The sequence below is a fragment of the Lygodium microphyllum genome, chromosome 14 (assembly GCF_053477565.2).
Source record: "Lygodium microphyllum isolate KBCC chromosome 14, Lygodium_microphyllum_v1.1.10, whole genome shotgun sequence".
Classification (NCBI taxonomy): Eukaryota; Viridiplantae; Streptophyta; class Polypodiopsida; order Schizaeales; family Lygodiaceae; genus Lygodium; species Lygodium microphyllum.
In genome coordinates, this window is record NC_141148.1 from 113,832,817 (window position 1) to 113,904,905 (window position 72,089).

Below are 72,089 nucleotides of genomic sequence, written 5' to 3' on the forward strand. Positions count from 1 at the left end.
AAAATGGAATTGCAGAAAGGAAAAACAGGCATATTGGAGAGGTATCTCGTGCCATGCTCAATGAAAAAGACTTGCCAGATTTTTATTGGGCTGAAGCAGTTGCTACAGCAGTCTACATAATGAACAGGACTCCCACTGTAGCAATACATGGAATGACTCCAGAGGAGAGGTATACTGGTAGGAAACCAGATATTTCTCATTTGAAAATTTTTGGTTGCATTGCCTATGTACATGTGCCAGATGAGCTGAGATCCAAGTTGGATCCAAAAGCTGAGAAGTGCATCTTTATTGGTTACTCTCTGCAGCAAAAAGGGTATAGATGCTATAACCCTTCTACTCGTAAGTTTACAGTGAGCAGAGATGTTGTTTTTGATGAGATGAGTAGCTGGTATAAACCAGTAAATGTGATTGATGATGAAGATGCACAAAATGGTAATGCTACACAGAATTCACAGCAGCAGTCACAAAATATTAGTGGACCTGGAGCGTCCTCTAGCAGTGGTTCACATTCTTCGCCATGGACAGGCAGATTGAGATCAGGAGAATCTTCTCAAAGCAATGCAGATAGTGGTATGCAGGTATCACGAAAAGGAAAAGAGAAGGTTGATCAGCCCATGTTTGATGTGAATGCAGGTCACTCTTATGTGGATGTTGAATCCAGTGGCTCAGAACAGAGCATTGATGATGAGTTGGGTATTCCTTCTATTGTTACACCTGGAGTAAGGAAGACCAGGGATGTTTTGAGAGCACCTGGGAGTGAACCTACTTTGCGCAGGTCTACGAGAGCTAGGTATCCTGTGGATAGGCTGAAATATGATGGATTTACAGCCATTCACTATGCATATATGGTCAAAGTGATACAGGAACCAGAACCCACATCTTTTGAGCAAGCCATGGGAAAAGAAAAATGGGAGAAAGCCATGGATGAAGAAATGGATGCCTTGGAAGAAAATGCTACATGGGAGTTAGTACCTTTGCCTAAAGGTAAGAATGCAATTGGCTGTAAGTGGGTTTATAAGGTGAAGCACAATGCAGATGGTTCTGTAAACAGATACAAGGCAAGATTAGTAGTCAAGGGGTATGCACAAACATATGGCATTGACTATGAAGAAACATTCAGTCCAATTGCAAGGATGGCAACCGTAAGAGCAGTCATTGCTATGGCTGCATCAAAGGGATGGTCTTTACATCAGATGGATGTAAAGAATGCCTTCTTGCATGGTGATTTGCAAGAAGAGGTCTATATGGAGCAGCCACTAGGTTATGTGCATGCTGTTCATCCTGAGTTTGTTTGCAGGTTGAAGAAAGCCTTGTATGGCTTGAAGCAAGCACCTAGAGCATGGTCTGACAAGATAGGACAGTATCTTGTCACTATTGGCTTTCAGATTTCCAAGGCAGATTTCTCACTTTATGTGAGAAAAAGAGAGAAAGGTATTATGCTACTTGTCATTTATGTTGATGATTTGATTATGACAGGTGACAGTGTTGAAGATATCCTTCATGTGAAAATGCTATTGAAGCAGAAGTTTGAGATGAAGGATTTGGGAGAGCTGCGTTATTTCTTGGGCATTGAGGTGATTAGATCACCAAGTGGGATACAGCTCTTGCAGAGGCAGTATGGATTGGACATGCTGTCCAAATATGGGATGACAGGCTGTAAGCCTATTTCAGTCCCTTTGGAGCAAAATGTGAAGCTGAGCACAGATGCAGGTGAGCTTCTAGAAGACCCTACTATGTACAGACGCATAGTAGGAAGTTTGATTTATATGACTATTACCAGGCCAGATTTGAGCTATGCTGTTGGATTGGTAAGTCAGTTTATGCAGGCTCCAAGGAAACCACATTTGGATGCGGCTAGACGCATACTCAGGTATGTGAAGTCCACATTGCAGTATGGACTATTTTATGAGACTGGGGTTCAGATACAGTTGCATGGATACACTGATGCTGATTGGGCTGGTAGTATTTCTGATAGACGATCTACCAGTGGATATGTATTCTCTTTTGGGAGTGCTGCAGTCACTTGGAGCAGCAAGAAACAGCCTACAGTTGCCTTGTCGAGCACAGAGGCTGAGTACAGGGGTGCAACAATGGCTGCATGTGAGGTAGCTTGGTTGCATAAGCTACTTTATGATATGCATCAGTCTACAGATGGGCCAGTTGTCATTTATTGTGACAATATGAGTAGTATACACTTGGCAAATAACCCAGTCTATCATGCTAGAACAAAGCACATTGAGGTGCATTATCACTATGTGCGAGAGAGGGTTTTACTAGGTCTTATTGATCTAGTTTATGTCAGCACAGAGGATCAGGTAGCTGACATATTCACGAAGGCATTGGGCGCAGAGAAGCTGCGCAAGTTCAGAGACCTGCTTGGTGTGCAGGAATTGGGATTGAGCTCGAGGGGGAGTGTTGAGATATCGAGCTCCACTCGTGATACGCCAGGGTAACCGTTGTGTATTTATGTCACCGACTTGTCAGTTGCAGACGCGGTTGGTACACCGCCCATGAATAATAGCTACATGATAGCTATCCTTATCTACTCTAGTTTGTGGCTCAGTTAGTATGCCACCTTAGTTAGTTGAGTTTGGTTTGAGACCCATATAGAGGGTTCTTCTATTTCTTTGTACTAGAGTTTTTTTGGCTTACACAACTAAGAAGAGGAAAACTGTTTTCAGCCTCCACCCTTGTGTGTCTTCCCCCATTGTGCAAGCAAGAAAGCTTCAAGCGAGACTCCTTCCTTCTCTCCCACAATCGTGACATTATATGGCAGGCGATGGTTGGTATGGGTAATGTGATGAGTGGTCGAGACCCATCTACCACTATTATCTTGGACCCATAGGTTGATCAAACGACATGTTATGAGTACGCCTCTTGCTATATATGCAGAAAGTATGGGTCACAATTTGATGCATTTAGTTTAGGGCAGGAGCCCTATTTCCTCCTTGGGCTGGTGCATCTGGTTGGCTATTTATAAAATTTTCCAAGGAGGGCTATATATGAGCTGGTTTTCTTGATTTCTTTAGGCCAAGAGGGCCATTTTCTTTTAGCATGTCGATGGTGGTCATTTTGATCCTCATATGGCCATTGACTTATCACTTATTATATTTAGTTTATTTTACCTATCTACAATCAACATAGTTATAGTACCAATCGATTAGTATAATCAGTTATGCACTGTTTGACTTAGTAGGCCACTTTCCTTTATGTTGTATCTTATGTATACTTTGTGTACATTGTATTGTGTGTGGAAGAATAAGAGAAAATCTAGCAAGAAAATGTTTTGGCCTCCATCTCTCTTCTCGTGTTCTTGAGTAAGCTTCCTCTTGTGTGTATGGTGTGTGTTTGGCATGTTTGTTTGGTGCATGTACATTTAATGGTTTTTTGTTTTAGTGATTGCATCATACAGGTTGACGAAGTCGTTAGAGGGAGCCTTTGCTACAGAGGAGCTTCTTGTGGCCATTCCAGGTGATTTCGTCCCCTTCTCGAGTCTTTTCCATTTTCCCTTAAGTAATTAATTATACATATGTATATAAGGGTTTCTCTCTTTTGTTTGTTGGGGACCGAAAATCAAGGCATGAAGTCCCAGGTTTAGGTTAGGCATGTCTGGGGGAGGTCTGAGTAGTCATTGGCTCCTGCAAAGGCATTGTTAGGCATATTTGGGAGAGGTTTGAGTACTCATTGCCTCCTGCAAGGGCATTGTTAAGCACTGAAATACCTGTTTTAGACGAGAATTCTAGTGATCCTATTCTGCTGACCTGCTAGGTGACCATTCTAGGAGTTCCTATTAGTGTGAGGCAGTTAGAAAAGCTTGCCAAAAAAAATGATGATACAAGGAAAAAAACCTTAAATATCTAAAAGAACATATATGAATATACGGATGTGTGTAAAAAGGGGTTCTAACCCCTCTAAAAATAGGAAAAGAAAGAAAGAAAAATCCTTGCACAATTATTCATCACCTTGCAAAGGCCTGTTAGGTTCCTAGGGACGAGCAAGACCTGGGGACGATGCCTTGTCTTCCTAGGGGAAGCATCTTGCTAATAAAATTAAAAAAAATGCGAGAAGCTTGAAGCAAAAATAAAAGTGAGCGTTGAGAAAGGATTAAGTGTCGCCTTGCGAGGGCTTGGTAGGTTATTAGGTACCGAGACAGGACCTGAGGCCGATGCCCTGTTCTCCTTAGGTCACTACGCTCATCTCCATCCTTTTTACACACCCAATATAGAAAAATAAAGGCCTAAAAGAAAAAAAATGTGCTAAAAGAAAATATTTCTTGATCAGACTATAAGAGTCCTCGCCTCGTAGGAGCTCTTGGTTGAGTTATCCTTAGTTAGGTAGGTAGTTCAGACCACCACTTAGGATGACCTCTTTGATAGTTCTTGTTAGTTTAGTTGTGTTGAAACAGTTGGTTAGTGACTACCTTTGGGCTTTCTGTCAGATTATGCTGGGCCTACTCCTCGTGGATTTCATGCCTTGGTTTTGATAGGGGGTAGGATGAGAGCTGTGATGTGTTTTGTTGAGTATTTTCTATATCAACTTGATGCTCTTTGTGGTTATGCTAATGTGTAAATTTGTTCGTGGGATTCAACGAGCTAAGTCGCCCTATCCCGTGGTCACCAATGAGCAGTGATTTTTACATCTGAAAGGTTCTTAAAATTTACCAAAAAATCCGAATTTCAAGGGAAAAATAAACTCTGTCGAAGGCGGCATAGGCAATTGAATCGATTTTAAGCAGCAAGCAGCTGGCAGATTCCAAAAGTGCTTTAAAGACCCACCAAGCAATGGTTGGGTAATTTCCATAATTTTTCAGGATGCTGGATGAGACTTTAGGAGATTCTTGGCAGTGGGAGACTTCGAGACGGTCATGCAGTAATTTTCGAGAGAGCTGAATCAGAGTTCGGACAATCGAATGGGGGTGCCCGGGGTCCAAAGACCAAAGAGAGTAACTGTAAAAGGGACTTGTAAGGCCAAGAGGGGTGACCCTTGGGGTCTCCCACCCCCAAATTTTCGTGTAAAGGGGGGCGGGGGGGGGGGGGGGGGGGGGGGGGGGGGGGGGTTTTTTTACGGGCGTGAAGGAAAAAAGACACCATTTTGCAAACGGTGCAAAATGGGGAGAGGGGGACTATAGGCCATCTCCCACCTCAATGCACCCACATAATCTAATCTGGGCAGCAAGATACTAAAGGTTTTCGCTTCCAATCACTGCCTTCGGCCCATGAAATGGCTGCCCGAATCAGAAGAACCAAATTTAGTCTTTCTCTCGGAGATTGTTCATGCGCACTACCTTGAAGGAGGAATCGGGAAGGAGATTGAAGAAAATGATGATGGAGATTAATGGAGATGCTGAAGATTGATGTGCAGCATGAAATCGAGAGCAATGTAGGCTTTGTCCGCAGGTCATGCAGTCATTCAATGAGTCTCAGGTTTCGTAGAAATATGGTATGACTATTTTCTATGAAGGAAATGAAGGTTTTTCGACATTTTATGATAGAAACAATGTTCTTATTCAATGAAAAATTGTTGGAGTGATGGTTGCATCATTTCTAATTGTTGTTTATCAAAAATTTCTAATTTTGTAATGATTTACATGCACTATTTAAATCCCACAAAACCCGAAATGCAGTTTTTAATGGTAAAATGATAGTTTTGTCGTTTCGGGTGGGTGAAATGTGTTCCTATGGGAGAAAACGTAAAGTAAAATTGAATTTCAATATAATAAAATGATTGTTATGAAAAAAAATAGAAAGTAATAGTGATTATTTGACAAATAAATGCTAAGAAATAAGTAAAAATAAGGAAAAAATAGAAATATGCTTCATAAAAATAAGAAAAAATATAATGAGTATTTGTGAATGTATGGTAGTGGCAAAGCATGAGGTTTAGCCTCATTTTTCCCTATCTCTTGTCAAAGTTCTTGATTTATCGCATACATCAAAACGTAGCAAAATGAACCCCTACACCTATGCAATGGAAGCACTACGTAAAAGTAGGGGGTGGGGTGTTTGAATGATGCAATTTGGGTGCTATTTATTACTGATTTTGCTAATGCATATCATGATATAGGGTTCGCTCATTTTAATTAAGAGGATAGTAGCATGAGCGTTGTCTCGGTGCTATCCTAACATTGTCGCAACAAGTTAGTAAATGAGCATTGGAAAGCCTAATTGTGCACGACACGTTTCTGATTGAAGATTATGTTTGAACACTTTAGGATCATCCACTTTTGCATGTGCATATCAACCATGGTATCAGAATACAAAGAACTTGATGTATAGCACATGTTTTCCGTTATGATGACCTATGCTTGAGTGTGTGAGACGACCTAAGATGTAGGTTAGTCGATCATTTTCTTGGGGAATTGTTTGATAAGGACACATGGTATCTCCTGGAATACATTCAAAATGAAAAAGTGGAGCTTGTATCGTATGTACTTTATGTTAGAGCGACGCATCTTGGGGCCAATCCCTGAGGTGTAGAAGAGTCGCAATGGGGCCACAACAATCAGTCGATAGGGTGCCTCCTATATGTATGTTCTTCATGGTATTTATTACCGATATGTATGGGATACTCCATTTGTTGGAGTTTGGGAAAAGGGCCATTGGACTATATATCATCTACAAATGCATAATTAAGTCTATATGGTGTACATCAGTGTATTATAGATGCTCCAGGCCCGCAAGGCCATGTGGTGGGGTTGTCTGTTGGGTGCATGAGGTCCGGCTAGTGCCATAGCCAGTGCAGGCCCATTTTAGGTCCCATTAGTCATTGCACTCCACATTATCTAAACTAGTGTACCACGTTCGTCCTTTGTCTCCTAGGCAAAGTCCAAAAGCTTGTGTGCGATGAGGTCCGTGAGGCCGTTCACCTTGCATACTTGCTCAAACTGCTCCACAAAGTTGTACGGGTCATTTTCAAACTAATATTTTTTTATTTTCCTAGCAAATACAAGTATCTTGGTCTGGCTCCTAGAGTTTTAGGTGATTCCTAGTCCTACTAGCAGTAACATAGTCACTAGAGCCGCTCTACTTTGCTCTGTAACTATGTTGTCTAAGAGTTGCTTCGTGAGATGCTCACTTAGCATAAGATCAATCTCTAAGCCTCTCTCCCTCTCAACATTCAGTCTTGTCTTGGCTCTATTGTCAAGAGCTAAGACACGTTGGATTTTGCGCATTTCTATATCTTGTATCAGCTTTTGAGCCCATTGCGCTCAGTTGTAAGTGGCCATGCTTTGTTGTTCTTCCCTTACCAACCTTCTTTTATCCTCTAGATTGGCTAAGATGTTCTCAACTGGTCTACCATGATGCTCCATTTTGGTTTGTAGGTCATACTGGGTCATCAGTTATTGGGTGTTGATTGGAAATTCTCCCAATTCAAGCTCGTCATTTTTCGAGTTGGTATTGATTCCTAACATATTGCTGACTTCTTGAGCAATCAGGGCATCAATCAAATTAATCAAGTTGGGTAGAGCTATGTTCGATATTTGGTGATTGGGGTCGTTGGCCACTATTCAATGTTTGGGGTCTCCTCTTACTAGTAGATTCATTCAGCTTATCTTATCTTCAGTGAGTTCCTTGTTATTTAAAGCAATCCTCAATGTTATGGGCACTCAAATACTAGTGGTGTGCTCTTCAAGATGCACTATGTGAAATCAGGCTTTCATCCTTTTCTTTCTGTGTATCAATGTTTAATTGATGTAGTGTGCGAATCCAATGAAAACAATATAGTGCAACATACACTTTCTAATTCTTCCGTGCATTTAACAACCACTCTAGCTGGTTTGTTCTGGTCTCTATAGCATCCTAGACATGTGTCTGAGGAGTAGCAGGTTTGGTCGATTAGCTGAGGTCTCTATCAGGATACAAGATTGAGGTTCTGTGGTGCTGCAGTCATTTTCTAGAACATCGTACCTTAGCTATCGAGTTAGTTGGCTTTATTGTCATGTTCACTCACTTGGGGATCCAATAGGGTGTCCTATGGCTAGGGCTTGGCCTCTACAGGATCCAGTGAGGTCAGAGTTTGTCAAAATTTAATGTTCTGTTTACTTTCCAATTTGTAGTTTTTTTCATTCAATTTCCAAAATTGGCTATTCGATTCAGGACTTCTGATTCTGGCAGTCTGCCGATGGGAATTGGAGAACCCGACCGCAACGATGAAAACACGTATAGACTCGACAAAAATTTGGCGTATCACACTCGATGCTTCCTCCTAGTCTCTAGCAAGCTCCAGAATCAAACAACAAGCTGTCATCAATCAAAACAACTCACTATAGCCTCTAAATGCACCCAGTCATAAGAATTGAAGCTCTCCTTACATTATTTTTTCCATGTTTTAGGCCTGCTATTACAATAGACACCATGATGTATATTTCTCTGTTTTTTTTTTTTCCTTACCTAAATGCATTCAAATCACAAGTAACAACTTACACTACTCCAATCTATTTCCCTAAATTCAAAAAACTAGAAAAACTTACTTGCAAAGGAGATTGAAAACCTCTTCAACTCCCTTGCTTCCTACTTATCTCAAGCAGCATTGGTTCAGGGAAAACCCTACTGTTAACCCCAACACGAAGAAAGCAAAAGGAAAAAAGCAAAAGAAAGTGGAAAAGACGCAGGGCAAAGGCAGAAAAAAGGTAGCCCAACTGAAGAAAGAAGAGGAAAAAATACCAAAAGCGCAAGGGCAACCTTAAAAGTCCAAGGGAAATGCAAAAGGGGAAAGGCGCATTTTAAAATAAAAAGGCGTACCCTGAAATCTTGTAAAAGAGCGTCGGGCTCTCACCCGTGCAATTTATAAATGTAGATAGGCGGTGGAAAGGAAGGTAGGAAGATAGAAGGACAATGAGAAAAGGGGCCTAGGCTAATGGCCGGCCATGTAAAAAAAGGGGATGACCACCCATGGAAATTAGGGCATGTATATAAAGTTGAAAAGTGAATGAGAAGCTCATTCTTTGGTGTGTGGCAAAAGGAGTCTTCTTCTTCCTCTCTTCTTCTCTCCTTCTTGCTTGTATGTGCTCTTGAGAGAGGGAGTGTGAGAATGTGAGGGAGTGAGTGTGTGTGAGAGTGAGGGATCAAGAGGGTGAAGCTCTTCACCATCTCCTCTCCTCTTATTCTCTTCTCTTCTCTTCTCTTCTCTTCTCTTCTCTTCTCTTCTCTTCTCTTGCGCACACGGCTATGGAGGATGGAGCTTGGAGATGGAGGAGGCTTGAGGATGCTTGAGCTAGCATCTAGGATCGTGGAGCTACCGGAGTGCAAGAGAGAGGAGGGTACTCGATCGAGCATCAAGGTAAGCTCACTACACTCGTAGGATCGACGGTGCGTCGGCTAGGTGAGAGATAGCCATTAGAGCTCACTTGAAACACTTGAAGGAATAAGCGGTCCGAGGGTCTTGGCGGTTGAGTGAAAGCTCCCACACCTACTTCAATGCTCGATTCGAAGCACGCAAGCATTCAAAGCTTGAATCTGTTGGTCCCGGCAACAGAACAAAAATGTGGGGGCTTTCGCTCAATCGCCAAGACCCACGAACTACTTATTGCTTCAAGCATTTCAAGCCAAGCGCAATGGCTACCTCTCACATAGTCCTACGCACTCTCACACCTACGAGTGTAGTGAGCTTACCTCCATACTCGATCAAGTTGCCTCCTCCCTCAAACACTTTAGTAGCTCCATGATCCAAGATACAAGCTCAAGCAAGCTCGATCCTCAAGCTGCAAGCTCTATGCTCCATTATCGCGAGTGAGATAGGAGAGGAAAAGAGAAGAAGAAGAAGAGAGGAGAAGATGGAGAGCTTCTCCACCACGGACCCTCACCCTCACAAACTCACTCCCTCTCTCAAGCATAAGCTCAAGCAAGCAAGAACAAGAAGAAGAAGAGAAGAGGAGAGCTATTTTTGGCCACACGCAACAATGAGCTTCTTCATTCACTTTTTGCCTTTTATACAAAACCCTAACCCTAATCCCCTTTGGGCACCCATCCCTTTTTACATGACCGGCCATCTTAGCCTAGATCCTCTTTTCCTATTTCCTTCATATTTGCATTATGCCTTCACCCATGCATGTCTACCATTACATATTGCACAAGAGGGAGCCTAGTGCTCTTTTACAAGGATTTAGAGTGCGCCTTTATATTTAAAATGTGCCTTTCCTATTTTACGCTTGGCTTGAACTTTTGAGGTTGTCCTTGAGCTTTTGGTATTTTTTCCTCCCATTTCTTCAGCTAGGGCCACCTTTTTCTACTTTGCCATGCATCGTTTAAATTTTATTTTTTCTTTCTTTGCATTGGGGTTGACACTAATCGCCTCAATTAGAAAATTGATCATATTGACTAAGATAATAGATTACCTTAACTATCCATTTTGTTTTTTTTTTTTAACTTAATATCTACAAGCTATGGGGCATCTTGAGCAATAGTACCTAACTTAATTAACCTCCAACACTCTCAAAAAGAAAAATCTAATTGAGCCCAAAACTAGTCCAAAAATAGCCATGAACTACAACATTCAATGAGCTATCCTTGTGTGCATAAATTAACTTGAGGATTAGAATTGCAAGTGTGTTTTATCTAACTAAAATTGTCTCAAAAAACTTTTCCTTGAAAGTGTATGTTACTCTTTTCTTGAATTCTATTGAGTTGAAATTTTGGTTTAAAACTTGCTAGTAGGATAGGAAAAGACTCAAAAACATCCTTCAAAAACACAATGCTATGGAACAAATACTCAAAATCAAAACACACAAACATAAGACTCACTAAAGCATAACAAAACAAGGAACAAGGGGATAAAAGAGGCTCAAAATAGGAAACAAAAGAGAGTCAATGAAAGAAAAGTGAGAAATGGTGGGACTAGGAAAGCTTAAAAGAGGATAAAACTTAAAAGCTAGGAAATAGAGAAGCAAGTAGACAAAAAAAGAAAGAAAACCCAATCTACAACTAAAACTACCACATCTCTTGAAGAGAAATACTAAAAATAGCAAGGAACTAAAGTATAGAGCTTGGACACCATATCCTTATGAATATGGATGAAAGAGGCCTCAAGCCAATTAAGGGTGAAAATGCATACCTATGACTTACTAGACTACACATGAGAAACTTGTAGAGATCAAAAAGTCTCTTCTAAGGGAATACCTTCTAAGGTACACTCCTATCTCTTTATTTTGTGACTTCATTGATCATTGTAAAAATTACAAAGCATGGTGAATAGAATTTGAGCAAGGAGTAAAGAATACATAGCCAATATGAGAATAACAAAAATTGCTTTAATTTCAAATGAGCCGATATAAAGATAGCTCTATCCATTTGTGTGCTTCCACTATGAAGCTTAGATGGCGATCCAAACATATGATAGGTGAAAAGCTTAAGGTAAGTTGGAAGAACTTGACTAGGTGAAAGGTAGATTGACCATGGCTTTGAAGGGGTCTTTTTATAGCCCGAGAAGGTACTCTAATCAGCTTGTTAGACCATGCTTGTGCGTCGATTTGCTAGTAGCATAATTACTCTATCTAACCCAACATCTAGATCCACAAAGGTCACCTTTTTGCCATTCAATCACATAGACCTCATCTAACATACAAGTTAGGACCCAACCAATGTCCTTGTGACAACCTTGGAATAAAAGCAGGATCGATAGAATGCATAAGAAGAACCACATTATTATTGTTAGACTCAAGGCCATTACATTGGACCAAAATGTGAATTGTGGGTGAAATATAGACTTGAGAGACCAATGCCAGTAATATGAAGGTGCAATGACATAAAGGCTGAGTGGATTACACCATATGAAGGAGGAGAGTGGCATCTTAGGGATCAATGCATGAATAATTAGACCACCAACAAGTCTTCTATGTGTATTGGCCTACAAAACTATGAAGATAAGTAGGTAAGTCTACTACATGTTTGGATCTCTAGCTTTCTTGGTTCATAAGAGAGAGAAAGCTTAGATGGGTTAAAGCAACAGTACGAGATGACTAAGTGAGAGGTAATTGAATCATAGGTGTATAGGCTGTTGAAACTATAAGAGTCTACCTTTAATTTTCCATTGTTGAGCTCTTGCAGATGATAGGTACTATGTACAATTTAAGGGGAATTTTGAGCTAATAAATTTGGCATGATCACATTCAAATGCATCTTTGAACTTCTAAAATAGAGATACCAAATGATTGCATAATTTGAAGCCAAGATAGCACTATTTTTTATTGACTTTCAAGCATTCTCATCACCTAGATTCACTAAAAATAGGTCAACCTCTTTGTTTTGGATCACTTATTGCATTGTCTATTCAAATTTGCATTCATGTCTTGGCACATAAAAATTGTTTGAGGACGTCAAGGCTACAACATCAAGATTCCCCATATCCCCCACAAGCGCCTGCTCTGGCCCAAGATCAAATGCTATTGAGAGAGGGGAGTCACTACGAGTGGGAAATAGAGTCATCCTTTGCCCCACAAGCGTATTGCAAGGACAAAAACATCCTTCAAATACAAATGGTTAATCTATAAACTAGATACATGCTATGGAACTTTGTTTGAAGAAAAAACGTAATCTTGTTATGTCCACAACTAATTGTGAGCCAATCCATATCCCAATTAGGGCTACTTTGGGCTTGTGGTAGCTAAGGACATCTGAGCAAGAGTTGGTTATCTTTACCTATTGCCTTTATATATAGCACCATAAAAGAATTTAGAAATTGAATACTAGCCACTTGCATCACTAAGGCCACAGATTCCCTAAGGAATGAACCCACTATTGATTTTCCATTCAAAGTAGGATTAGAAGTAGGAAGGAATATGCTTTGCATTCCAACAATCCAAACTCCTAAAGGTTGTGATTATGAAAATATTGACTCCAAAGGGACTATGCAAGGGCGAAATATTGATAGAATGGCCTTTGCAACCAACAAAAATCGTTGAGATAGATGAATTTTGACAACAAACCAAGCAGAATTGAGTATCTTGAATGCTTGAAACCACATCCACAAATGTCATTGTTGTTGCTATTCTTATTCATGCTAATATTGTCACTAGAAAAGAAGGCATTATAGGTCGTAACAATTGTAATAAGTGATCACAAAATGCCAGCGCAAATCCAATAATTGGCCTAGTGGAATGTTGATAGAGTAACAAGATAACGATGGCACCATAGAAGCCACATTTTCCAATTGAACTTACAGAGCTAAAATGTACATAGCAGCATCCAAAAGCAACAAATGAGGCAAGAATAAGAACTCAAATAGACATCATTGATGGCTCTAGAGATACCCATGTACCCATTTGGTGGCACACCTCTTCATAATCCAACCAAACAAAATCTTCATGATGCTTCTCATGAGCCCTCACATTAACAATATGTTTGGTCATTTCCATTATTTCTACCACATTGGTTGATGGCATTGGGGCTTTCCTTTTATTATTTCCACATTTCTAGATATTCATTCTACCAATGCCCCTCATGCCATAGAGAAAAAATAGGTTTTAGGTTGATTAGATTGCTAGCCCCCTCGACTCTAACTACAATTTTTCGCAAGGCCCATGCCTGAAAGTAGGGTCCTCCTAAGTATGACATATTTCTGGGGTTGCTAATGCCATTACTCCAATGTACTGCTAGTTTTCTACCAATTGCTCAATACTAGTAGCCACAATCCAAGACTGCTAGGTCCATGAATTGTATCTATAGGCATCCATATATATGGGTAGAGGTTTTGCATATCCTAGACCATCGAAAGTTCATATCATAGTTGTGTGCCAAGTGGTCATAGTTATTACATTTAGGGTATCAAAGAGCTACCATTGATGACTTTTGAGTGCCCTTCAAGGAATAATGGTCCTTGCCCTTCTTTTTAGACTCCTAGAGCTTCCTTATCACTTTCTCCTTTGAGTCCTCATCACATTGATCCATCCTAGTGACTATTGGGTGGCACCAAGTCAAGAAATCTTGCTTGAGAGCGTGAGTCACAAAGTGGTTAGTGGCTAACCAAATTGAGGCCTTCCATTCGATGGAGAATGGACTTGAGAATGGCCGATTGTTACACCGAATCGACTTGAGGGGGATGGTGATATCGTACGTCTTCTGAAATTTCCAGACAAAGCTTCTGAAGGTTTACCATCAAACCTTTAAAACCCTAAACTCGGAGCGAAACCGCTGGTGCCACCCCTCCTGTTGTTGATCATGCTAAAGGCGAGCCAAGAATGGGAACCGCATGGAAGAAGGCTGGAAATAGGCCAGTGAACCCAAATCCTAGCATAATTGGAGAGATAATAGTAATGGACTCCTTGACATCTTAAATCATAGTTTTTGGCAGTAATTCCCACGTCTTCCTCCGCATATGCAGGTAATCAATGGGGAAGCCACACCTTGCAAACATGTGCACATTAACAGATTCCAAAAGAACAAATGTGGCTTTGCTGAGATTGTCACAATGCAATGTGACTTTTCTGTCTGACTGTATATCCAAGTCATGTAGCAATTTCACAAGCCAACCTGCTTCGTATGTCGCTAAGGCTGCACCCCTATATTCTGCCTCTATACTAGATAAAGCAATGGTCAGTTGCTTATTACTACTCCAACTGATCATACTGCTACCCAAACTGAAAGCATAACCACTAGTTGACCTCCTGTCATAGAGACAACCAGCCCAATCAACATCCGTATAACCTGTCAAGTCAAATGATTTTCCATGCTCATAAAATAGCCCATAATCAGCAGCAGTACCCTTCACGTACCGCATAATCCTCCTGACTGCATCTAAGTGTGGCTTATGAGGTTTCTGCATAAACTAGCTAATCAACCCCATTGCATAACTCAAGTCAGGACGAGTAATAGTAAGGTAAATCAAGCTACCCACCTTTTGTCTATACATAGTGATATTCTCGATCTCAGTCCCAACATCAACTGCAAGTTTGACATTATGATCCAATGGTGTTTCTGTGGCTTTACACTCCATCATGCCATATTCTAGCAACATATCATGAGCATACTATTTTTGTAATAGCCATATGCCTTGAGGTGTAGACACAACCTCAATCCCAAGAAAGTACTTTAGCTCACCAAGATCCTTGACTTTGAATTCAACATACAACATTGCTTTAATTTCAACAATCCCATGATCATCATCTCCAATGATGATCAAATCAAACATAACCATGCTCTATCTTCTTTGTAAATAGGTTGTGATCTGCATGACCTATCTAAAAACCAAGATACTGCAAATAAGTGCTTATACAAGCATTCCATGCTCTCGATGCTTGTTTCAACCCATCCAATGCCTTTTTCAATTTACACACATATATCGGATAGTCAAGGTGTACATAACCTTTAGGCTGCTCTATATACACCTCTTCAAGAAAGTCACCATTCATGAATGCATTTTTGACATTCATCTGCCATAATTTCCAGCCCTTAGAAGCCACTAATGCAATAATTGTTCTCATCGTTGCCATCTTGGCAACTGGGCTGAAAGTCTCCTCATAATCTAGGCCGTACTGCTGTGCATATCCCTTTGCAACTAACTAGGCTTTATACCTTTCCAATGAACCATCTAACTTGCATTTCACTTTATAAACCCATTTGCAGTCAATGGGTACTTTGTCTTCAGGTAAATAAACCAATTCCCATGTCTCATTTTCAGCCAATGCTGTGTATTCCTCATCCATGGCGGCACACCAATTCTCATATGTAACTGCCTCACTAAACTTTGTAGGCTCTTTGTAGCTTGACACTTTAGTCATATATGCATAATGTCTAGCTGAATACCTACTGTATGTTAACCTATCAATTGATTTTCTGACCCTTTTAGACCTCCTCAACTATGGTGCACTCTGGGCTTGCCTCTCATGAGGCAGCACATACCTGCTTTGCCTCGCACCAGGCATCATAACTGATGGTATGCCCAATTTACTATCAAGACTATCACTGCCAGGTGACTCATATCTAGATGTAAGCGAGCCAGTCACATCGTCAAACATATTTTCTTTGGCTTTATCCAATCTCCCCCTCACTGATATATCCGTGTCTGTGGATGCAGTAGCACGACTACAGAGTCGTCCTGTCCAAGGACTAATAGTAGATGAACCATCACCTGCCAGGCCACTCATAGGCGTACTAGCGGAAGGATAATTTTCAGAATAAGTAGGGCTAGCTGGTCCATCAAAGACCACTGCATTCGGATTACCATACCATGAGGTCAGCTCATCAAAAACTACATCCCTGTTGATCAAGGTTTCCCGAGTGGTCTGATCATAGCATTTGTAAGCCTTTCTCTCCTGTGCATAGCCAAGGAAAACACTTTTCCTAGCCTTTGGGTCTAACTTCTTCCTCTTTTCATCAAGCACATGTACATAGACAATGCGACCAAATATTTTTAGGTGACTAATGTCTAGCTTGTGTCCATACAGTTTCTCATACGAAGTCAATCATGAATCTCAGCTATAGGTGTTCGGTTTAGCACATAAACTGCAGTAACCACTGCTTCAGCCCAATAAACATTTGGCAAATTCTTTTCATTAAGCATTGCCCTGGAAACTTCCATAAGCACCTGATTTTTTCTCTCTACCACACCGTTCTGCTAAGGTGTGTAATTGTATGTGAGCTACCTTTTTATGCCATATTTAGCAAGGTACCTATCAAACTCTCATGATACATATTCTCCACCTCTCCAAAAATCTCAAATATGAGATATAACAGTCAAGTTCATTTTCAACATGCTTTTTAAAGTCATTAAAGACATTGAGCACCTCATCCTTGTGCTTCAGAATGTATAGCCATGTGTATCGGCTGAAATCATCAATGAAGGATACATAATACCTAACACCACCAAAAGATGCATTATGGGCAAGATCCCATACATCTGAATGTATCAACTGCAAAGGCCAAGAACTATCTCTAACATGTTTCATGAATGGAAATCTCGATTGTTTTCCAAACTAACAAGCAAAGCATACATATCCAAGTTCAGTGTACTTGAACTTCAACAACCCAAGTACAACCTCTTTCTGCTGCATATTTTTCTGTTTCTGTACATTAACATGACTGATGCATTTGTGCCAGATTTCTACATACCGAACTACTCCATTATCATGGGCAAACATGGTTGCCTTCAATTCCGAGATAGATGCATCCAAAGTACACATTCTGCCATATCTCTTTCCTTTAACAATCAATTTACAACCATTGCCATATTCTTCAATAAAACAACCATCCCTATTGAATCTGACTTGTAGATTATGTTCTGCCATCTGTCCAACCGACAATAAATTCTTGGTAATAGAAAGTAGTAGTACATCATGTAGGCTCTTCTTTCCGCCATCGAGCATGAGCAACAAAACCACACCTGTATGTTGAATATCATGCTGTGTATCATCACCAGTATATACAAATCCATGAGACCTTGTTACTAACTCATCAAATCATTCACCATGAGGAGTCATATGATTGGATGCTCCTAAGTCTATGTACCATTGTTCATCTTTGACTTCCTTAGACATTCTTTGATACATGTTGCATAGCAAACAGTCTATCTCCCTGGTCATCCCGAGTACCATTGGAAGATGCATAATGTCCATGTTGCCTGCCTTTTGCCTTCATATCAGCTTTCTTTTTATGACAATCCTTCGTGATATGCCCATATCTTTTGCAATAATGATAGTCTTTATCCCTGCTGTTAGACTGCTCATGTGACTGTCAAGAACCACCTCTGCCTTTAGGTGATCTCCCCCTGCCTCTAAAGGCTCCAGATCCTCATTGTCCTTACATATTTGAGCTATGCAAAGCATTTTGTTGCTATTGTCCATATGTGTTTCGAGTGTCTCATCAACCCCGAAAAGCTCCACAAGCTCTACCACCTCTAGCTTGCTGACTAGAGTAAAAGATAGTGTCTCTACCTTGAGATGTGCTTGAACCTATATTTAAGCCAAGCTTTACTTCTTCATGTAGCAGCAATGCAAGTAACTCATCCCAATCAGGGGGTTCTATTCTCACAAAAATAAACGTATCAAATGCCTTATACTCCTTGCCTAACCCATTTACTGTCACTGCAATCATATCATTCTATGAAACATGAGATCCAATACTAGCCAGATGGTCAACTATGGTCTTTATTTCAGTTGTGTATGCTTGAATGCTCCTGCCATTCCTAGACATGTTGTTGAACTGCTGCTTTGATGGTATCTTTCTTGCATGTGTAGCATTACCATAATTCTTCATGAGTGCATCCCAAGCATCCTTCAGGAAATAGCAATTGGTAATCTGCATAGCCATTGCATCAGAAATGCATAAAGAAAACCAATGCAGTACTTTATTAGCTCTTTCCGACCACAATTGGTGAGCTCTGCACTGTTCTTGTGTAGGATTCCGTTCAGGCAAATCGGGTTCAACTTTAACCCCCGTACTTAAATCCCAATAGCCTTTGCCAATCAAAAAATTTTGCATCCTGAACTTCCATAAAACAAAGTTTTTGTTATCAAGCTTCTCTCCCACAATTTGAGTGATATTGTCATTGCCTTGAGCATTTGCCATATTTGTAACTAAGGTATTCAATGCTATATGTAATCTGTAAGTGCTTAACTCCTTGCAGTTCAGGAACAATTTTCCTGCAGTTCAGAAACAGTCTTCCTGCAATTCAGGAATAGTCTTCCTATAATTTAGGAACAGTTTTCATGCAATTCAAGAATAGTTTCTTGCAGTTCAAGAACAGTTTCCTGACAGCTTGCTTGTTGTAAACTGTATTCCAGCAATGAAAAAACACAGCCAACTGAGCATAAACCAAGCTCAAATCAATTCAAAAAATTCTATGGTAGTGGAAAAACATCCCATCAACAAACTATGTCCATACAAGCATCAATAGATGCATAGAACTGATGTTGACATTCACTAGACTTTTCCACAGTTGATAACAAGCAAGCAGCCTGTTATGACCAGCAACATAAACTCTACAATAATCATAGTATTCTTAGTTCAAAAATATCATTAAACCACCATAGACATGTCCTAGTACATTGGGGATTCAATATGTGACCAAACAAGCATCAATGTTTGTACGATATGCAAGTAGCAGTACCAAATACAACCAGACCATTGCTATAACTAGCAGTATTTTCTCTATTAAAACAAGAGTATCCAGATCTCAAAGCAGCCCCAAAACATCTCATTCAGTTGTTTCCACTCTATGCAGGAGTTGATACATGTCCAACCGGCTAGAATATATTACATGTATGTCAAGTGAAGATGATAAGTATCCTTGCTGCAGACAATAACTAGTCAATACCCCGGTATAACCAGCAAAAAATGAGTCCAAGCTTTGGACTTTCAGCACTCATAGTATCCCAAAAAGCATCTGCCACTCAAGTGGTATGATCCAAGCATTTGTCACTAGCAAATAAGCATCACAGATACTTTGACCTTGTAGGTATATTATTTCCAAATTCATGACAACAACCAATTCACTGTTTCCAGCCTGCAAATAAGTTCCAAAACTAAGCATTTAACACTCCAATATCATGTTCAAATGCATGATAATAAGGGCATATACATTGTTAGGATGAAAGCCACCAGTGCCCTAAAACCACCTGCTATTTACTGTAGTAAAGAGTCGTCTACACATGTTTGTGCTAAATATCTCAAAATCTGTGAGGAATTTGAAAAAACTTTTGTCTGCAAAGTTGTAGATCACGTCGAAATGGTCAGGCGCCCCAGGGCCATTTCTCCAAAATCCATTTATGTAACAAGATATAGCTTCTACAAAAAAATGGACTACAGGCACAATCTCCTTTGATGACGTTTTCTTCATATCTAATGTCTTGGTTTCAAATGGCCACTGCCAAAGGGAGAGAGAGAGAGAGAGAGAGAGACAAAGACATGGAGTTGTAATAGAGAGTAGTGAACTCTCTTGTTCTCTTCTTCTCATTCTTCCATAATGCTTATTAAAGTCTAATCACACATAACTAATAAACACACTAGGTCACTAATTGACCGTACCACTAACTGTAGTTGAGTCTAAACGACTCAGTTATTACAACACACATGTAGAGTGACAACTAAGACAACAGCTGTCTAGATAAGGTGAGTCATATCGGTGATACTGATCACGAGCTTGATTCTCAACATAGGCAAGTATCACAAAACAATTTTAAGGCATCAAAGATAAGAACAAATAGCTAATCTCTTGAAGAAAGGGTATTTCTATTTGTGTCTCTTGGGCAGAGTTGCTCAAGAGAACCCAACAACAAGTAAAGGAGGCACAGCAATGGATTCAAATTGCAAAGAAGGGGAAACACCCGGCCCACATATCTACAATAACCATAATCAATAACACCTTGGAGGAGGAACAAAAAAAGAAAATGAGAGTACTCCATGTTCAAGTAACACATTTCTCCACTTGGAGTGGGGGTAAGAGAGGCATAGAAGGGGAGAGCTCAAAAGAGCATGCACTTATCCTCCGCTTCCCCACCATAAAGGCCAAGAGAGTCTTCCTAGCTCAACGTCATACATTGAAGGGGACTGGTGTGTTTTTGCATGACCTCACACCAATCCAACTAGCCCACATAAGGGAATGCATGCCAAAAATTAAGGCAGGTAGGGAGGAGGGCCTAGCATTCTACAGAGGAGAGAGAGTGGTAGTCATGGAGAGGCACACCAAATGACAGTGTGAGACCTATGGGACTAGCCTTGTAGTGGCAGTTTGGAACTGTAACAGAACCCTCTGACTAGTCAAGGGACCCTAATTTACCCAATAACTATCGAACTATCATGATTGGGCATACATCAATCAAGTTATTACTTCCATCCTTGAGCATGAGTTGAGCAAATGCGTGGAGATGTGGACTCTTAGAGCACAAGGATAGGCTAGTTTTAGGAGGGGCTTCTCTACATTAGATCATATCCTCACACTCAAAGTGATCATTGAGGAGGAAAGTGCCCGTGGGTGACAAATTTATTGTTGCTTTGTGGACTTCCACAAAGTCTGTGTGACAATGTGCTGAGAGACAAGTTGATATGTAGACTGCATACCATGGAAGTACCAAAAGAGCTCAATTGGAGTATTTTGGCACTATATGAGAGGGTCGTGTGCAATGTTCAAACACTTAAGGGACCTTTAGCACCTATTCAATCCACCATTGGTGTGAAGCAAGGATGCCTCCTATCTCTGACATTATTTGGCTTGTGCATTGATGGGATTGCTTATTATATCTCACAAGGAGGAGACAATGGAGCTCCACTAGCTAGCACCTTGATACCTCTCCTATTGTATGCACATGACATTGTATTGATAACTAACTCTCCAAAGGGACTACAGAGACACTTCAATGCATTACACTCGTATGCACTAGACAGTGGGCTTTCCATGAACATTGGTAAAACCAAGGTGATTGTATTTAACACCACACCACAATGGGTGAGGAGATTAGCACTTAAGTCACATATGGATAGGAGATGGAGTATGTGGATTCTTATACGTACCTGAAAGTCTTATTCACATGGCCCACCTTTTCTATGCAAGAGACGGCAGACACTAGATTGACTCGCAAATACACAACACTAGGTGGTTTGGAGAGGATGTGCTCACATGTACAATTCTAGGAAACCCGCACCAAGTTGTGGCTCTTTAATACACTAGTCGTATCCCCACTACTCTATGGAGTACAAATATGGGGGCTCAATCTTGATCATTGCTATAGATCAAGGCACACTTATGATGGATGGAGATCAATGGAGAGACCCCTAATGTCTATGATATCCAAGATTATCAAATGTAAGGCCTCAATTCCACATGAGATCATCAAAGCTAAGCTAGCGGCTACATTGATTGTGGTGGAGGTCCTCACCACAATAGGTCACATATATACATCACCTATGGGACCTAGCTAGACACATATGCACAGTTGGCTCTTGAGTCCTCCAAGCAACTTATTACAGAGGGTGATACTTTATGTTGGGATAGATGTTGGCCTAGTTTAAGTCACATGGCTTTAGCATGGATAGGTTACCCCCTCCCTCCTAGTACTCCCTCAATGCACCGTCTCTTGATTTGAGCAGAGATTTGCAAGATCATCAAGATGGATCTTATCCACTTGGATATCAAACATGGTTGATCCCAATGCAAGAACTCAGGACAAATATGGCTTTTTATTGTGAGCATTTTCTTCATACTGTAAATGATGGATTCATTGTTTGCCCAAGATACATGGATACCCACCTCTCACATGAGGTCAAATGTACTATTGGTCAATGGCACAACTCACATCAATTAGAGATTAATACTAGCAGATACAAATCCATCCCACCAAAGGAGTGCATATGCCAAATATGCCAAGTAGAGACAAAGATAAGAGGAGCATTATGTTTGCCGCTACCCAGCTTATTATGAGGTATGTGGTCGTTCCACTTTTTAGAGATGCATTTGGACCACTATCCAAAGTCATGGATTTTACTGACCAATGAAGCCTTGGCCTCTCTCCTTGAGATGCAACTGCTTCATGACACACTCCTCAAGGGTATATTTGCTTAAGGATATAGAGGCCCTTCACAGATTTCTTTGTGAGGGCAACTCACAGATTTCTTTACGAGGGAGACTCAAAGAGGCCTCAATACAATTACAACCCCAATCCACACACAACTCTCACAACCCATGCACAAACAAGGAGTATTGATTGATTGCGTCGTTCAACTAAGTCAATCCAAATGTCCCAAGCCTGGACACAAAGGCTGACAACGCCTTCATAGGCGAATACAAGAGATTATCGCACAAGCTAAAGCTAAGCCCTCCATATCCACGAGATTGAGTTTCTATCATAATAGTAAGATGTACCCAAAGACTCTTTAAAGGATTCACTAGCCAATGTGTACATGCTTGGTTGAACTAGAACAATTGGCATCATAGGTGGCTACCAAAAATAGAACGATTGAAGATGAAAATAAAATTATCGAGTGGAAGAGGAGATACAAAAGGAAATCAAAACAAGGCAGCACGTAAAGATATGACTACCATCTTCTCAACAATTAATAAAACCACATTATAAAAGAATATTGCACCTTGCACATCTAGCCCCCCCTATGGGTGCATAAGTGCCATGAAGAAACACAACTAGGTGAAGAACCCCATGTGTGTTCGAAGTCATAAATGCTAGAGACCAAAATGAGGCCATTGTTGGAAAAGGGAAGATTCAATTGGGTAGTATCATGTAGCATCATCCAACAAGGTAACAACCAAGAAACTTGGAGGACATACAAAGCAAAATGCAAGCATCAAGCAATCAAAATATTTCCAAGGGAACAAAATATGAGTCACCCATGAACTTATACTACGCACAACTCAAGCACAACGGCATCAAATTGTTGAGATAATCACTAGTGGAAAGGGCAAAGGGACCATTAATCAAGGCTGTGACACAATCCTAGAAGGGTTCAGCATGAATTTAGCGACTCTTCTAGCTTTCTACCATTTGGGTTTTTCCATTCTTCAACCCCAAGTCGCTTTAGGGTCATTATGTATTTAATTAGTCTTGCAGCTTTTGGCAATTAGGTTTTCTTCTCTAACCGTGCCATTGGCACCCCAACTGAATTGTAACCAAATGTTGATTTGTGTTTAGTTAAGACCTATGAGTATTTGAGGCATCTTTAAGAATGTTACAATCATACACCTATGCACATTGACGAAGTCTTGGAAGAACCTCCCCCCCTCTCTCTCTCTCTCTCTCTCTCTCTCTCTCTCTCTCTCTCTCTCTAGGTGTTCCACAATGGACCACATGGGAAGGCATCCGCCATTTTGTGCACCTGTGTAGAGTAGCAGCTTTTTTAAGTTTCACTTCCATACTCCACTTGACAATTTGGAATGAAAGACATATATCTGAAGAAAGCCACAAATTCTTTCAACCCAAAAGCACAACCGCATCTTATTAGACCATTCAACCCAGAAGCAAAAATGCTGCTTATTGAACAAACATTTGGCAATGAAAGAACAAGATGCCATCCAATAAGAGTACTGTCCAAAGCATGCTTCTCTTGCAGGACTACAGATAATTCAGCAGCATCAACATGGCAATTTACCACTCATATTTAAAGAACCATGATTTCCACTATAAGGGTACCACCCAGTAGATACAAAGTAGCAGTTTCTCAACAAAAGGGACTGGCAGAATATGCCAAATACACTTTCTATAGCACTCGCTGACACTACAAATCATATGATCAAGGATTTTTAAAACCCTCAGACTTCGCAAAGTAATGGGCTGCCTCCGCCAGCTCCAGCATTACAACCCATGGATGACATTGCCACATGGAACAAAAACCTGCCCATGCTCAGTTTCAATTCATGACGAGGCCCTGTCAACTATAATACATTGCAACCGCTATTCAAAGACTGATGTCTAGCTTAGTTAGCTGTTATGCAAAAATACAATGGACTTCAATGTTGCTTCCATTCAGTGCCACCTCCATTTTATTTCGACAATAGGTTTAGTGCTGCTTGGGACCGTGAACATTCTTCCATAGTTCCGCAAAAGTAGCAATGGAGTAACCATGGTTCTCACAGTTACAGCCAGGCTGCAGAATCCTGCATGATTAACTAGGCTTTGTTGTGCCTGATGGAGGAAAGGCAACGAGTATGGCATGCGTTGACTGAATTTGAGGGGCTCTTGCATCTTGAATATTAACATGTGTAAAACCCAACTTATGGGAGGCCTTGTATATGCACCCCAACGAAAATATCAGTTAAGGGCCCTGCTTCAGCTTCGCCTGCTAACACTGAGCAGTGCTTTGCAGCTTTGCTCCGTCCACCACAATGCACACAGAGCATTTCATATTTGGGGATAGAGAACACAATGTGAGGCTTCAAAACATCAACAGACCAAGTGCAACCGCAATCCCCACGGTACTCCATAGCTTCTGAGGGGTCAAATATGACAACCTACTGATGAGAGGAATTCATCAGCTAGGATGCGGGACCATCAAGTAAGAATATCCAGGCATACATGCAGCCTTCTGCTTGCCCAAAAATGTCAGCCGTTGTATTGCATTCGTTGATGCTGTGTTTGCTGCTGTTGTGGCTGTTGATTGAATGGCTGTGTATACTGAGTAAAAGGTTGTGAATACATCGGATTCATCAGGCCCTGCAGTAGTAAGAAATCTGATGTCTCAATTTTTATGACAAATGCAGTATACTAAGCAGCTTGCAGAAGAGAACTCAGGGAAAGCAAATTAAAAAAATAGAGATACAGGAGAACTTGGGAAAATGCATATAGGATCACACTCTATAAAATCACCTGTGATGGTAGAGGGCCACCCAGTCCAAAATGTGTCTGACTTGATGGGTCATCTTGGATGCGATCATTGTATCCCACTTGCGTAAATAGTCCTTGTGATCCATGGGACATGTAATCCTGCACGGCCATCTCACATCTCAGAATAACTACAATTGCAAACACTTGATTTTTCCTAACAAAACACACTCGGAAATTTCCTCATAAGACACTCAAATGTGTACCTGTGAATTGAACTCGTTTCCTGAAGTAGGGTGTGAATAACCACCTTGAGAATTGGGATTCAAGAAATCACCACCAAAAGACCCCTGAGTTGCTTGAGTGACATACTCCACACCATAACCACCTTGAGCGGCCTAATAATTGCAAACACTTTTGATGTTGGTGCTTGTTCACAGACTGCTGATCAACTCTACAGTGCTTACTAGTGTATAGTTTCAAGGTTTAGAATGGGAGGAATTGGAATTGTCTATTTCACATTGACTATTATGTTGCTAATTAAGCACTAAAGCCATACGTGGAAAAAAGTAACAAAATTTTCGACCACCTCACATGGCAACTAGGAATCATATTGCAAAGAATTGCCGTCAATGAGCAAAAAAAGTTTGTAAAGCTAAAATGTTAAAACCTGAACAAGCTTTCCTCATCAAAAAATGCACAAGGACAAGCATAATACAAAATGGCCAACTCAGTATTCACTGGCAAGACACCAGTAAAATACAAGCTTTTTATACTAACGATCATACTCATCCATTATCAAAGTCCACATGATGCATAGAATTAAATTGGAAGGGGACAGATTTTGACGATTTTCATTCCTTGCTCTGGGCAGCCACATCATCCACACAAAAACATATTCAGATGAATGCAGATTTCACAGGCCAAGGACCCTTAATACTCTAGATAAATGTGCACTAGAACAACAGTTGGTAATGCACACAGAACATAGTATGTAGATCTATACCCCTTGATGGAGAGTAAAATGTGATGGGCACACGGAAAATAGGCTTTAGAAACCTTGTGTATGCATGAATCCAAAACACTCAAGGAACAATAAAATGGTAGCTTACCTGTGAAGGAAAGTCCGCAACTGTGTATGCAACATGCGAACCTTGGCTCTTAAAATCCTCACCCAAGAAATCCTGTGAAAAAAAACACCCCCCCTAAAATATAGTGGTCTGGCTATGCTCAGCTAGATGCAAATAACACAACAAATTTGATACAAACCTGGGACATGCCACCAAGAGAAAATCCATCGCGAATATTCTGACTTAAGCCTTGCGATGGCATCTGCCCATAAGAAAGTTTCTGAATAACAATTTCTAGAATAATTCAAGTGGATACATGGCAAGAACCACTAAAAAAAAGAAACGCACCTGTGTCATCAATCCAGACTGTGAAAGAGGTCCTCCCTGATTGCTAGTATTCTCAATGCCACCAAAACTGAATCCAGACCCAAGATTCCCCAGCTGTTGAGGTGGCTGATGATGACTCAGATGTCCCCCTATCGGACCACCTGCACTGCCTCGTCCCACTCCAAAACCTCGGTTACCTGCTTGAGGACCCTGCGGAACAGCACCTATGGGACCATGTACCCCTCCCCGAGAAGGAATTGCATATGGCTGTGTCAGTGGAGCACCAGGAAAAGCTTGGAGTGGGATACGGGGCATTGGAAAAGGGGCACCAACATGCTTATGACCAGGCCCAAGTGGCCCAAAAGGCATGTAAGAACCTGCAGAGTCATTAGAAATTAGCACTGCACTGCATTATAACAATAAGTCACTAAACATTGGACAATTTACATGAAAAGAAGGCTATGTTGCACTCACCCCGTCCATCTGTTTTCCCTCTGCCACGCCTGTCAGAAATCCCAGCAGCTGCAGCAGCAGTTGCCACAGGGATAAAACCATCACCAGGGGCCAAAGCTCCCCCACCACCTGGGTAAATGCGCCGATCGTTGTACACCTGGACAACCAGAAAGACCCGTCATGATCATTTTCAAAATGTGAGCAGTTCAATTGCATTTGGACCTCAAATCATGGCATAAAAGTAAACAATCTGTCCAAACTAGAACATCTTCAGCTTAGAGTAGCCAATTCTTGTACAGTAATATGCCTACACATTTGAGAGGCAACTGTATGAATGCAGAAAGCTACTTGTTTAACAGAAACGCTATGTAAACTAAACCTCTTGCATGTCACCACTGGAATGTAAGAGCAAACAAACTTTTTTTCACCACACAGTTAGAAGAAGTATCACATGAATGATGCGGGTGTTACACAAGTTACAGGAATAATGTAACCAACTGCACAAAAACCTGAGATATTATAAATTTACCTTCTTTGGTTTCTGGAACTGCACCATGCTTTGCTTCAGGTTATTGAGTGGCCCTTCAACCAAACATTCATGCTCCTGCACACCCAAGAGACCAAACAATGTTTAACGATGTACTGCTTTGAAAGTGCATCTTATGTTAGACCTACCATGCTAGTCAATTGAAAGCAAAAACAGTTTCTATACTTAGACTAAACTTTAAAACAAGTGGGAGAAACAATTGAGAACTGATGTTTGACAGTTTAAAATTAACTTTTTCAAGTTGCCTAAGGTGCCATGATTCATCCAAACTGTTCAAAGACTTCATAGAGTCACAATGGTCCAGTGCCATGAATGGCAATTGGTGTAGATGTACTAATTTATTAAGCTTAGTCTTAGCTACCTCAGATCTCTTTATTGTTGTGGATCTCCATTAATACAGTGACTTGGGTTAGTAATGAACACGCAGAAATAAGAACCTGCAAACCATTTTCACAAACTATACCTATCAACATAGGTGAATGCATTTAATGTCAATGGCTCACTGCCACATTGTATGGCAAACTGCAATTAAATATTAAGTGTGCTGAAGTTAAGACAAGAACACCAGATGCCTTAATTTTATTTGACACTTGCGCCTCAGAACTACCTTGAAACTCTCTAGTGTGCAGGTCTCTGTTGATGACATAACTTGACATAGCAGCACTTGGTCACTTTAAAGTTTGACGACAAGAACACCAGATGCCTTCATGTTATTTGACACTTGTGCCTCCGAACTACCTTGAAACTCTCTAATGTGCAGGTCTCTGTTGATGATATAACTTGACATAGCAGCATTTGGTCACTTTAGGGCTATTAAAAGCAACTAAACTAGATGGGTCTTGGACCACAACAGACTGTGGACAGCAGCAGCTCCAGCAAACCAACCCTTCAAGCATGCATGCAGTATTACCTCTCTGTTGCATATCATGCATAGTGTGATAGATGCTTGAGTATGAATGGGAAACATTATGACTGACAGACTTGGGAGCATATCCAAACACAACTAATCCATAAAACTCTCCATGGACTCCTTCAAATCTTCTCCACACATTATGGTCAGAGCACACCTGCATTGCTGGAGGAAGGGATCTCAACTTTACCTTATAATGAGTTAGCAAACTGTTCCATAGAGGTTGCTTGCTTAAAACTTTTGGATTTCCTAGGATGACTATTCCATATCGGGCTCTTGTAAGTGCCACATTCAAACGACGGGGGTCGTTCAAAAATCCAATTCCCTGCGAAAGGGAAGTAGTCAGGAAAACATGATTTCCTTCTCATTTCAGAATTAGGATTTAATACACAGAGGTCTCCAGCTTGCCTGGTGTTCATTGCTCCTCACACAAGAAAGTATGATGTAATCCTTCTCCCGCCCTTGAAAAGAATCGACACTTGCAACCTGAGAAGTACAAGAGTTACATTTGACTCCATCCCGACCCTAGGCTGCAGCTTGCTGCAAATGAATTGATACCTCAATATCCTTGTATAACTGCTGCCGGAGTGATCCATTTCTTGACATGTGATTGACAATGTAAGCTCGTTGACCTTCGTAGGGGGTGATGACACCAATCTGGAAGAAGACAAATTCTCACACATTGAATACCAGCCCTACAAAAGTTTCCACCCAGAAAAACACTATTAAAATCAATAATAAACCACACGCCATCACCTGACTAGAAACAACCCCACTTTTCAGGAATGTGGTGACAATTTTCTCCACATTTGCTGCTTCTGTTCTGTTTAAGTACGATGTGCCACTGGCACTAATTTCTTCCTGACCCATCTGCTCCAACAAAGCACATAGCTCTAAAAATCAGATAAAAGAGGATATATCATACTACCTGTTTAGGACTTCAGTCCTTACACGCACACACATGCACACAAGCATGCACACACATACATATACATATATAAAAACAGGCACGCATGCATGTCATTCATACATACATGTGTGTGTAGACACACATTAACACACACATGTATCTGTGTACACACATGGATGTATGTATGTATGTACACACACACACAACACGACTTATATATGAACTTTCAAACTAAGAATTCATTTCACCTGAACGTAGAAGAACATTGGCCGGTTTGGAACAGGCCACGGAAAATCGATCCCTACAGACAACCTCTCGTTCATGGTCACTCCATTCTGTAGGGTACCCTCATAGAAATTGTTGGACGGGAACTCTGAGAGAGATGGATGCATTCGATATTGGACCTGATTAATCATGTTAAAGTTATCTTAGACATTAATAAACCATCTACTAGTAACCAAACAATACAATGAGGAGCAGCAACTTTGACAAAGTACAAATGACTTCCCATAGCAACTTAGACGTAAATAAACAAAGAACTGCTAGCTGATCAATAGAATGAATAGCAGCAACTTTGACAAAATACAAATGACTTTTGTAGAAGAAACAGCAAATTACCACCAAACGTATGGGCTTCACTCCAAGTAGAACCAGACGCTCGAACAGAGACTGAGCGAGACCAGCACGGGCAGCCTTTTTACACATAATTACAGGACCTAATTGGCAGTGGTCCCCTACAAGCACAACCTGGAGTGAAGGCAGTATCTCCACATTAGCAGCAGAAGCTAACAACAATTAAAGCTTAATTTTGAATCCACTGAGCTAACAAATCACCTGCTTTGCACCCAATACTAGTGGAATTAAACATTCAGGTTCAGTTGCTTGTGTTGACTCATCTATCAGAACCTGTTATGATGGCAAGCAATATAACTTGTTACAAAGACTAAACAAATCCCTAATCTCCTCCACTTAACATTCATAAAGGAAAAGGATGCCAGACCTGTCGAAATCTGAAATTGGACAGTCGAGGATCACCGGCACCAACACAGGTACAGCATATCACATCAGCACTCTGAGCAATCTCTCTCTCAGTTGCTCTCTTCAAAGCCTTATATTTCTTCTCATCTGCACTGGATAGTTCACCTGTTTGCAAAAGACAGGCATTAAGCAGGGAAAACACAGAATAAAAGCGAGAGGGATGAGCAAGTCCAAATACAAGCTTCCATGAACCTTGTTCATCCTTCAGCAGTTGCAGCTTGTGAAGTTCACTTTTGTCAGATGTATCCAAATGTCTTACCTGCTCCAATTAAGTAAAGAACCAACTTAAGCAACTAGAAATTGAAAGAAAAATAGCAAGTTTTGAATGTCCTAGCCCGTCAGGCTTGTTGTTAAAGCATGAAACAAGCAATCAAATTAAAGGGACAGTTAAAAGTACTGAGATTATGGAAAGGATCAATTTTATGAGCACATTAAAAAGAATTGGTAAAAGAGAAGAGACACCATTTAACAGCGGTTGTAGAACTAGTAAGAAAGTAGAGAAAAAAACAAGACTAGACATTAAACAGACAGATGCAAAACACAAAGTACAGCCAACACCAATGTTGTCAGCACATGAAAAAAGTGAAGATAAAGAAGTGCAAATTGATCAGAATATCGACGAATGGAGAAAAACAGCTGATAGTGCAGTGTCAAATGTTCAACAGAAAAGACAAAATCAGGCACTAAAAGTGGTTGTAAAACTAGTGCAAAAGAACCAACACGTTAATTTATGAGCACATGAGAAAACAGAAAGCACGGCCAATGCCAATTTTACAAGCACAAGAAAAAGTGAAGATAAAGACCTAAATTTCTATTAGCACATGAAAGAGTGGGGAAAAAAAGCTGATAATGCAGTGTCAAATGTTCAACAGAAATTCACGATCAGGCATTAAACAGTGGTTGTAAACCTAGTAAGACACCTCAATTTAGAGCACATGAGAAGAGTGTGAAAAAGGACCTACAAACACCTCAATTCAGAGTACATGAGAAGAGTGGAAAAGGACCTGATAATGCAGTGTCAAATGCTCAACAGGAGAGCTAACTGCCTCGCGGGACTTTGCACACAGTCTAACAACCTGCCTTGAACAACTTCAGCTATTCAGATAATTTGCAACTTTAAAAACACAAAAGGTGAAGCAGTATAAGCATTTGACCTTCAAGCCTGTGGCACTGATCTTCTCAGCTAGTTGATCTACTGCCACATTGCTAGGAGCACAAACCAGCACCTACAGCACAAAGGCAATACCAACATTCATATCAATGAAACCACAGGTAGAAGAATGACAGGCTTCATAAAATACACTAGTAACAAGGACCTGGCCCTGATTCTGCTTGGCAAGATGATACACAATTGCAGCTGATGTTACAGTTTTCCCAGTTCCAGGAGGTCCCTGAATCAGACTGACTGGCTTTTGAAGCACACTCTTAACAGCATAAACCTGGAAAACGAGAAATTAACCAGTGAACTGTAGAATCAGATAGTCTAGCACCCAGCAGTATAGATCTTGAACAAACAGCTTAAGTTCAGATGCATACCAAGCTAACAAACACATTGGCACAAAGTTCACCTACCACAAGGCTAAAGACTAGCATATATGCAAGCATTAGAGGAACTAGTGAGCCCATGCATAAAATATTGTCATCGAGAGGGTGCCCATTAATAAAATTGTAAAAAGAACTTCTGATCAGTGATCTGGGAAACAACAGAACTATTTACTGGGCTTAACAAGTGTAAAGCCAAAAAAAGGACCAAAATTTTAGGTGTCCACTTGATTGGAAAATGTACACAGAAACGCATACATTAGAGGAACCAGTGAGCCCAGCTTGCACAATTGGTATTATAAGGATCAACATTATGCTTGAAATGTCTACTTAATAAGCTAATGTGCACACAGCATCACAAATCGGCCTTGAATGTAGAATTGCCCCCTAACAAGGCTTGAGCTCACAGAACATCCATTCCAGGTGGTATCCACAAGTTAAAATTCTTCAATAACAAAGCAAACAAAACAACTTCCAAAACTAGCAGTCAGTATCCACAGACCTGAGAAGCATTCAAATCTGGGAGACCTGGAGCACCAAATCGACGAGGCAGTGTATTACGAACAGCTTGGGCTTCAACTTCATGTCCTAACAGTCGATGATAGATGTAACTAAAAAGTGACAACCGTATTAGAACTTCTAAAACCGTGACTGGGAGTCTTTATGCTAAAGAGAACTTGAAAAAGTCATTAGCAAGTTAAGTAAAGTTTAGAGCCAAGAGAATACCCGCTCACACTTGTCTCATCTACAGCAAAGGTTTTCATGGCTGCCTGCATCCTGTCAAAACTTGTGCTTTTCCAAACAAAATCAACACTAAAATTATGGTTGACATCAATTGGCACACCCTGAGAAAAGAAACCAAGGTAGTTAGAATTTACTAATTAGCATCTGACAGTAAGACATGCATAACCACTATTTCATAAGCAAAATTTGTAAATGACCAACAAGCCACAACTAACCTGGCTAGCCCTCAACTCAAGAGCAACTTCCTCTTGTGATGTCAGCTTGATCTGCAGGACAGGGAACATGATGTGGTCCTCTCTCTCTCTCTCTCTCTCTCTCTCTCTCTCTCTCTCTCTCTCTCTCTCTCTCTGAGCAAGCTTGTATAGCATACCAAAGTTACAAACCAAAAAGGATGTGCAAGCAAAGAATGATTTTTCTCTCCTATCACGTAAACACCAAAAAACAAGAAGATAAAATCATCGTTTCTCAAAAATCTACCTCTTAGTTCAAGAATCTAGAAGTAATTTAACAATTCACTATGTCATCACACCATGGTAAACATATGTGCCTTAACTGGCAATGCAAACAGAGAAACAAATGTAAAGGGTCTTATGCAGCTACGCACAATGAAGTTTATTGCCCTTCACGATAAAACCTTGATTGTCCACAAGTTCCTTCAAATTTTAAGTGCCATGTGCAAATATACACTGTGAAAATCATTGCCCTTCAACACACAACCTTTGTTGCTCATGAGTTCCTTAGTGAAGTAGCTTAATATATTTCAGACCACATGGCACAATTCAGCATCCAATATTCAGAAATATCACACAATGTTGCACATATAAGAAAAGAAAAATACATGCATCCTTATTTCCTTCCAAGCAAGGGATTATATATATAACTTACCTCAAAATTCTATAAGTACTTTTGGATAGTATTCAGTATGTTGAAAGTACATGCCCTAACTAGCAATGCTAACAAAGAAATAAATTGAAGGACCTTATGCGTATACACACTAGATATTATTAACCTTAATGCCAAAATCTTTGTTGCTCATAAGTTCCTTGAAGATTTGGACAAGTTGGTTAAGATTGTCATTGAAACAAAGAAAAAAGATGCAGACAATGGCACTATTAGTGTTCTTCCATTGTTCTAGTGTGAATGCTCTCTTAACCATAGGCATTTTTTACCTTCTAGCTAGCAAAAGGTTTTTTACCATGCAAACAGCCACTATGGGTGTGGTACTATAGCACCTTAGGGATTGTACTTTCATTCTATCATTCTATCGCCTCAAAAGAGCTGCCCCTACCTACAAGCCATCTCTGCCGTTACCTGCACCGCCTACAGCTGTCCTCTGCACGCTCTTCCCGACCAGCTGGAGCTGCTCATAACCCAGCCAGTGCACTATTTGCACCATCTGTTTCAGCACACCTGCAATTGTTGTTCCAACTGTGCCACCTGTAATACCAGCACATGGCCACCTCCCTGCCTGCTGTGCTACACAGCTCACATTATCCCAGAGCTACCCATCAGTCCATCTCTGCTGTGCACTCAGATGCCTCTCAAACATCAGACCAGCAACCCAAATCTGGGGCTTTTCAACATCAACATTGAATGTTGCACAAATTTCATCCCTGAATATGGGGCACTTTTTGCTCAAACCAAAAATCTCACCAAATTTTGGGATTTTCAGTTCTGAGCCAGGATTCTTGGAAATTTCTTCACCAAATTTGGAGCACTTGCAAAATTGGCTGGAATTCATTGACATTGAGGCCTCATTCATCATTGTACACAACATTCACAAACATTGGATTCTTTTATGATGCACCTACAGAATTACTTTGGATAGCATCTAGTTGGAATTATTGATAATATACAGCAACCAATGGCAACTCAAAATGACTTATTAAACATGTTTGGGGACACTGATAAGTTGGATAGGACCAACTATCCAATGTGGGCACATATGAGTCATGTACTTGTTGCAAAGCAATTGTGGGGTTATGCATCAAGTACCAAGGTTAGGCTGACATACCCAATGGTTAAAGGAAATGCACATGCATCCGGCTCATCCACTATCACCAGTGGATTATCACCACCAGCTCCTCCTCCTCCTCCTCCTCCCACAACTAATCAACTGCAATGGAAAGGGGTGGATGTTATGGCACACGTCTTAATTGCAATGTCATGCAAGAAGCAGATTATCCCACATATACGACCATGCACTATGGCCCATGGCCACACATGCAAAAGAAAAGCTTGCTTCTCTCTTTCGAGTGCATAACAAGGCACACATTGCCTATTTGTGTAAGCAATTGGAGATTGAGAACATGATTGAGGGTGATTCTGTTGATGCATACATCACTCGAATCAAGGATCTCAAAGAATAGCTTGCAAAAATCAACAAGATTGTTCCTAATGTATCACTTGTGTCCACCATGTTGGTTGGTTGGCTGAAGTTGTATCAAAGCTTTGCTACTGCTCTTCGTTTGTTGGCAAGAGGTAATGCTACTTTATACACTTTTGATGAGTTGGTCTCTTTGATATTGCAAGAAGAGCAATCTCAATTTAACCACTCAAGCATGGTCATGCGCAATCAAGCATTTGCAGCCAGCCATAAAGGCAAGGGGAAAACATGACAGCAATCTAATGAAAAGTAAAACGACAATCTCAATTTAAACTACTCAAACACAGTCATGGTCAATCAAAAATTTGTAGCTAGTCATAAAGGCAAGGGGGAAACATAAGAGCAATCTAACTCTACGGGCGAGGGCAAGGCATCCCCTCCATCACATGCATAGAATTTATCCCTGGTGGAAGCCAAGGATGCTATACTCATGGTACTTTGATAGTGGTGCTTCTTAATCACCTCTTTCAATGAGTTGTTTGCCTCACTTCAAGATGCAACAAAGGGGGGATTGACTCTCTGCAAATAACATTTCCTATGTGATAAAAGGCATTGGACAAATTTCGATCGTTGCAACGAATGGGGCTACCATTATGCTTAAAGATGTATTCTATGTGTCTAGCATCATAAAGAACTTTCTTTCGGCTTCAGCCATTGCATATGCTAGATTCATCCTCAAATTTCACCTAAGACAGATGAAGAGAACATGCTTGTAGTAATGGGAAAGAGCTTGAGATCACAAGCACATTGTACAATGGCCTCGATTAGCTTGATATGTATTACAAGCAAGTATAAGAGGATGCATTAATAGTACATGTTAAGGCCATGGATGACACCAACTTGCGGCATGCTCCATTTGGCCACCTTAACTATGGCAAGTTGCTTCATCTTAAAAGCAACAGATATAGTTCTAGATCCCCCTCTATGAAAAGCACCAATAAAATGATATATGTAAGAGTTGTATTTTGGAAAATGTGTCATGCCTCTTTTCCAAAAAAGGAATCTGTGTGTTGGCATAGTGATGTGTGTGGTCCAATACTCATCCCATCCATTGACAGATACTTGTACACCATCACTTTCATTGAAGACATTGTGAAGATATGCTAGGGTTTGCACTAAGGAAACACGAAACGTACAACCACGACTGAAACACAAAGACTTAGACAGTGATATGCAAAACTCAAACCCTCAAGGCAAAATGCAAAATGCAAAAACATACATAAACAAAGAAGAGAACTCTTAAGTGAATGAATCAATGTTGTAAATAAATGAGAGAATGTACAAAATGCTCAAGGGCATAGCTATCCAGCAGCTGTAGTGACGGGTGAGACACGAAGGTTGAGACAACAGGTGTTCGTTGCGCGAGGAGAGATAGAGAGAGTAAGAGGAAGCAGAGTAGAGAGTGAGCACGTTTTTAGGTACAATGACAAGTGTGTACCTTTAGGTTTTTAGATAGATATATATGTGTAAGTACAAGTGCTAAGGGTGTGTTCACACCCGATCACATTTAAAGGCACGAGGGCCTTTATTCCCAACAACCTCCTACCTAAAGGCAATGTGCCTTGAAAGGACAAAAAAATCAGCAAAGTCTAGGTATGTACAAAGCTGAAATACAACTCCCATCATTTGTCGGCAATGAGCAAACCGCTCTGCTGGAAGACCCTTCGTGAGAAGGTCTACAAGATCATCATCTATATGCACTTTGACAAGCTCAATGCTCTTGATGTCAAGTACATCTCTAATGAAGTGGTACTTCACCTGTATTTGCTTTGTCTTTGCATGAAAGACAGGATTCCCTGCTAGCATGATAGCACTCTGACTATCACAATGGAGAACAGGTAACTCTGTGATGCCAAGCAGTCCCACCAGACATGAAAGCTATAAAGTCTCCTTGCATGCCTCAATGGCAGCCACATACTCTGCCTCCATAGTAAACAATGCAACACACTTTTGTAGCTTGGAGATCCAAGAGACTGCTCCTCCTATGAAAGTAAACACATACCCAAAAGTGAACTTTATGCAATCCACATGACCAGCATAGTCTGCATCCATAAAGCCAACAACAGATACCTGCTGCTTCCCAAAGCAAATGCACAACTCCTTTGTGCCTTTGAGGTATCTCATAATACCTTTCACTGCATCCCAATGCTTCTTGCCAGGGGTTGCCATGTATCTGCTAACGACTGCCACTGCAAAGGCAATGTTAGGACGTGTAGCAACCATAGTATACATCAAACTGCCAACAGCTAAAGCATAGGGTATCTTGGCCATTTCAACCTTCTCATCATCAGATGTAGGGTTGTCCTCTTCACTGAGTTTCACATATGGAGGCAATGGAACCCCAATTGTTTCCCCCCCTCCATATTGAAACGTTGCAAAACCTTAGAGATATACTCCTGTTGAGATAGATAAAGCCTGTCGACCTATCTCTGAGTATTTGCATGCCAAGAATGTGATTTGCATCACCAAGATCCTTCATGTCAAAGCTGCCATGAAGACTTTGCTTCAGTGAATTCAAGGCATGAGTATCCCTGCTAGCAATCGGCATGTCATCAACATACAAAACCAAGATAGTCAAGCTGCCATCTGCTGTCTTCTTGGTGTACAAGCAATGATCCACTTGACTTCTATAAAAGCCTTGAGACTGCATGAATGTATTAAACTTATGATACCATTCTCTTGGTGTTTGTTTCAGCCCATACAAACTCCTTTTGACTTTACATACCAACTTCTCTTTCCCTTTGTCCACAAACCCTTCAAGCTACTGCATATATATGTCTTCATACAGACCACCATGTAAAAATGCAGTCTTCTGTATGAGTTCCATATCCTCAACTGCAACCAAGCCCAAAATGGTTCTCAATGTAATCATCTTGACTACAAGAGAGAAAATCTCATCAAAGTCAATTCCATGCTCCTGCTTATACCCCTTTGCAACCAATCTTGCTTTTGTACTTTGGTGAGGAACCAAAAGTGACCATCTTGTAAACCCATTTGCATGGAAGGGTTTTTTGCCCTTTAGGCAACTGCACCAAGTCCCAAGTGCCATTTTTCTCAAGAGATTCCATCTCTGACAACATAGCTTTATACCATTTCTTGCTGTCCTGTCTATCCATTGCTTCCTTGAAGCAAAACGGTTCACCACAGTCTGTCAACATGACATAATCAGCCACATAATTTGCACCATGAACAAATCTGTCAGGTTGTCTAGTAGCCCTAGACAATCTCCTAACCCAATGATCATTGTTTGCTGGCTGTTCCTGCAAATTTCCATTTTCAGCATGCCGTCCTCGCATTTCAGCCTGCAAATCAGAATTGAGAGCTTGCTGTCCTTGCTGTTCCTACACATGTAGTGGCTCATTATCATGGGCAATAGTTGGCTGATCATTTCCAAGATTATTTTCTGCATCTACAGGTTCATTTACAGTAGGTATTTGCTATTGTACAGTAGCTGTACAGCAGGCACATTTTGCTGTCCACAAGGTATTTCTTCCCGGAATACAACCCTACAGACCTCCTCAGTCTTTTCGGGCTGTTTATGCATGCGATCTTCCCAGAAGATAATATCATTGCTGTGTACTACTTTCCTTTTCTTGGGATCCCACAATTTATACCCCATTTCACCCTCGCCACCATATCCGAGGAAAATGCATTTGCAGGACTTTGGCTCAAGTTTGCTGCATTTTTCTTTACGAATGTGCACAAAAGTCTCACAACCAAACACTTTCAAGTGAGCACATAAAGGTGGCTTGCCCGACCATGCTTCTTGGGAAGCTCCCCCCCCCCTCCCAAAAGAATTGTTTGGTGACCGATTAATTAAGTGAACGGTTGTCATAATAGCCTCTGCCCAAAAACCATGGGGTAATGCAACATGAGACAGCATCGTACAGACCTTATCATGTATGGTCCGATTCATACGCTCTGCAACTCCATTTTGGGGCGGATTATGAGGGACAGTCAACTCCCTCTTTATCCCTTTGCTGTCACAAAATGCCTGAAAGGCCTTGGACACATATTCCCAACCATTATCAGAGCGAAGACACTTAAGTGTCTTATTTGTCTAATTTTCAGCCAATGCCAAGAATTTTTTAAACTTGTCAAGCACTTCATCCTTGCTACGAATAGGGTAAACCCATACCTTCCATATAGCATCATCGACAAAGATGACAAAATATTTTTCCCCCCTAAAGGTAATCCTGGCATTTGACATACATCCGAATGTACTAACTCTAGAGGAAAAAATTTCACAGAAAGAGACTTTTTATGAGACGTTTGTGCATGTTTATCATAAATACAATGATCACAATGCTCGAAATCAACATTACAAAGACAAGGCAAGTAACCCAAACGAGAAAGCACTTTCATTCCTGTTTGACTCATGTGTCCCAACCGGCCATGCCACAAAGAAACACTTGGCTGCTCAGTCACGGCAACAACATGGTCACGCACACTAGATACATGAAGTGGATACAAAGTATCACTCTTGCAATCTCTGGCAATCACTCTAGATCCCTTACAGATCTTCCATTTTCCATCACCAAAAGTGGTATGAAAACCATCATCATCTAGCTGCCCTATGCTAATCAAGCTCTTCTTGAGCTGAGGTACATGCCGTACATGCTGAAGTGTAAAGACAAAGCCATGCTGAAACTGTAACTACACATTGTCAATACCTGCAATCTCACATGCATAGTTGTCCGATGAACACCATGTCGACCCCCTGTATAGTCACACAACCACTCATGATGGAGGGGTGACATGAAAGGAAGCACCTGAATCGAGAATCCAAGTATGCATATCATCATCTGTATCTGCAAGTAAAACATGTGCACCAGAGTGTGAAGAGACAAAGAGTACGTCACTTCCACTATCACTATCATGAATGACTACATTCACCTCTTCAATTTTTACACTGCTCTTCTTAGGCTAATTGTCCTTCTTCTCTTCCTTGCTATCATCTGTCTTCTAGCCTTTGCCTTTCCCTTTCTTCCATTTGTAGCAGTCATGTTTAAAGTAACCCTTCTTGCCACAATGATGGCATTCAACATCTTTGCCACGTGATTTACTGCGTCCCTTGCTATCATATTTGCCTTTCTACTGTGATCTGCCCTTAGTATGCAAAGCACTGAAAGACTTACTGGATGCATTGTTCTGTCGATTCATTTATTCCATAAGTAGAGTACTCTCTACATCAACATACAAAAGGATCACATTAGAATTGCTCATAACAGTCCTCAATGTATCCCAACCCTCTGGTAGTGTGCAAAGCAAGAAAGTAGCCTTAAATTCCTCATCAATCATTAACTTCGAGGCAACCAGCTGGCTGAAAATGGAGTTAAACTCACTCAAGTGAGTAGACATTATTGTACTCTCTTTGATGCGCAAATCCATAAGCTTTTTCAGCCAATACACTTTGCTTGCAGCACTCTTCTGTGCATACAGTTCTTCCAGTCTAGTCCATATAGCATATGCAGAATCCAAACCTTCCATGTTGAACAGCAAGGCATCAAAAATCGATAGCTCTATGGTTGGACGTGCAAACTCATTTAACTCATCCCAATCATCCTGTTCCATATCTGCGGGCTTTGCCCCTTGTGTCTTGATCGGCTTTGTCTGCTTCTTTTGTAATTGGATATTGTAGCATTGTTTTTGCCAAACTGCAAAGTTATGTGCTCCTTCAAGTTTCTTTATGTGCATCAGATTACTGCTGTCATTGCTGCCAGCCATGATTTTCAGCCCAAATGTGACCAAAAAACAATAAATGCAGGCCCAAAACTGTCACCCAAGTGACCAAGGTACAAACAAGTACCAACCAGCAATAAAAAACCATGTAGAAGCACAAATTTCAGATCTGTAAATAAATTTTCAGAAGCACCAAACCATGTGCTGCAGCATTCCACGACTGATTACAGCTGTTCCAAGGGCATATGCATCACATTACATGAGAAATCCCAAATTCTAGCTGCAATTTCTGTTGTATATGTACCCACGGGTATAAAATTTGACACAAACAGTCAAAAGCCCCAAAATTTTATACTCAAAGCATCAAACACACATCTGCATTTTCTCTATCATGCATAAAACAGGCCAATTTTGCCAAAAGAGATTTCAGCAATACTCCCAAATTTTTCCAAGTGTTGATGTCCAAATTGCATGAAATTGAGCCTGCATGTACATAAAATGACCAAATGCTGCACAGATTTTACCCAAACTGCAAAAGCCCCAAATTGCACAGGGTCCAATGTGCATCAATGTCGAGAAATTGGGTAAATTTCAGCCCAATTTGTGCATGTACATGAAAAGCCCCAAATGTCAAGGACAAAATGTCACAAATTCCTGCAATTTCTGAGACAGATATCACTGTTGCATCTTGCTCGCACCAAATATGGACAAATCCCCAAATTTTTCAAGTCCTACATGCACTAATTTCAGTGAAATTGAAAGAATTTCACTAAAATGTGAAAAGCCCCAAAATTCCCGACCAAATGTGCACCGACTTTGAAATTTCTGAGTCAGATTGTCCAATTCTGCATTGAGATCCCCAAATTCGGGAAAAGTCCCAAATTTCTGGCTCAATTTTGCACAGATCTGAGAATTTGTGCTTGCGCACGCGAACCTTAGTTAGGGGGGGGGAATTTCAAAAGATTTTTAAGAGAAAACAATTTGATGATGGGTATGTTGACCCGTCAGACGTGCACCGTGAGCCCTGCTACAGTTCCAGTCCGTCGCGTGTCTGCCGTCGCGTGTCGTCAACACCCATTGGTCCCACCCCACTAGTTGTCAATTTTAGACCGTCAGGCACCGGCTGCTGCCCCCATCACGCGCTAGAAGCGCGTGCTAGTCACCAACTGCTGCTGGCGCCATTAGTCTTCTACTCAACCTACTTGCTTAGCGCCGTTGGTCCTCTGCACGACTGCCTGCTGGTCTTCTGCATGACCTATGCTACACATGTTGTTCGCACGTGACCCACTCTACCTCACATGTCGAGTGGACTTATGTCAGTCTTGCAACCTAACACTCCTTGGAAACGCGAACCTTGTAACCACCGCTCTGATACCAGTTTATAGTGACGGGTCAGACACGAAGATCGAGACAGCAAGTGTTCGTTGCGCGCAGAGAGACAGAGAGAGTAAGAGGGAGCAGAGTAGAGAGTGAGCATGTTTTCAGGTACAATGACGAGTGTGTACCTTTAGGTTTTTAGATAAATACATGTGTAAGTACAAGTGCTAAAGGTGTGTTCACACCTGAGCACATTTAAAGCCGCGCCTTTATTCCCAACAGCAGCCGGTGATTCTCATGGGAGCAGGCTAAGGAAGGTGTCCATGTGTATCATCCACCGAAGATGGATCTTGAGTGCAGCAACCAACAAAGGCCAATGAAGAAAAGTGTTGAAAACACAAAAAACGACCAGCTATAGATGATAGAAGCTGATCACTACCGGCAATGGAAGGCTAGGCCATAGCTATAGACCACATAACAACAATCATTGGGGGGTTGGACAGCTAGTGGAAGAGGGCTGATGTCTAGGATTTTGCATGGACACAAAAAACTCTCTATAACCACTCCCCATTTAGTGAAACTTTTCGTAATTTATTGTTTTGGGGCTGTTTTAAAGAGCTAATCAAGATGTAATGAGTTTTCAGCTCAACAAACATGGCACGTCATTGCAGTTGCATGCATTGAAGCACAAGTCAAAGGTGTTTGCTAGCTTCAAAATCTAGCTATGGCTGAAAATGCCTATAGATGCCCAATCACTCCTCGGGGGATATTTGTCAAAAGTACCCATTCTTTTATGCGTGAGGGTACTAGCTTGCAACCTACAACACTTTTTAGAAATCATGGTGATGCATAGCTAGGCAAGTTCACTAGGGGAGTGCCTTGTGATGGCAAAATCTTGGATCCAATGTCCTAAGCTTCACCAATTAGCAGATCACATTTTCAGGCAAGCTGTTAGCTTGTCTTGTTTGAAGCACTTTTGGAGCTCTTACAACCATATTGCCTCCAACAAGAAGAGTAGCCTTGATGTGAAAAAGGACAATGAACTTCTCTTTAATGTGAATGTGAACTTACGCTCTTTACAATAAAATTGCCCCCAAGAAGAGTAGCCTTGGTGTAAAAAAGGCCAATGATCTTTTCTTTGTCGATGTGAACTTACATATGCTTTACAAGAGAGTGAGTGTGAAGGCCAATCCCTTTAGTCAATGGGAGATGGAGCAAAAGGAGCATAAAAGAGTCATGTGCAAGAGCCTGAGGAGGGAGTTGAGGAGGCAACAAGAGGCCATAAATGACATGAGAGATCAGGATGCTACCATTGACATCTTGAAGGAGCCTAGCAGCCCTTGAGCCTCAAGTGTTCATAGATGCAACTTGTAACTTCAGCTTGCCATTCGTGAGCATTAACAATTTGACTTAATATTTGGATCTTCTATTGGCCTTGCCACTTGGACCTTGGCTCTTTCGTAATATGTACTTCAGCCTTCACACATTTGCCACTCTAGAATCTTTACTCCTCAAACCATTTCAATTGTGTACTTATCTTGTAGCATAGACTAGTCTTAGTATATGATGCACCATTCATTTTGTTCTCATTAGTGCAATATGATGCTTAGAGTGTGCTTTTAGAGTATCTCTGAATACTTGGTAAGTTAATTATCGCAAACTTATGAAAAAGCACCTAAATTTGTCTTTTTTAAATGTGTCATTGCAAAGAAGGGGGTCTTCCTGTTCCAATCGCATTCTTGTTCCCCATTCCTTGTTCCAAATAGCTATAGCCTTGACCATTCAACTGAGGTGGTTGAATTGTAGAAATCATAAAACCCATACCACTCAATTTCACTTGCAATCGCAATGTTATCTATGGCAAAGTACAAAAAAAACATGTTGGCTCCCATGCATATTTAAGGCAACAACACTAGTAGAAGGGTGTCCTCTTTGGTGGAAACTAGACATCCACATTTTCTCAAGACTGAGTCAACGATTTGCAAATAAGCTATAACCCCAAATTGCAACTTTAGGTTCCATGACTGAGCAAGGGGACATGTGCATTTGACTCAACGTCATTAGACTAGACTTCTTAAAGGGCTGTACAAGCCACACTAGCTACCTACTTTAGAGTTTGCAAGGCAAATATCACAACTTCCTACTAATTTAAGTAGGGCAAATCACTCCAACAAGGGATCCTTTAATATAAATTGTAGAACTTCAAAAGATAACTCTACAAGTCCCCCTAGTAGACCTTGTCTTTGTTGAGCTAATATGCAACCCTATCTTGAAGCTAATTCACAATAAGCCATGCTCAATGCACAAACACACCACAAAGCTTTACACAAAATCTAGCAAAAGCAAGTGCATGAACATGCATGCTAGTTAGGGCTTGATTGGAAGTCGCATTAAACATAGTGTTTGAGTTGGAAGAAAGGACCAATAAGCCCCAAGTTACAACTTACAAGTGCACATTCCTTTTACATGCAACATGGGCTCTAAACCAGAACTTTTATTAAATGTCACAATGCAAGCCCATGAAATACAATGCAAGGACGATCTAGCTCACCCTAGACTAGCTTTTCAACATCTTAATACGCAAACACAAAGGAAAGAAGAGGTTTCTCAGAACATCCTTGATCACTATTTCTATTCCAATCCATTGACTATCGTACAATCCATCGTGAATCAAGGACTTAGGACCATGGCTATCCAGTCCCAACAAAGCACATGGTGGAGACTCTTGTTGCTAACCCAATCAGCAAAAGTTGTGCAGTCTGCCTGAGAGAGCGTTCTTAGTAATTTGGATAAAATAAACGGATGGGTGAAAGCTGAATTGGTTGACTTAAAAACAGAACCCTTGTATTTTCATTTTCAGGGCACAACTAGATACCAGCAAGATTTTGTGTACTTTGGTAAGAGTTAAATCGCAAAGGTATGTCTACCACAACCATGTAGCATTGCTAGAAGGAAGTATACCTTGTTTCATCATATCGTATATACTTTATTTTGCATACCACTCACTTGAAAAATTTGTGATCCAACTTAACAGAACAAGGTCAAGTTAGCAGCTGTCTTCACATAACCATGAGAAATCACATAACTTTTCCGATTAGCCAGCATTGTAATTCCTAGCTAGACACCTTTCCCAATTACTGTGACTAATTCTAACCAGGCATAACAGTGTTACTTCAGGCCTAAGACACAGCCATCCACACAAATATTGATTCAAGCAGTTAGCATACATACCACATGCCCTACTGACTGCCAGGAAGAATGAGTACTATCTCCAGGGTACCTCAGCCGCAACTCATCGCCCGGAACAAGCCTCAACTCATTATCCTCCTGAAAAAATCAAACGTGTAATGATGTTTGACCGGTTTCAGCAAGTAGTACTTAAAACATATTAAGCAATTGACAGAGAACAGTTTGCAAACCTTTGGAAAAACAAAATAAGCCACACGTTTCTTATTTAGACCAACATCCCATCGAACAATAATGTTGTCCTTGCTTTGCGATTCTTTCATCATCTGCCATTTGAAATAATAATCATTCAGATTCCACACTGACCAATGCAGCATCATACACAAAAATACATCCTGATCTAAACAGTTGTTGACATTCTGGTGGGCTAAAATACCTTGTCATAATCTGCTTCCAATTTGACCAATGGTCCAAACACGTTTTGGTACTGCAAACAAGAAGTATGTCAGCAAGTACTACTTCCCTCCAATCTACCACAACACGTAATCCTTTTTCTGTGCACACAGGTTAGCAACCATAATTCACCACAAAGCTGGAATGTCTATAGCACCAGACACACAAATCTCAAGCCAACACTAACTAAGGATCTCCCTCATCCATCATTAACTTCAACATGTCATAGATTGTAGAAAACGGGACACCTTCTGGAGGACAGCTTCAAATGAGAAAATCAAAACCGGTAAGCAACCAGCTTAATTTTCTCCCTCTAATTGAGGGAGCAGAGGCCCATAATCTCCCAACACTACCTGATAAGCTTCTTCGTACTTCAATGCAACAGGCTGTGGCTCGTCATCAACGCCAGGTTTCTCTAAATCTTCAAGTGTTGCATCTGGATTTGTTTTCCAAAGCTCCTCAACCTTGTTGATCTGCTGAGCACTAATTTGCCGTGCTCGAAGTTGCTCTTGCTCAGATGGCACCTGTGTTGGTTCATGGTTACAATTCTTCCACTTTATCACAAAGACTCGAGTCTAAATCAGAAGAAAAGCTGATAAATTTACAACTAACCTTCACAAGCCACTGAAGAAAGCAGCGATCATCAATCAGAGGTTGCCATTGACTAAGATCCCAGTTCATATCCTTCAGTGCTCCGACGTTCAGACAAGGCTCACGGCACAAAAGCACAACAACACTCTCAGATTTGGCCGAGATAAAACCAAGGAGAAACACATTCCTGCATCCACAATTGTAACACTCAAGGGTAGTTTCTCCAAGAGGACTATCTTTGTGAAGACAGACTTCTTTGTGCTTTGCTCGGACCTGAAAGCACCCAAAAACATTATTGTTAGCATGTTTACTAAAGTGCCTAGCATGTTAGCTGTTGAAATAGCAATAGCCCATTGTTTTCAAGCAAAAGCACAGACATACGGCTCACACTTGTGACGCTTGGCAAAGGCGGATAAGTCAAGGGCCCTAATCTCTAGGGTATGGATTTATACAATATTCAAGAGCATGATTACCACAGTCTAACATCGTAGTGGCAAAGGGGGATGAGTCAAAGGCCCTAATCTCTAGGGTTGGGATCTACCCATATTCAAGAGCATGACTACCACAGTAAGCATCATGCTGACGACGCTTTCCCTATGACATTCAATTATTTGTGTTTATGCACACAAATAATTAAACGTTTTGATCCTTCAAACAAGTAAAACAGACCTAAATGGCATTAGGGTACAGGCTAAGATGATCTTCCCTTTGACAGAGAGAAGTAAAACAGGTCAAATAAATGTTGAAGTGAACCCAAGCAACAACAGAATAATATCATACATCTGCAGACAGTATACCACTGTACTTCAGACAGATCATTGTGACTCCACATATAATTTAAATGTAGTCATCACAGGGCAATGTTAATAAGCTCTAACTATCACAATCTTGTTTGCACGAGGCAACCACTAAGACAACAACATAAAGGCATGCACATATATGTACATCAAAGAGAAGAACTGTTGCAAAGGCCACGCTGAATTACAATCCAAAATCTAACAAAATTCAGTTCACCTTCAAGAGAGGTGGAGTCGACTTTTCTAAAAAGGTTGTCGGATGATAGCACAAAAGGGGATGCTTTGGATAATGCCAAGACTTAACTCTACAATTATCATCAAAATTCATGACATAACAAACTGACAGATAACAGAAGTTGATCCTTGTGTAAAAAGTTGAGAAAACCCTAACCAGGTGATTGACAATGTGAGAACCAGAAGTATTGCCACGGGAATTGCAAAACCACTTTCGGCACGCTGGCACATTGCACCGAACGATGCAAGCAGGGTTGTGAATGCCACAGTACTTGCAGGCATGCTCAGGCAGGTCGCGCTTTGAATACTCATGCACGTCATCCTCGGGCGCATCCTCAAAGGACAGCTCACTTATGGTGGTGGCAAGGGAGTTGAGTACAGCTGCTGCCGCGGCCTGTTGCTGCTGCTGCTGTTGCTGCTGGTTGGCAGCGGAGCGACCTGAGGGATCAATCACAGGGGGCTCAACGGCAGCGATGTCTGACGATTGTGGGAGCAGGTCCCGGGCATCAGGGAGGTGAGGGTGGAGGTTCCAGGAAGCGGGGGGAGGGGGGGGAGGGTAGTCATAGTCATCCCCCTGCGTGTTGAATTCGAGGAAGGTGTAGGCGTCAGGATGCGGGGAGGCCGGCTCGTAGAGATGCGAGGCGGAGGCGCTGGTGCTGCCGTTGCCGTTACTGCTAGGGGCGATGGCCTGGGTAGCCATAGCTGCTGCTGTTGCGCTGCAGACCCAGGGTGAAGGGAAGGGGAAAGGCACGGGGGCGAAAAGCAAAAAAATATTGAAAGGGGGAAAATAAGACACTTCTGTCGCTGAAGATGATGTCCTCTGCAGAGAGAGGGAAGAAGGGGGAAGAGAGTCGAAGTTGAAGTCGAAGGAAAACAGGAAGATGAGAGAGAGAGAGAGACACACTAATAATTTTTCTCCGTCCCTGTTCGCATCAAACCTTCGCAGAGGGGTTTTCCATTCTTTCCCTACAGTCACCCTCGTGTGAACGCAAAGTTCCTGCCAACAAATTCTCCTAATTATATGACCCTTGACACAGCGATTTGGGCGGTTTACAAAGCGGCCTTGCTATCCTAATTTACTTGGGCTAGGGCAGGGTTCACATTCAAGAGACAATGTAAAGGCATAGTGTAATGGCCTAACCTTGAAATGATGAACCGTTGTCGTGACGTTACACGTTTACCACTGTAAATTTGAGGGCGGAGTTTTCTACCAAGATTTTGGACTCTTTAGTCAACGTCATTATGAGTTTATTTTCTGTTGTGTGTTTCTGTCGTGACGCACAAACACGTGTAGTTAGGATAGGCACAAATTCTTCAATGCATTCATAATTTTTTGTATGGAGCATCGCTCAATTGATTGCATAACATGGATTCTAATTTGCAAACTGCACGAGTGATTGGGCACAAAGTTCTTTTTCAAAACATATTCTCGATAGGGCACTTTGCATGGAAAAACAGGTAACTCTTTTGAAGGCTGAAGGATCGAAGGAAAAGATCATCTTGGTTTTGGACTTTGCTTGTGTGTTAGCACTTTGGAGAGGGTGAACTCCTGGTCAACATTAATCTAGGGGGCCACTGTTGTGACTATATCTTATGGGTAGAGGGGTGGATGTACATTGCTCCCCCTCATTTCTCACTCTCTTTGAACTAAGCGTGGCAATGATTCTCTTCATCTTGAGGGATGATCGCAATGCACTCACTCACCTTAGAAGCTAACAACAGATGGCTAATAAGAGACTATACTATTTAAATTAGGTCCCCATTTTCAAGTCGCGATGTTTGTGGAATTGAGGTGGAGCTTCCCTTATGAGGTAAACTCAAGTGGTTTAAGATTACAAATGTTCGATTACTCTAAGGAGTTCTAGATAACAATTACCTTAGTTAAATCTTGATGGACTACTAAAACTATGTGCCATCGAGATTCACTAGATAGGAATGTTACATGTAGAGATGTAAGTGAGAGGTGCGGCTAGGTGCCAAAATTGAAGTAGAAAATAAAGCATTTGCGGTAAAAATGAAGAGGCACCGAAATTTTCTAAGCAAAATCAAGTGGCAAGGAATGCATTGAAAACATATGTTCATCAATCAGAGTTTGTTAGATTATCCATTTAAAGAGGTGCAACTTTAGCATTACAAAGCAATTACTTGATCCAAAGGCTGAAAATAGCATCTAAGAGGCCAACTTAGTAGAAAACGATGCTATGAACGCAACTGTACCTTCAAATCTCAAATTTGATCTCATTTGCCCCTCTGATTTTAACTATACCACTTGTCGGTAGTGTGAACATGCAAGAAGTGAACTAGATAAGTGGTAATTAGTGATTAAGAAGGCCAAAAAACTAAAACTCATCACAATTTTTTTTTGGGAAGGGGACACTTTTTTTTCAACACCTCCTCATTTTCCATGAAATTTGGAATTTGGCGACTCTTGGAATTGCTGGGAGCATTCTTTGCCATGATTTACTAATTTTCTTTGCCTCAATTTGCCAAAACAAGCACCTAAAATAATGCATCCTATAAAAATATCAGTTTTTAATCTCTCTCTCTCTCTCTCTCTCTCTCTCTCTCTCTCTCTCTCTCTCTCTCTCTCTCTCTCTCTCTCTCTCTCTCTCTCTCTCTCTCTCTCTCTCTCTCTCTCTCTCTATAGTGGGTGTTTGTACAAGTTGAGAGAGAGAGGGGAAAGGAGTATCAAAACATGATACGATGTGAACAATAGAGCAAGGAAGCATCAAGGTGGTTGTTAAAGACTATTTGGAGCATCAACAAGCTTCCTAAGTGATCCCAAAATAATAAAATATAAAGTAGTTTTATGGAATATCTTACGATAAGTCTCATTTTATTCAAAAATAGCAAAAAATGAGTGGTATATGTGCATATAAAGCATTATTGTTGATAAAAATTTAAAAAAATTAAAGCTTGATTAATGTGATTTCTATAATAATAATTAGTTTTAAAAATAATTTTTATATTATAAAATTACAAAAATTATAAAAAATAGAGTTTTGAGAGTAATTAAATGATTAAATGGATCCCAATGTTGTGGAATCATAAAAATATGTTTGTGCAATGTTTATATAGATTCCACGATATGGAGATTGCTTCAATGTGGCCTCATATTGCATGTGAAGATGCATTCCTACATAGTTTTTCTCATTTAATTACATACCTAAGAATATGGCAATGCTTGCAAAATTTGTCGATAAGGGTTGGTGAGGAGGAAAAAATGAGATTAAATGTGCTTTTTTTTTTTCATATGCATATAGGTCATTTTTTCAATATAAGGAAAATAGTAGCATGGGTTTTCTCAATGCTATCTTTTATATCATCACAATACATATGGTCAAAAGCATGAAAATATGTGACTGTGCAAATGGAACATAAAGCTATTTTTCTTTTGTTTGTGCACTTTAGAGCATTTTACCTTGTATGGAAAGAGCATAAAATCATAATATTAAAATAAACCTCCTACATGCTGATGCCAGGAGGCATATTCCACGGTGGATTCCGTGAGGTTTTACGGTGGATTCCGTAAACTTAGATGACCGGGGCTCATACGCAAAGAGGATTCTTTGTGCGAGAAGTTGATGGGGACGCCTGTCCTTTTCGGGCGTTTCATTAATTTAGTGTGTACATGGGTGATTCCATAGCGGGTGATTCCGCAAAATGCATATTAAATTAATAAACGTTTATGAGTTTAGAGTGCGCACTCGTAATAAATTAAGGTTAGGATTTATTTCTAACCAGTTGATTTATTTATGTACCTGAAGACTGCTAGGTATTCACTTTTGTCGGTTTAATTGTGTCATTTTACTAACGATTGTGAATGCTTCAGTTGATGTGTAGAGATAGCAGCAGTGGCGGAGGAAAGCATTGGAGTCTAGCGGGTTTCCGATCTTTCGACTATATTTTGATAGGCGCCACGCCTATATTTTGATTATGTCTATAGAGACATCGACTATTTATTATTATTTTGTATGCGCTTATGCGCCTGGATATGTTATTTTTATTTGGACATTGAGATTGGGCGTGCCAGACTCTTTGGGCACCGTCCATTAGCTTTATTTTCCTATTTTTGGTAGAAAGCAAACTCAAAAGCTAAAAGCTTGTCATATTTTTGTAATTGGGCTATTTTTGAGCAAAAAGATTGGAAATATATATTAAATACATGCTTTGTGAAGCGCTCACACAAGGCATGGGGGAGATTCAACCCAATTTGTCTCTTGTCTCATGTCGTGCTTGTTTTTACATTGGTCTTTGTGCTAAAAAGTAGAGTGCTTTGTTCTTGGGGACCTTTGGGAATTCACTACGTGAGCTACCTGCGTCCGATCTGCGCACCAGTGGTATCAGAGCGGAGCAGAGATCAAGGGCTTCCAATCGCTACCAATCTCGGGCGAAGGCGGAGCTCCAGGAACAAACGGCCTCTACAGTCAATCTCGTCGCGAACCGTCGATACAGGCAGACTTCTGGCGATCAAGAACCCCTGTTTCCACTTTCAGATCGCGAAGGACCACTCTCTGTCGGCGGAGGACCACTCCCTCAACTCCATGAACAAGTCGTGATCAACCAGTGAGAAATTTCTTATCTATTTTATTAAAAAGCTTAGTTTTAAGCTTAAGAAGCTTATTAGCTTCATAATCTTCAAATCGTGGTCAACAAGAGAAGCTCCGAAAAATCCGCGCGGAATCAAAACGCCCCCCCCCCACGATCAGAAAAACGGCGCCTTCTTAAGCTTATTAGCTTAAGCTTATTTATTAAGCTTAAGTCATTAAGCTACTCTCAAGTCAGACAAGGCAGAGAAGTCACCAAACTCCGGGTCCTGCGCATCAGAAGTCAAGTTTCGCAAGTCGACACTAATCAAGTACTGCAAGTCCTGCAAATCAGCTAAGTTCAGCAAGTCAACAACCCTGCAAGTCTGTTAAGTCTGCAACTCTGCAAGTCAGACTAAATCAGAACTGACTAACGCTCGAAACTCCTAGAAGACTTGTTCGTTTGCAAAAACTCAGAACTGGAAAGTTGTTCGCAGCAAGCTGTTTTACCTATCTGCAAGTTTGTTGAAGTACTTTCAGCAAACGGAGACAGAAATATTTCAGAATTTCTGAAAATTGAAGAAGAAAATACCCAAAAATACATAGCCTTGTAACCCCAAATTTGAGCTACGCTCATCCCGCTAACTGATTTTGAGTGAGAAAGGTTTGTTGAGTTTTACAGGATGACTTCCCCACATATGGATGATCCTATGGCTGAAGACGACCTACCCGAGCCTACCATGGAACAAAAGCTGGATCTTATCATGTTACAATTGGACGAAGAACGAAGAGCTAGGCAAGCCTTGCAAGCGCAATTGACAAAGCTACAAGGAGCGTCTACTGATAAAGAAGAACCTCAAGCTGAAGATCTGATTCGCCGTACCATCGACGCCACTCTTGAAGCACAAACCATTCGCAAGGAATCCAAGATAAGTAAACGAAGTTTCAAGTTTAGCACTTTCAATGGCATAAGAGAAGGAAAGACTGTTTTATCATTCATTAGCCAGTTTGATGACTATTTCCATGAGGAAACTTATCCTGAGAAAGATAAAATCAAGTGTGTTACTAATCATCTGATAGATAGAGCATCACTTTGGTGGACTGTCGTCCGCAAGAGCATAGAATGTCCTGCTACATGGGAAGATTTCAAGAAGAAGTTTATGCAAAATTTCCTTCCACCGCAATTTCATGAGAAGGCTATCAAGCAATGGGATTTACTTCAACAGCGCGATCGTGAGCCTATTCCACAGTATACAGAGCGTTTTTGGAATGCACTTTTACAGCTACGCATGCTTGAAGACGTACCAGAGACGACACATAAGCGGAAGTATATGTCTGGACTTCTTGGACATTACTACGCTGAGGTGAATATGTTCAAGCCTGCTACCCTTGAAGATGCCATCTCCTTAGCTCACGACACTGAAGATAAGTTACGTGGAAGAGATCGACGACCACAGCCATTCCAAGCAAACGGTAATTATGGATCTAAACAATTCAATTCAAATTTCAGAAGGTTTAATCCAGGTCGTTTTTCATCACCATCTTTCTGCAAGAATTGGCCTAAACCACCTGCATTACCATCCACTGTCAATCCAAATCCTAAGCCTATCCAACAAGCAAATCCAAATATACCCAGACTCCCAGCCATTGCAAATAATGTGACCAAAGCCAAGCCCATCGTATGCTACAAGTGTCACCAGCCAGGCCATCTCGCAGCAAATTGTCATTCAAAGAAGCCATCAGCACATATCAACTACCTTGGAGCTATGGACGAAGAAGAGCATGAGGATATGCCAGATTTCACTGAAGAAGAAGATGATCCTACTACTACTTCCGACACTTTACCAGGTATGCCTACTTTACATTCATTGTTGACTATGAAATGTATGGTGCATGGAAAAGAAAGAACTGTATTGCATGATGACGGTAGTACGCATGACTTTATTTCAGCAAAATTGGTAAAGGAATTGAAATTGCATACAGTACCTACGCACTATCGCATAAAGGCTGCATTTTTAGGCACTAGGTACAATGGCACACAAGAAGTTCAAGATTTAGAAATTCAAATTGGTCCATATATTGAAAGAAGAAATTTCTTAGTTGTCCCATTACAATCTAGCGACATTATTCTAGGAATGCCATGGAGACACCAACATAATCCTAATATAGATTATTCCACACACACAATGAATCTTAATTTTCAAGGAAAATCTATTACATTATTTGGTATGCATGCATCTCATATGTTTCCACTGCTTTCGCATACTCAAGCAAAACGTGCACTACGCAAGAATACTAAATCATATCTCATTTGGGTGAATGAATTGCACGCAAAAGAAACTCATATGCACCCTAGACATAAGGAATTTCTTGCATATTTTAAGGATTGTTTTGCAGAAGACCTACCACCAGGTTTACCTCCATCACGTCCAGAAGACCATAAGATTGACCTAATACCTGGCACACAACCACCTTGCAAAGCCCCATATAGGCACAATCAAATAGAGCAAAAAGAAATCCAGACTCAAGTAGAAGAATTATTAAATAGAGGTTTAATTCGACCTAGCAGTTCTCCATTCGGTGCACCTGTGCTCTTAGTCAAGAAAAAGAATAATACTTATCGGATGTGTATTGACTACCGAGCATTAAACAAGATCACTGTAAAGAATAGGTATCCTATACCTAGAGTTGATGACCTTATGGACAAACTGCAAGGATCTTCTATATTTAGTAAACTTGACCTTAAATCTGGATATCATCAGGTGAGGTTAGATAGATCCGACATATTTAAGACTGCATTCAGGACACAGTTTGGCCATTACGAATTCTTAGTTATGCCATTCGGATTAACTAATGCACCTGCCACTTTCAGTAGAATGATGAACCGTATTTTTCTAAAATATCAGTATTGTGTGATTGTTTTCTTTGATGATATTTTAGTATTCAGTCAAAGTGAAAAAGAGCATTATGAGCATTTATCATTAGTTTTTCAATTACTGAAAGAAAATCAATTGTTTGCAAATCCTGACAAGAGTGAATTCTTTAAGACAGAAATAGAATATCTAGGTCATATTGTATCAAAAGAAGGAATAAAAGTTGATCCTAAGAAAATTGACGCAATATTGCATTGGCCTATTCCTAAAAATGTACATGAATTACGCTCATTCCTTGGTCTTGCTAGTTTCTATAGGAAGTTTGTACGTAATTTCTCATTACTTGCTTTACCACTGACCAAACTTCTTAAGAAAGGCATTGTTTATCAATGGACTGAAAACCAGCAGAAATCCTTTGATTTACTTAAACGTGCATTGACCAATGCCCCTGTCCTACAATTGCCTGACTTTAATAGACCATTCTTTTTAGTCGTGACTGATGCTAGCGGATCAGGAATAGGAGCCGTGTTAATGCAAGATAACCATCCAATAGCATATTCTAGTTCTAAGCTGAAACCCTCTGAGCTTAAATATTCCACTTATGACAAGGAACTCTTAGCAGTTGTACAAGCATTGAAACAATGGAAACATTATTTAATGGGTTCAGAATTCATGATAAAGACCGACCAGCAAAGCATTAGACATCTACTTAGCCAACCCCAAATTTCTGACCGTCATATCAAATGGGCTTCATTCATTCAAAGTTTCCATCCTATCATTCAATACCAACCTGGAAAAGAAAATGTAGTTGCTGATGCATTGAGTAGAAGACCTGCAATTCATAACATTTCTATCATATCTTTTGATTCTTTGATTGCTATGAAAGACACATATCACCAGGATATTACTTTTCATTCTGATTGGCAAAAATTAGTTCAAAATAATTTCATTCCTGTTGATTCATTGTCATATAATGATGGATTCATGTTCTTTGAAAAGAGACTGTGTGTTACTATTCCATTCCGATCTTTTGTTTTAAATGAAATTCATTGTCCCCCATATCAAGGTCATAGAGGTATCATTTCTACATTACGCATGTTAACTGAAGATTTTTATTGGCCGCATATGGATGCAGATGTATCTAATTTTGTATCTGAATGTCTGATTTGTCAAAGAATAAAAAGACATCATGGTAAACAGTATGGATTATTAATGCCTTTATCTATTCCATCTAAACCTTGGGAACATATATCTATGGATTTCATTACTGGATTACCAAATACTAAATCTAACCATGACATGATTTGGACAATTGTAGATAGATTTAGTAAGCAAGCATATTTCATTGCATGTAAGAAAACTTTAACAGCATCACAAGCAGCACAATTATTTTTGAAAACTATTTTTACTAACCATGGATTGCCGAAAGTGATTATTTCAGATAGAGATTCTAGATTTTGTAATAATTTTTGGATTACACTGTTTGCAAATCTAGGCACAAAGATTGATTTCTCATCTGCATTTCATCCAGAAACAAATGGACAAACAGAAGCCACAAATAGCACTATTTTAGATCTTTTACGTGCATACACTATCTCTAAACCTCAGACATGGGATACTCATTTACATTTATTACAGTTTGCTTACAATAATACTCCGCACACATCTACAAAGAAAGCACCTTTTGAAGTTATTTATGGATATAGATTATCTACACCTGTTGCATCTTTGTCTAATAGAATACAAAGTGCCGATGATATTGCTGTTATGCATAACACTATTTTTGATGAAGTAAAGGATATGATTGCTAAAGCCCAACAATCATATACCAAACAAGCCAACAAGAAAAGACAAGCCATGAATTTCAAAGTTGATGATTATGTTTGGCTTAGAATAGAAAAGCGTAGACTGCAAAGTGTAGATAGACATCCAGTTGTCAAATTAGCCCCTAGATTCTACGGACCATTTAGAATCATTCATAAGATTAATGACAATGCATTCAAGTTAGAATTGCCATCTCATTGGAAAATTCATAATACCTTTCATATTAGTTTATTGAGACCATTTAGAGGACAATTACCTATCCACCCTGACTATGAAAACCCACCTTTATTAGAAGAAGAGACTGAAATCCTTGAACCAGAAGCCATTATAGACACTGATTACATGACCACTAGAACTGGCCGAAGGTACTCTAGATATCTCGTGAAATTTAAGAACCATCCTGTAGAAGAAGCACAATGGATGCACGCTAGAGACTTAAATGCTTTCCCCACTCTGTTAGCTCCACATTGAGCTAATAGCAATTGAGGTCAATTGCTATCCCACCCCGGGGGTATGATGCCAGGAGGCATATTCCACGGTGGATTCCGTGAGGTTTTACGGTGGATTCTGTAAACTTAGATGACCGGGGCTCATACGCAAAGAGGATTCTTTGTGCGAGAAGTTGATGGGGACGCCTGTCCTTTTCGGGCGTTTCATTAATTTAGTGTGTACATGGGTGATTCCATAGCGGGTGATTCCGCAAAATGCATATTAAATTAATAAACGTTTATGAGTTTAGAGTGCGCACTCGTAATAAATTAAGGTTAGGATTTATTTCTAACCAGTTGATTTATTTATGTAGCTGAAGACTGCTAGGTATTCACTTTTGTCGGTTTAATTGTGTCATTTTACTAACGATTGTGAATGCTTCAGTTGATGTGTAGATATAGCAGCAGTGGCGGAGGAAAGCATTGGAGTCTAGCGGGTTTCCGATCTTTCGACTATATTTTGATAGGCGCCACGCCTATATTTTGATTATGTCTATAGAGACATCGACTATTTATTATTATTTTGTATGCGCTTATGCGCCTGGATATGTTATTTTTATTTGGACATTGAGATTGGGCGTGCCAGACTCTTTGGGCACCGTCCATTAGCTTTATTTTCCTATTTTTGGTAGAAAGCAAACTCAAAAGCTAAAAGCTTGTCATATTTTTGTAATTGGGCTATTTTTGAGCAAAAAGATTGGAAATATATATTAAATACATGCTTTGTGAAGTGCTCACACAAGGCATGGGGGAGATTCAACCCAATTTGTCTCTTGTCTCATGTCGTGCTTGTTTTTACATTGGTCTTTGTGCTAAAAAGTAGAGTGCTTTGTTCTTGGGGACCTTTGGGAATTCACTACGCGAGCTACCTGCGTCCGATCTGCGCACCACATGCATAGCAATTGCTTTTAAAAAACTCATTAATCCACATGGAGTGGAAAAGGATTCCTAGCTATAATTTAGCATGTTTATTCTTAGGGGAAAGATTATGGGAGGCTATAAAAAGTCTCTTAGAATGATAAATATCAAGAGAGGAATATGTTAGGATGTTTTATATGTTTTAGATGGTGCATCCTGGGGCCAATCCCTGGGGTGTAGTAGAGCTGAAGAGGTCATAACAGTCAGTTGGGGAATGCCCTTTATATATGTGATTCAAGGTGAGATAGGCACCTACATGTGGAAAAATCATTTGCTTGGAGTCAAAAGGGGTAATTAGTTGGACTACAATCCAAAATTACATTTACAAATGCAATAGTTATGAGAGTTATTTCTAGTACCCATACCCTCCTAACTATGGAGCTGTGTGGGGTTATTTAGCATGTTTAGGAGCCCCGACTAGAGCCATCAGAGCCAGTGTCGCCCATTTTAGGTCATGGCAAGTGGTACTTTTGCCAGGAGTCTTTAGGATTCCTGTAAGGGCCTAAGACTTGGTTCTTGAGTGCATGACCCTTTGCTTGGAAGCAAAGAAAGAGATATTAAGGCAAGAACATGAGTACAAGCTAGAGATCTCTCGAATTCAATGAGGGTAATGTGTAGAATGGCTAAGGAAACATGGAAATTTTTTCACAAATACTCCTTGGACCATTCTAGTCTAGTATCCCTTAAAGTTAGGGGCCTTATAGCCCATTGTAGTAAGAGCAGTCCTAGTACACACAAAAGTGGTAGTTTATCTTAGCACCTAAAATTGGGCGGTGGTCAATTGCTTATTGGACTAGTTGAAGTAGTGGATCAACACCACACCATCTAGTGATGCCATTAGTAGCACCATAGTTGTCCCTTCTAAGACTATTTTTATATCCATAGGGATGGCATAACCACCCTCAATACCCTCTCAATTAATACAAATCCCCCTGGGCATGGTGGTTCTATCCTCTTTAGGATATTAATTGCCTATCTTGAGTGGAAGTCCGAACAAAGATGTAGAATTACATATCAAAGAGTTCCAAAAACTTATATTTGATTGTCGAGTCGATGAGGAAGCATATCATTTGATGTTCTTTAATATAACTTTGAAGGGAAATGCAACCTAATAGTACTACTGACTCGTGACAAATTTGATTGCCACTATACAAGCATTGTACACTAGATTTCATGGAGAATTCTCTCCTAAAATAGAGAGGAAATATTCACTATGTGTCCTTCATAAGACTCTATAGGAATTTAATGAGAGTGTAAAAGCATATGCTCAAAAGCTATGCAGAGTCTTTCGGTGTTTGGATAATAGTATCCAATTACCCCTTGCTGCTTAGTTGCAATTATTCTTAAGAGAGTTGGATTTCACAATCAATTGCACTTGAGTAACATTATACTAAATGATCTAGATGCAACTATAGTAGTAGCAAAGTGAGTCGAGTCAAGAATTTAGGCTGTCTATGTAGCAAGAGGGTAAGCCCTCTTAATGATTGGGATGGTGCCAAATGCGGTGCTAACAGGATATAACTCAATACCTACACCACCTAATAATATCATGGGTCAAAGCCAAGGGACTTTAATTCAATGGTTGTCTCAATTATCCACACCTATAGGCTTGAATGTTGCCAAACCAAGACCCAAAATGTCTATGAGCAATAGGCAAGGTCCCACCATACACCAAGGGTTAATACAACCACCAATCCTTTACAGATCATAAAACCTAAAGTGAAGGTGGCTCCTAATGCCACTAGTTACGAATCCTCTGCATCAAATATTGTTGAGGAAATTAAGGACATAATAAAATATCACATTAATATTATTACCGAACAATATCGATGAATTATTGTGGATGTCAATCTCCTAAAGCATCAATAAAATCTGATGGGCACTAGGAAGCATGATGATGCAGGTCCATCAAGACTTAGGTATAAGTGGTGTGGTGATCAACACTTCTCTCGAAATTGTCTGAGTGTTAAATGTGACATATGTAGAAAGTCAGCCCACTTAGCCAACACTTGCTGGAGCAAGATTAGTTTCCTTCAACAAGGAAGTAGATAGCCACGTCCTATTAATCACTAAGGACAAGGAAACAATATTCAACAAGATGAGGGATTGAAGTAGATTTTGTAGAGAGGAAAGGCTATTGTGGAAGAACTGCCTAGTGGCAGTGGCATAAGTTTGATTTAAGCAACGCATGTTAATGCCATGGATGCTTCTAAATTATGAGCAATTACGTGAGATCAAAAGGCCAAAGAGGGAGATAATGATAACACAAAACTTGCTGAGGCAACCCTAAACAAGATGATAAGGCAAGAAAATCCTTAGCCCTAATGTACAAGGTGGTCCTTTGAAGGCTATTGATGGCAGAGCATACTTGAATAAGGAGTTGACGAAGAACAAAGTGAAGGCCAAGAAAGAGGCACCTAAGCCTATGAAGTGACCAAGAGAGCAGATGGTTTGGGGGGAGAAGAGAGTTATTGCTAACTTTCAAAATTTTGATCTAGCAAGTTCTCTTTGTGAGGTCAAACAGCCTAATGTTAACCTCTTGTAGCTAATTAAACTATCCTTGAGAGTCCATAAGGAGTTTAAGAAGATCCTTTGCACTAGATATATTGTCAAACCCTTGGGTATAACCCATGTTGGTGATGACTAGTTTGAGCATACCGAAAAACATTGCTCAAAAGGGTGCTACCTTATGTTGATGGCACATGGTAAACCATGCCATTATGGATACAAGATCATCCATTAACATTATGAGCTTAGAATTGATGGAGAGGCTGGGATTAGAGATTCAAAAAGATGTATTCATAATTCTAAGGATCGTTGATAATAGTTTGAGACAATCGAAAGGTTGTATTACTAAAGTCCATGTAACCATTACTAACATCGAACTTTAGAGTCATTATGTTTGTAGGGCATCCAAGCTACCAAGTGCTGCTAGGAAGGCTATGGATCTTGCAATCCGACTATCAAGTCGACATACTAGCTAGTCATTTGATATTTGGTAGAGGTGTCAAATGAGTTAAAATTGATGCTTACCCATAACCACCTCAAAGTGAGAGAGCATCTATATCCTCAACAAAATTGGATATGTTAGAGGGGCCTCCTAGTAGTGCGACTTCATCAAATGATGAATCAAGAGAGGAGTTTACTGTGGAAGATGTTTACCAAGTAACTCTAAACAAGCCTATAGAAGGTTAGGATAGAATCATAGATGAGAATGTGATAGAGATAGATCTTGGTTCATTGAATGATTCATGACCAATCAAATTAGGATCCATGCTCAACATGGAAGAAAGGAAGGACTACGTGTCCTTAATCTAGTAATTCCATAATATATTTGCTTGGAGTTATGATGAATTAAGGGGTATCCCCCCAAGTTTAGCCATGCATACTATTCCTTTGAAAGAGGGAAGTTGACCTATTTGGCAAAAAGTGAGGTGCATGCCTTTTGAGTTAAGGGACGGACTATTTGAAGAGTTATAAAAATTACGTAAGGTTGGCTTGATATTTTCCGTGCAATACATGAAGTGGTGTTGGTTGGTGGTTATCAAGAATAACAATAATAATAATATCTAACTTTGTGTTGATTTTGAGAGGTCAACAAAGAAATAGTTAAAGATTATTATATGTTGCTATTCATTGATCAAACTAGTAGCTAGGGATATATACTACTTTATGGACTATTTTTCCAGCCACAAAATCAAATGGCCATCACAAAGAAAGACAAGTTAAAGATGATATTTATGATCGTATTTGGAACCTTTATGTATCATGTCATGGCCTTCAAATTATGCAATGCATCAGGTTCTTGGCAATGCATAGCCAATAAAACCTTTGATTACATTTCCTCGGAAGAACTAAAAGTTTTCATTGATGATCTAGGGATAGAGAATAATTTTGAGGAAATGTTTTGAGCATTGCATACAGTTTTGCATTGCTCTAAATTCAAGAAAATGTGCATTTGGTGTGCCCTACAGATTACTGTTGGTTCATATAGTTAGTTTGACCAGAATTGCGACTGATCTAGAAAATATTATAGTCATTGTCGCTATGATTCTACTGTAAAACCTTGAGGAAGAGCATAGTTTCTTATTGTTAGTTGGATATTACCGACGATTCATTAATGCACTAGCTAAAAGAACATTGCCATTGACAAGTTTATTATCCTTCAATTGTTTGTTTGTTTGGATTGATACTTGCAAAATATCCTTTGAGGATGTGAAGTAGGAATTGGCTAAAGCACCAATCCTAAAAGCCCCTAAAAGAGGTGAGACGTTCTATGTGTTTTCGACAACCACAATGTATAGCATCAATTGTTGCTTAGCTCAAATATGGGATAAGAAATGGTACCATCCAATTGTGTTTGCCAATAACAAATTGGGTATATAAAAAATTAATTATATGTATATAAAAAAGTATACCTCGAGATGGTATTTGCCATGAAGATATTAAGGTACTATATTCTATACAAGAAGGTATTTGATTATAAGAATTATGTCTTGATATGGTCTTTGCCATGAAGAAATTTAGGTATTATATTTTGTATGAGAAGCTATTCGATTAAATGTAAGTTATTGAGATTGCAAGGCATCATTAAATGCATTGTAGACTTCAGGGAGCCAAAAGAAGCATTGGCTAAAGTTAGCGATGACCTTAAGGGTCCGTTTAAAATAGATATAGCCTCCATTCTATCCCGGTATGCTACAATAACGCATTATCTATCCATAGGAGAAATTGGAGCCTCTTTGTCTAAGGTTGAGAAAATGAAAATTAAATAACAAGTCTTAAAGTTTGCCTTAGTTCAATGAACTCTATATCAAAAATGGAGTAGGTGATGTTTATTGTTGATGCGTTATGCCTGATGAAGTTCTATTCATCTTGGAAGAGTGTCATGACTCCGATTGTGGAGGGCACTTTGCTGGACAGTTGACTACATAGAAAGCCTTAAGAGCTAGATATTGATGGTCATTCATCTTTCAAGTTGCATTTGCGTATGTAGAGACGCGATATATGCTAGAGACATGAGAGTAAATAGAATCAAAAGTGCCCATCCGATTGTGGAGGGCACTTTGCTGGACAGTTGACTACATAGAAAGCCTTAAGAGCTAGATATTGATGGTCTTTCATCTTTCAAGTTGCATTTGCGTATGTAGAGACGTGATATATGCTAGAGACATGAGAGTAAATAGAATCAAAAGTGCCCATCAATTCCTATTATGGCTTTATTACCATTCAAGAAGTGGGATATCGACTTTGTAGGTCCAATTAACTCGTCATCCTCTACACAGAAGAGGTATATCATAGTAGTAACTTACTATTTTATGAAATGGTCAGAAGTATGGTACAAAGGAGATTATTAGCTTCCTTGTTGAGCAGATAATCTATCGGTTGGTTCGCCAAAAGAGTCAATGTTGGTCCATGGAACTCATTTCTTGAATAAGGTGATCAGAGCTTGATTGATGGTAGATTAAGCATAATAAAACAATATCTTACAATCCACATGCGAAGGGGAAAGTTGAAAGCATGAATAAGTAGCTTGTGGAAATTCTGTGCAATATCGTTTTAGAAAAGAAATGAGATTGGGATAGAAATTTATACGTGCCTGTATGGGCCTACAACATGACCTTTAAACGAGCTACTAGTCACACCCCATTTAAATTAGTCTATAGAGAGGAGTGTGTATCACCCCTTGAGATTGAGTTACTTACAATAAGATTCGCGATCAATCATTCTTTGGGGGATGAAGTTGCACTTTTTGAATGCTTCATGACCTTAGCACATCTCAATGAGCTTAAACTTAAGAGTTTATTACATCAGAAGGTGGCCAAGTGTCATATGAAATAGCTTCATTACATAAAAGTGAAGAAGTATACCTTTAAAAAAATGACAATTGGTCTTGTAATATGAAAGCACATAGTCAGATTTTTCTTGAAAATTAGAGCCTACGTGGGATAGTTTCTACTGAATCATTAGAATATGTAAAAATAATTCCACCATATTATTAGCAAATTTATAGGGGGTGGAATTTAAGAATAAGATTAATCTTAACAAGATTAAGCCTTATTATCAATAAGCATACTAATGAGATGAATACCTTGTAGGGTTATGTCATGTTACTTTGAAACCTACAAGAGCGGTCAAACCGGTTGTTGATGGGGTGACTAATCCCTCTATTTGGAGTACCCATACCTAGAACAAAGATACTATCATGGAAGGCTTGTTTGGTGGAGCAAAGGGTATAAGGTAATTGAGAAATAAGACATGATGTTTGTTTGGGAAATTAGAGTCTTCTGCCATCACTACTCGAGTATCCTGACAAGTATCCGTGTTGGTTTCAATGAAGAAGGTGGGATGGAGCCTTTGGTTCACCCTTTGAATATGCTGAACTTTGATTACCACAATTATGAATAGAGTCATTAATAATGCCCAGTTGTGTAAACCCTTAAAGGACCTATACATTGTATTTTGATGGAGCGCCCCATCCCAATAATAAAAGGAGCATTTTGGTAGTTAGTAAAAATCCTCGGTATAGGGTCATGATGAAATTAGCTACCTACCTTGGGGTAGGATTTACTAACAATATGATTGAATATAAAGCCCTAACAATGGGACTAAATATTGCCAATAGAGGTGTATTCACCAATTATTAGTAAAGGGAGGTTTTTCCAGTTGATATTGAATCAACTAAATGGGATGTAAATGGTATGCAATCCCATCCCTCGTATGTATTATCGTGCTATTATAAACCTAATCATCAAGTTTAAAGGAGTGTCTCTTTAGCTAGTTCCATGACATTGGAACTAGTTTGTCATTTCATTAGTGAATTATACTTATGAAGAAGGCCTCTTTTTCAGCTGTGGTCCTACCTTGGATATATATCTTGATGATGAGGTGAGACTTGGTCCATTATGGGGATCTTATCTAAACATGCTTTATGTGGCAGGCATTTGCTAATTTGGGTAATGCGAAAAGTAGCTGGGATTCATTTACTATTATTAGTTTTGTGTACGTCTCTTGCTATATATGTAATAGATATGGGTCATAATTCGATGCATCTAGTTTAGGGCTAGGAGTCCTATTTTCTCATTGGAATGGAGCATATTATTGCATGCTCAGTACCACTCCAACGGGAGATGTGGTATAAGTTGCATTGCTTTATTACTGTATGCCAAGAGGGTTGATTATTTTGGATTTAAATGTTATCTTTTGTCAGGCTAGTTAGGGGGTAGGGTGAGAGCTGTGTTTTATGTTATGTTGTATATTAGATTTGAAGCAACATGATGCTCAGTATGTTGTATTTGTATGCATATCAATCCATAGGTTTGGTGGCTTGAGTCACCCTATCTCGTGGTCTCTAATGAGATGTGCACCTAGGCACTAAAATTGAAGTAGAAAATAAAGCATTTGTGGTAAAAACGAAGAGGCATAAGAGTTTTCTAAGAAAAACTGAGTGACCCGGAATGCATTGGAAGCATATGTTCATTAATCTAAGTTTGTTAGATAACCCATTTAAAGAGGCATAAAACTTTAGCATTACAAAATAGCTACCTAATCCAAAGGCCGAAAATAGCATATACTAGAAGGCCAAGTCAATAGAAAATGATGCCAGGAACACAGATGTACCTTCAAATCTTAAACAAGCCCATTTGCCCCCTTGATTTTAACGAAACCACTTCCAGCAATGTGAACATATAAGAAGTGAACTAGATAAGTTGTAATTAGTGATTAAGAAGGCCAAAAAACTAAAACTCATCATGATTGGGGGGGATGTATTTTTTTCGGCGCCCACTTATTTCCCATGAAATTTGGGGTTTGGCAATTGTTGTAATTGCAAGGAGCATTTTTTGCCATGATCTTTTTATTTTTGTCACCTCAATTTGTCGTAAGAAGCATCTGAAATGATACATTCTATGAAAATATCAATTTTTAGTCTTTCTCTCTTGCCATAGTGGGTATTCATACGGGCTAAGAGGGAGAGGGAAAAGGGATACCAAAATGTGATATAATGCAAGCAATGGAGTAAGGAAGCATGAAGATGGTTGTTACTGGCTATGTAGAGTATTAGTGGATTGCCCAAGCGATCCCAAAATAATATTCAATAGAGTGATTTTATTGAATATTATATGATAAGTCTCGTTTTATTTGAAAATTGTAAAAAAGGAATGGTGTATGTGCATATAAAGTGTTCTTGTTGATGAAAAAATAGAAAAATATTTTCTAAATGCTTGATTGATATGTTTTTATAATAATAATTAGTTTTAAAAGATGGTTATATGAGTAAAATTGAGAAAAAATACATAAAATAAAAATTTGAGGATAAGTGAATGATTAGATGGATCCCAATGTTGTGGAATAATAAATATATGTTTGTGCAATGTTTGTACGGGTTCCACGGCATGGAGATTGCTTCAACATGGCCTCATATTGTGTGTTAAGGTTCATTCTTATGTGGTTTTTTTCATTTCACTACATACCTATTATGCAAATTTATTGATATGGGGTGGTGTAGTAAGAGCTCATGCTCATCCGCCAAGACCCATAGACCCGCTTATTGCTTCAAGCGTTTCAAGCAAGCACAAATGGCTATCTCTCACCTAGCCGATGCACCTTTGATCCTTGGGGGGGTATAGTGATCTTACCTTTATGTCTGAATGAGTAGCCTCTACCCACAAGCAAACCGATAGCTCCATGATTCGAGATGCGAGCTCAAGCAACCTCAAGCCTTCACCTCCAAACTCCATCCTCCATAGCCGCGTGCAAGAGAAGAGAAGAGAAGAAGAAGAGAGAAGATGATGGAGAGCTTATTCTCTAAGATCCCTCACCCTCACATAGTCACTCCCTCACACACTCTCTCTCAAGCACACACAAGCAAGCAAGAAGGAGAGAAGAAGAAGAGACCACTTTTTCCACACACCAAAGAATGAGCTCCTCATTCACTTTTTAGATTTATATACAGGCCCTAAATCCCTTGGGAACACATCCCCTTTTTTACATGATTGGGCATCTTGTTAAGGTCCTCTTTCCCTATTCCCTTCTAGTTGCCTTATCCCTTCACCTATGTCCGTTTAGACTTTATAACTTGCATAGGAGGGAGCTTGGTGCTCTTATAAAATGCATTACATTGCGTTGTCGCAGCGCGTAGGGTTGAAGGTCACCACAGGGGTTTGGCAAGAAAACTAGACAATATAATTGGAGATGTGGCTTCAAGAGATAAGTAGATTACAATGAATGCTTAAAGGTTCAAGAGGTACTTCATGGTCATTTTCACAGGGGTTTGAGAAAGAAGAATGTTTGGAGTTCAAGAGTTTAGACTCTAGAGATGGTAGAGATAAGAGAAGAGTTGAAGGTTTCAAGCCAAATCCAGGGCTTCCAATTGCAAGTTCTTAGCAAAGATCACAAGCATATTACCTCATAAGCTCTAATTCAAGCCAAGCTTGTTTTCTTGATTGTGAGAGTAATCACGGATTATGAAGTTAAGTACAAGTATAAAAAACAACTATGCATCCCATCATTCAAGCATGGACCAACTTTGCATGATTACATTCAATGTATACTTGTAAGAAACAAAGCTTATGAGTTAATTACAAGGCTTATAGGACAAAGAATTTTGCTTCAAGAGATCTTCAAATAAAGATCATGATAAGATTAAGATACCACAGTCAAGAAATAAGAGAAATAACTCATCTTAATTCAATTCATAATATCTATGATTGATCTTCAAACACTGCCCTGCCATAGGGGCACATGATGATTGTATATTTCGACAAGATGTCAACTGTAGAGCAAGAAATTAAAAGACCACTGTTGTAGCTAATTCCGTGAATATGGCTGAAGATTTCAGCCCCAAATCAACCCATAAAACTTTCGGAATTCACATTTGATGTTAGCATGAACTATATAGATCAACCAAATACAAGTGTAAATCATACCATATGAAGCAATAGAGAAGTAAAAGGATTCGCTGTCCACAAGTCAATGTGTGGACTGCCTATTCTAGCCCATATTCATGGCATCTACCTCCCAAGAAGACACTTTGATGAAGTACAAAAACATGCCCTATATTCAAGAGCATGTAATAAGCAATAGGTAGCTTGCAATAGGCATGTGGACGTAGGAGAAATGAAGGAATTCTTGCTGCCCTTGTTTGCTTTATAATTGGCCACCTGTTTTAGTCCCAAGCACGTACATAGAGCAATCAAGATGCTCTCTTGTTACCCCTTCCACAATGCCTATGCAATATCCACTCGCATCAAGCATAGCAATGCCATGAATCTTCAAGAAGAGGAAGATAAGTGCTGCTCCCCACAATTCTTTGTTTGGGCTCAAATATTCAACCCACTTTCTTCTCATAAACAAGACAAGAAGGCTTCTTGACACTCCTCTCTTCAAGCTTCCTCTATGCTAGATTGCAATAAGCTTCCAAGAGCAAGAATGAGTCTTTTGTGTCCAGATTAATCAATAAAGCAAGTAGATGAACTTTAGCCCTTCAAATAGCAGGTTTGGAAGACCAATAACAGTTCCTATCCAACTCGATATGGGAGATCAAACTTAGCATACAGAAGTCAGGCCTAGTCCTTCCTCAAGACTGGTGTGCAGATCGGTCGCAGATAGCTCACGTGGTGAATCCCGAAAGGTCCCCAAGAACAAAGTACTCTACTTTTTTGCACAAAAACCCATGTAAAAGCATGCACGACAAGAGGCAAGAGACAAATTGGGTTCAATCTCCCCCATGCCTTGTGTGAGCGCTTCACAAAGCATGTATTTTATGCATGTTTCCAATCTTCATGCTCAATAATAGCCCAATTACAAAAATATGACAAGCTTTTTAGCTTTTGAGTTTGCTTTCTACAAAAATAGGAAAATAAAGCTAATGGACGGTGCCCATAGAGTCTGGCACGCCCAATCTCAATGTCCAAATAGAAATAACATATCCGGGTGCATAAGCGCATACAAAATAATAATCGATAATCAATGTCTCAATAAACATAACAAAATATAGGCGTGGCGCCTATCAAAATATAGTCCAAATGTCGAATACCCGCTAGACTCCAATGCTTTCCTCCGCCACTGCTGCTATCTCTACACATCAACTGAAGCATTCACAATCGTTAGTAAAATAATACAATTAAACCGACAAAAGTGAATACCTAGCAGTCTTCAGCTACATAAATAAATCAACTGGTTAGAAATAAATCCTAACCTTAATTTATTACGAGTGCGCACTCTAAACTCATAAACGTTTATTAATTTAATATGCATTTTGCGGAATCACCCGCTATGGAATCACCCATGTACACACTAAATTAATGAAACGCCCGAAAAGGACAAGCGTCCCCATCAACTTCTCGCACAAAGAATCCTCTTTGTGTATGAGCCCCGAACATCTAAGTTTACGGAATCCACCGTAAAACCTCACGGAATCCACCGTGGAATATGCCTCTTGGCATCATACCCCCGGGGTGGGATAGCAATTGACCTCAATTGCTATTAGCTCAATGTGGAGCTAACAGAGTGGGGAAAGCATTTAAGTCTCTAGCGTGCATCCATTGTGCTTCCTCTACAGGATGGTTCTTAAATTTCACTAGATATCTAGAATACCTTCGGCCAGTTCTAGTGGTCATGTAGTCAGTGTCTATGATGGCTTCTGGTTCAAGTATTTCAGTCTCTTCTTCTAGTAAAGGTGGATTTTCATAGACAGGGTGGATAGGTAATTGGCCTCTAAATGGTCTCAATAAACTAATATGAAATGTATTATGAATTTTCTAATGAGATGGCAGTTCTAACTTGAAAGCATTGTCATTAATCTTATGAATGATTCTAAATGGTCCGTAGAATCTAGGAGCTAATTTGACAACTGGATGTCTATCTACACTTTGCAGTCTATGCTTTTCTATTCTAAGCCAAACATAATCATCAATTTTGAAATTCATGGCTTGTCTTTTCTTGTTGGCTTGTTTGGTATATGATTGTTGGGCTTTAGCAATCATATCCTTGACCTCATCAAAAATACTATTATGCATAACAGCAATATCATCGGCACTTTGTATTCTATTAGACAAAGATGCAACAGGTGTAGATAATCTATATCCATAAATAACTTCAAAAGGTGCTTTCTTTGTAGATGTGTGCGGTGTATTATTGTAAGCAAACTGTAATAAATGTAAATGAGTATCCCAAGTCTGAGGTTTAGGGATAGTGTATGCACGTAAAAGATCTAGAATGGTGCTATTTGTGGCTTCTGTTTGTCCATTTGTTTCTGGATGAAATGCAGATGAGAAATCAATCTTTGTGCCTAGATTTGCAAATAGTGTAATCCAAAAATTATTACAAAATCTAGAATCTCTATCTGAAATAATCACTTTCGGTAATCCATGGTTAGTAAAAACAGTTTTCAAAAATAACTGTGCTGCTTGTGATGCTGTTAAAGTTTTCTTACATGCAATGAAATATGCTTGCTTACTAAATCTATCTACAATTGTCCAAATCATGTCATGGTTAGATTTAGTATTTGGTAAGCCAGTAATGAAATCCATAGATATATGTTCCCAAGGTTTAGATGGAATAGATAAAGGCATTAATAACCCATACTATTTACCATGATGTCTCTTTATTCTTTGACAAATCAGACATTCAGAAACGAAATTAGATACATCTGCATCCATATGCGGCCAATAAAAATCTTCAGTTAACATGCGTAATGTAGAAATGATACCTCTATGACCTTGATATGGGGGACAATGAATTTCATTCAAAACAAAAGATCGGAATGGAATAGTAACACACAGTCTCTTTTCAAAGAACATGAATCCATTATTATATGACAATGAATCGACAGGAATGAAATTATTTTGAACTAATTTTTGCCAATCAGAATGAAAAGTAATATCCTGGTGATATGTGTCTTTCATAGCAATCAAAGAATCAAAAGATATGATAGAAATGTTATGAATTGCAGGTCTTCTACTCAATGCATCGGCAACTACATTTTCTTTTCCAGGTTGGTATTGAATGATAGGATGGAAACTTTGAATGAATGAAGCCCATTTGATATGACGGTCAGAAATTTGGGGTTGGCTAAGTAGATGTCTAATGCTTTGCTGGTCGGTCTTTATCATGAATTCTGAACCCATTAAATAATGCTTCCATTGTTTTAATGCTTGTACAACTGCTAATAGTTCTTTGTCATAAGTGGAATATTTAAGCTCAGAGGGTTTTAGCTTAGAACTAGAATATGCTATTGGATGGTTGTCTTGCATTAATACGGCTCCTATTCCTGATCCGCTAGCATCGGTCACAACTAAAAAGAATGGTCTGTTAAAGTCAGGCAATTGTAGAACAGGGGCATTGGTTAATGCACGTTTGAGTAAGTCAAAGGATTTCTGCTAATTTTCAGTCCATTGATAAACAATGCCTTTCTTAAGAAGTTTGGTCAATGGTAAAGCAAGTAATGAGAAATTACGTACAAACTTCCTATAGAAACTAGCAAGACCAAGGAATGAGCGTAATTCATGTACATTTTTAGGAACAGGCCAATGCAATATTGCGTCAATTTTCTTAGGATCAACTTTAATTCCTTCTTCTGATACAATATGACCTAAATATTCTATTTCTGTCTTAAAGAATTCACTCTTTTCAGGATTTGCAAACAATTGATTTTCTTTCAGTAACTGAAAAACTAATGATAAATGCTCATAATGCTCTTTTTCACTTTGACTGAACACCAAAATATCATCAAAGAAAACAATCACACAATACTGATATTTTAGAAAAATACGGTTCATCATTCTACTGAAAGTAGCAGGTGTATTAGTTAATCCAAATGGCATGACTAAGAATTCGTAATGGCCAAACTGTGTCATGAATGAAGTCTTAAATATGTCGGATCTATCTAACCTCACCTGATGATATCCAGACTTAAGGTCAATTTTACTAAATATAGAAGATCCTTGCAGTTTGTCCATAAGGTCATCAACTCTAAGTATAGGATACCTATTCTTAACAGTGATCTTATTTAATGCTCGGTAGTCAATACACATTCGATAAGTATTATTCTTTTTCTTGACTAAGAGCACAGGTGCACCGAATGG

At 39.8% G+C, this 72,089-nt stretch overlaps 1 protein-coding gene across 1 annotated transcript; it reads right to left on the reverse strand.

Moving 5' to 3' along the window:
* Window positions 1–23,885: 23,885 nt before the first annotated feature.
* Window positions 23,886–48,291, reverse strand: LBA1 (RNA helicase). The gene is made up of 29 exons (XM_087693243.1): window positions 47,534–48,291; window positions 46,367–46,618; window positions 46,108–46,278; window positions 45,738–45,788; window positions 45,535–45,627; window positions 45,347–45,442; window positions 32,946–32,996; window positions 32,713–32,831; window positions 32,489–32,597; window positions 31,761–31,883; window positions 31,599–31,670; window positions 31,449–31,520; window positions 30,637–30,703; window positions 30,407–30,549; window positions 30,241–30,312; window positions 30,025–30,153; window positions 29,655–29,810; window positions 29,253–29,366; window positions 29,055–29,153; window positions 28,905–28,982; window positions 28,687–28,821; window positions 27,569–27,643; window positions 27,061–27,196; window positions 26,608–26,963; window positions 26,459–26,521; window positions 26,302–26,373; window positions 25,456–25,587; window positions 25,235–25,351; window positions 23,886–25,081 (listed from the first exon to the last, which is right to left on the reverse strand). The coding sequence occupies exons 1-29, from the start codon at window positions 48,074–48,076 to the stop codon at window positions 24,971–24,973; spliced, it is 3,807 nt and encodes a 1,268-aa protein (XP_087549369.1). The 5' UTR covers window positions 48,077–48,291; the 3' UTR covers window positions 23,886–24,970.
* Window positions 48,292–72,089: the final 23,798 nt, after the last annotated feature.

What these genes read in the sequence shown, in the direction of transcription:
- LBA1 (XM_087693243.1), bottom strand. Translation starts at nt 48,076, where the DNA reads ATGGCTACCCAGGCCATCGCCCCTAGCAGTAACGGCAACGGCAGCACC. An exon ending in TGAAGCCCATACGTTTGGTG is followed by an intron (nt 29,811 to 30,024) that starts GTAATTTGCTGT and finishes ATGATTAATCAG; the next exon opens with GTCCAATATCGAATGCATCC. An exon ending in AGTTATACAAGGATATTGAG is followed by an intron (nt 28,983 to 29,054) that starts GTATCAATTCAT and finishes TGTACTTCTCAG; the next exon opens with GTTGCAAGTGTCGATTCTTT.